The 72,089-nt window shown below is 40.6% G+C and overlaps 1 protein-coding gene across 3 annotated transcripts; it reads right to left on the minus strand.

Annotated features, from left to right (window-relative positions):
* Positions 1 to 7,994: 7,994 nt before the first annotated feature.
* LOC126251884 (mitoferrin-1) lies at positions 7,995 to 46,277 on the minus strand. Of its 3 annotated transcripts, XM_049952584.1 has the most exons (8): positions 45,894 to 46,277; positions 45,509 to 45,731; positions 45,368 to 45,424; positions 41,983 to 42,556; positions 27,275 to 27,383; positions 27,088 to 27,184; positions 22,376 to 22,455; positions 7,995 to 8,203 (listed from the first exon to the last, which is right to left on the minus strand). In XM_049952584.1, the coding sequence occupies exons 1-5, from the start codon at positions 46,008 to 46,010 to the stop codon at positions 27,371 to 27,373; spliced, it is 984 nt and encodes a 327-aa protein (XP_049808541.1). In that variant the 5' UTR covers positions 46,011 to 46,277; the 3' UTR covers positions 7,995 to 8,203; positions 22,376 to 22,455; positions 27,088 to 27,184; positions 27,275 to 27,370. The 3 variants fall into 3 exon arrangements, with proteins under 3 accessions (XP_049808541.1, XP_049808540.1, XP_049808539.1); XM_049952583.1 differs by lacking the exon at positions 22,376 to 22,455; XM_049952582.1 differs by lacking the exons at positions 7,995 to 8,203; positions 22,376 to 22,455; positions 27,088 to 27,184; positions 27,275 to 27,383 and having other exon boundaries at positions 41,462 to 42,556; positions 45,894 to 46,275.
* Positions 46,278 to 72,089: the final 25,812 nt, after the last annotated feature.

Below are 72,089 nucleotides of genomic sequence, written 5' to 3' on the forward strand. Positions count from 1 at the left end.
TGGACAAACTCAAGTGGTTTCTTTTCTTGTACTGTGTTCACCCTCATCTGTAAATATTTTTGGTCTTGATTTATTTGATGTATTCTTCTTAACTGTGCACGATGATGTACTAGCCATCACTAAAAGTGTTCCCACAAACAGTGTTTCTGAGCTATGTCAAGTTTGCTGACATTTTTTCGCCAGGTTTAGGTTGCGCGAAAAATTTTCAGGCGCGTACTGAATTGCAGGACAATGCACAGCCTAAATTTTTCCGCGCTCGCACAGTGCCTCGCGCACTTTGTGACAAAGCTGCTAAACCATTACATCAACTTGAGGATCAAGGAGCGATTGAATCAGTGACAGCATCACTATGGGCTTCACTGTTGGTTATCTTAATGAAACCATCAGGCAAATTGTGACTGCGTGGATTTTAATGCACCATCAATGCTCAACTTGTTGTTGCAACATTTCCTTTGCCATGTCTAGAAGACTTGTTTGACAAATTGACTCCAGGCAAATATTTTTCTAAGTTAAATTTGCAAGATGTATGTCTTAAAATTACTGTGGATGAAGCATCCCAGAAGATTCTTGTCGTGAATATTCATTTAGGTCTCTACAAATCCGAGAGACTTCCATCCGGATGTGCATCTGCCCCAGCACTATTTCAGCAGTACTTACAGACTCTCTGTGTGTTGATTTCTTTGGTGTGTAATTATCTAGATGACATTATAGTTTCTGGTTCTATGCAGCATGAACATTTGCATAATTTGAGACAGTTATTTGAAGTGCTACGTGAGAATGGACTTAGACACAAACGTAATTTTTTTCTGAACAGTTATCCCACTTGGGACACGTAATAAACTCTTCAAGGCATCCATCCAAGTCTGGATCATTTAAGAGCAATATCAGAGCTACCAGCACCCACGACAGTTAAAGAATTACAATCCGTCCTTGGAAAATTCCATGACTTCTTATATGGTCGCAAGTTTACAGTTCTCACCGACCAAAAGCCTTTGATGTCTTTGTTTCACCTGTTAAAGCTCGTGCCTCCGCGTAGGGCTCAAAAATTTATTAGTTGGTCACTATTTCTGTCGCAGTACCATGACGACATCTTGTATCAGCCTACTGCCCAGCATGGTAAAGCCGACGCATTATCCCGATTGCCAATAACTGGAGACATGCTGTTTGACTCTTCCAAACAGGCTTATATGTTCATAGATGTGCAAAATGATGACGATGTGGAAAGTTTTCCTGTTGACTTTCTTTGTATAGCCACAACAGCAGCTAACGACCCAGTATTAAGTGTTGTTTTGTATTATGTCACTATGCAATGGCCTTTGTCTAAAAATCAGATTGACGATCCGTTGGTACGTCGTTTTTTTGTGCACAGACAATGACTTTTTGTCCAACGTGTTGTCATTTTGCTCTGCACGGAAAAATGATCAGTCTCGTGTTGTTGTTCCATGTTCTTTGCAGTCAGCTGTGCTACGACTTCTTCACCAAGGTCATTGGGGTATTGTACGGACAAAACAGTTAGCTTGCCGTCACTGAACCTGGTTTGGAATTGATGCTGATGTAATCAAGATTTATTCTTGTTCTGTGTGCGCAGAAAACCAATCCGCACCACCACAGAAAATTTTCTCTTGGCCTAACGTGACTTTGCCATGGAATCGCTTACATTTAGATTTCGCTGGTCCTTTTTGGGATGCACAATGATTAATTCTTGTAGATTCTTTTAGTGGTTTTCCATTTGTTGTTCGCATGAAATCAACGACATCGTCTGCTACCATCAAAGCCTTGTCTTCTATATTTTGCATAGGATTGCCACAAATCATTGTCACCAACAATGGACCTAAATTTGTGGCTGCAGAGTTTGAAACCTTTTGTGAATCTAATGGTATTCAGCATTTAACTTCAGCACCATTCTCTCCTCAATCGAACGAAGCCGCTGAAATATTCGTTCAGACTTTTTAAGTCGCAAATGTCTAAATTGCGTGCCTCTCATTTTTGTGAGGACACTCTTTTGTTCTTTTTCTCTTCGTACCAATCGCAGCCCGTCGATGGTGCTTCACCAGCTGAATTGTTGCATGGTCATCCTCACAGAACTCTGATGAATTTATAGCATCCTCCGCACCACGTTTCTTTGCCATGGCAGACCCACAAATTCTGGCCAGATGATACTGTCTATTTTCGTCATTTCCATGGCAATCGCCTGTGGTTGAAAGGAAGCATTCTTCACCATCTTGGCCGCGCTATGTTTATTATCTCAGGTCCGTCTGTTGAGGTACGCAGGCATCGGAATCAAATGCGCCTCTTTCATCGTGGGGTCTCTGGCGCTTGCCCTGTGTCCAGTGCCGGCGCTGATGGGGCTGCTCCCGTGGGGACCTCTTTCTTGCTCTCCTTGACCCTGGGGGCCAGCGCCCGTAGCTTCGCCTTTGCTGCGCGATGACGCGCCAGCACGGACACCATGTCTCGCGCCACCCGCAGTGCGAGCATCGCCGTGGCGAACGTACGACCATATGGACCAGGTGCATTCAACTGTGAAATTGCACAGTGAACTTCCAGTTACGACACTGTCCCCCACTGTAGAGCAGTCAGCGCTTCCGAGTTTCCAGTCCTTGTTGCTGGTCGGGTGCCCCGACCCGATGGAGATCAGCCCTTCGGTTACTCTCATAGTCGTAGAAGCGCAGACACCTTACGTTGACATGCATCCTGGAGTAGGTTTCCAGGCATTTCCTGTCTCCCCTCAGTCCAAATGGTAGGGTGCGGGTGGGCATGCCTCTCCTGCAGTCAGGCTCCCCACCTCCTCAACTACATCAGCATGGGGTCCTCCACCCGGTGGTCGTAAGTCATATTCAACGGCTGTTCGCAGATTTGTGGGGGAGGAATGTGGTATCAACGTTCGATACTACACTTTTTAGGGGTTGCAGTTATCGACCATGGTCCATACTAGTATCGCTGGACCTGCAATTCGAGACTAGCGCTGCTCCGTGGCTTGCAACAAATCTGTAGCATGCGCTCAGCCACCCTTGCTCAGGACATCAAGAAGGAGAGTAGTATAGCCTTCAGCTGATAGGAAGCAACCTCTAACAAGGCACTTAGTTAATGTATGGCCTATGTGACGCCTCTATAGCTCTCTGTTTGAAATTATATTCCTCCTGACTATGAAGACTCCTGTACCACCAGTTTCAGTACAGTATATTATTTTTTTCCAATGACTTCTAATTATTTTAGTCGTCGTGGACCCAGACCATGCAGCCAGCTCCTTATTTACTTCACCGACAAATCTGCTGTATATGCAAAGAAGAGATCTGTATGTTTCTATTTAGCATTGGCCACCAGTCATTCACATTGGCAACAATTTGTTCGTCGATGTCATAACAGGGAGGATATGTGATGTTATTTCAGTGATTACAAAACTCAGTCAAATCTACTGAGAACTTGACAATATGAGGCCACATATCAGTGTGACAATGCACTGCCTCTGGCCTTGACGCATGCACTGATTCAGTTGGAAATAGTGTCAAAGCATTTCCTGGCTCTCATGTGTTATAACTGGTCCTTGGCATCCTGGATACTAGCACAGGGGTAGAATGGATGTCTAAGCTGGTGCCACATGTTCTATTGTTGGCAGATATAGGGATTATGCTGGCCACTGGAGTATCTCGATATCACACAGACAGTTCACAGACACATGTGGACAAGCACTGTCCTGTTGATAAATGGAACCATGATACTATCACATGAGAGGTAACAAGAATACACAATGTCCATTATGTATCACTGTGCCATACAAGTTCCCTCAGTCACTACCAGCCATGACCCAAAGTCATACATGATGGCTTCCCACACCATGACGCCCAGGTCACCACCATACTCACCAAAAATTCTCATCCAGGGTAGTGCAGAAATGCCATTCATCACTGAACGCCATGTAATGCCATTCATCAGCAGTCCATGCTTCCTGGTCAGGGTGCAGCATTTGTTCTGTGGTGATAGTGATGATAATTCCCTAGTTTGGCTGCAGCTAGTCTCTGAGCAACAGTACGCGATGAAACAGCATGTTGCAGTAAGTCCACTAGCTGTTCTCAGATGGCAGGTGCAGATGTGAAGTGGTTATGATGTGCCTGGTTCACAATATATGGTTGACTAAAACCTTGACAACATGTATGGCTGCCCTCACATTCCCATGCAGTCCAACATTCGGCCACTGTCACATCTGAATGCCCCACAAAATTGGGTACTGCACAATGGAGACCCACAATGAGGCCCTTTCAAATTCTGTCTCACGCGAGTACAGAGCATCCCCATGTTGTTCACATTGATCACCAATATCTGACAATGTTCATGCTCCTTACCACACTCCAGTCTTGGCAACTAAACTAAACATGAACACCACTAATGCACCGTGGCGGCCGTTCTGCTTGTCATGGAGAACTGCATACCTGTGGTGTATATCAGTGCCAGATTAGCCTCACAGCACATGCTGGCAAGCAAATTCTATGGGCAGTGCACATTAGGGGGAAAGGAGGGGCAGGCGCAGTTGGGTGTAAAAAAAAAAAAAAAAAACTGTCAAGTTAGATTTGAACAGGATCCAACCTACTGTACAATGTACAACTGTAGAAGATATTAAGAAAGTGAAATATAATTTTATCTAGTGATTGTGAAATTTGCTGACAGGAAAATGAGAAGCACGGAAGAAAAAGGTAAGCTTATTTGTTTTGTTTATATACACTACTAAGTTAAAAAAACCAAGTAGGTTCTATGTGCAATGTATATAATAGTGGATGTATCAATTACTGGTGTTTTGATCTGATGATAAAATTCATTTACTTCTGAAGACAGTGAAGATTTATTTGCAATGGAGACACCAGGTGTGGGATTAACTTTTTGAAACCACCAATACAGTGATGTCGTATTGGGCACCAGGTTTCACACCATGTAGCCATCCACCCCGGTGGACCCTGATTTGTGAAAATTGTGATAAAAATAATTTATCATAAGGCACTAAACAATTCAGTACTGGAGGGCAGCATGGAGGGTAAAAATCAGAGAGGGAGACCAAGAGATGAATACAGTAAGCAGATTCAGAAGGATGTAGGCTGCAGTAGGTACTGGGAGATGATGAAGCTTGCACAGGATAGAGTAGCATGGAGAGCTGCATCAAACCAGTCTCAGGACTGAAGACCACAACAACAATAACAACAACAACAACAACAACAACAAGGCACTAAAACATTAACCATAACATGAGTTTACCCAATAGCTCAGTAACATAATAGCTAAGTTCTAGCCTTGTTAGTTGAAGGTTGTATGTTCAGAACAGTAATTTTTTTAATAATCTGAATCAAAATAATTATTGCCTCTATTTTTATACATTTAATTTACTTTTAAATATAATTCTTTTCTTAAATTTAATTTCTGGTGCCTGAATGCCTCATTTCAATCATTGTATTAACTTATTATTTTGCAAAAAATTAATTATGTGAATTTGCCAAAAACATTGTGATTGCAGTAAGATAACATTTATTTTCTCAAAGTGGGGAAAAAACAGCATGTTTTAAATGTTTGAATGATGATAACCATCCAAGAAAAGTACGTTTTGTTTTGTTGGTTCAAATGGCTCTGAGCACTATGGGACTTAACATCTGAGGTCATCAGTCCACTAGAACTTAGAACTCCTTAAACCTAACTAACCTAAGGACATCACACACATCCATGCCCAAGGCACGATTTGAACCTGCGACCGTAGCGGCCTCGTGGTTCGAGACTGTAGTGCCTAGAACCGCTCGACCACCCCGGCCGTCTTTTGTTTTGAGACCAATGCATGGCAAATCTAATCTATACAGCTTTCAGTGAGCCTATCCACCCTAGTTCTGTTCGAAAGATGTTGTGTCCCTTCTCACTGCTGTTGGTATTTGCATAATTGAAGCATAGACATGCTCAAATTAATTTTATATTCATTACTACAAATAAGTACCACATATGAATGTGAGCATCTTCATTGTAATGGTGCTTTCAAAAAGCTTAGGAGATCCCCTGGTGACACTTCGATCATAGCAGATGATTTTCACATTCTGTAAACAGAATGTTTCATCTGCTATGTTTAATTGATAGACTGGTACTTTCATGGCAGATTAATAAAAATACTGTAATTATAATGATAGAAGCAAAGATTTCACACTAAAAAAGAATAAAAACAAGAAAAAGTTAAAGTAAAATAAAAAAACTCCATATGATGACTAAACTGACATGGACAAGGATTCAAAACGAAATAAAAAATAATTTTATTTAAATCCAGATTATACAGATAAAAATTAAGACCAGCCTTTGTGATTAACATTATTAAAAAAATTAGCATTTCACTGGAAGTGAACTCACAACCTGCAGTTTATGATCCTACAGCACTGGTCACTTTTTAAATGAAACAGCTTTGGACATGTCTAAAACATCAAGGTCACGACGTTTTGCGATGCACGATTTAAATGTGAGGTGGATCACCAAACTACCAAATGGAAAATGGTGTGCACCATACAAGACAAATATTTGCTGTCACAGACTATTATTTACATCTTTTTGAGGACTACAAATAACTATATTGTTTAGTACTCTAGGGAGCACAACAAACTAGCTGTGTCTAGTCAATGATTGAATTCAGAGAAAATTTTGATGCCTGTGCACAACTTTACAATATTCTGGCTAAACCTTAACAATTACATCAAAATGATGTATGTATTTTTGAAATCTACATTTTAGTATTACAACACTGTGGTAGCAAATGTTTACCTCATAGACTGCTCACAATTTGTTCTAAGAGTCCACCAATGCCTTTTTTTGGTTTCAGTTTGACTCCTAAATTGAGAATTAATATAAGCCTCCTTGTCTTTACAAACTAACAACAAAATTATTGACAGCAAAAAGCTCCTGGAATTGCAGTTTTATAAACTTTTAATGGGAAAGTCATTAGAATTGTAACATCATGGGACAAGATTGTTCAAACAACTTCACTGTAATGAACATAGACTGTGATTTGCTTAGGGACATTGATTTGGCTAGTGCTATCTCTAAATTTGCCCAAATTAAATCAAGAAAAAGTTTTTTGTGAAGCGCTGTGTTATCTTATATACTAAACTTTTGAGACCTAACGCAAACCACACCTTTGCTACAGGCCATGAGCTGACTTAACCTGGCACTGGTGTGTTACGCATGTGAAGTGACATTGACATCCCTTCTGGGTGCTTCACGTTTTTTGTAGGGCAGTGTATATACCTTAATATCATACACTAACAACATGCATTAGGACAGGTAGCAACTCACCATGTAGAAGAGGCACTGAACATCATAAAAAGACATTTAAATGTATACTAAGCTAGTGGGCTAAGTCCTCCATCACCTTTAGACAACCACACACATTCTCACATCTGAACAACTCTCACACATATGAAACGATAATTTCCTCTCAGATCTAACATTTTGGTAACTATGTTAAGTATGCCACTAAAGAACACTGATTTTTTTGCAGATGACAAACTGCAGACAATGTGCAGCTACACAAACATAAGTATGTAATATTAAGTCATATATTTTGTTAATAATGTTATGAATGTAAATACTATTATCTCAAAACTGTATAAATTATCATGCAAAGCTTTTGCTATTTTTAGGCAGAAAATAAAATACACCCAGTGATGGTGAATCTTCACTAAAACATTTGTTTGTGTTTAAGAAAATTGTGCTTAGTCAAGGCAGAACCCTATTCTCATATTTATATATGGCGTGTAAAATCACAATATTATGAAAAGAGGAGAAATTGAGTTGCAGACAGGCACACTGGTAAGATTGCTAAATGCAAAGGCCTTCTTCTAAAGTACACACACACACACACACACACACACACACACACACACACACACACACACATTCATTCATGCAATTACAACTCACACCCATGACCACTGAACAAACTGAAACAACTTTAATGATATATTACATATGAAGTGAACAGAAACTGATAGTTCAATTTCTTACTGCCATTTATTATTGTCTTATACAGCAGTTTAAAATGACAGCAACACAGTAATTTTCACTGGAAAATTTTCTAACATTAACAATAATACCACCATGGCAAGTAACTATTATTTGTGGAATTATGTAGGCATCCTCACTGAAGGTCGGAGAATCTGCAACTCCCTGCTCTTTACTACTTCCGTTGCAATTCGCTCATCTACAACAAAAATGGCAATTTTTTACTCGGGTTAAAACAAATAAAATATTCAATTTATATTTGAAAAGGACAAGGATTACATAAATCATTTGTTAAGTAACAAAATGAAACTGTTGTCAACATTGTATCTTTGCAAATGTAATGTTCAATAAACTATCAGTTGTTAACACTAAGGTTTATGTTTTGTATTGCTCAATACAATTGTCATCACTGCCATAACTAATCGAGTACATCAAAAGTTTGGGATAAAAAATATAAAAATATTAGCAATATGGACCAGAATAAGTATCTCTTGTACCAACATTTTCAAGTTTCACTTTTAGACTATTTTCTTGGAGTCTAAATACACACTGTGTGTTATTTGGCTGCAATACACTGATAATATTCTCATCACTTGGATGCAAAATTTTTAGTCAGACTCAATTGCAGACTGATACTCTGATAATTATCATTTTAAAATCTAATGATTTTCGAACTAGTAAATAGTTTCTTCCTCGTGAAAATATAAATGGTGGGAAGCAATAAGGAATACAACATGGAGATATTAGAGAAGTGGAAAGTCTTGCAAAGATCCAGGAATGTAGTGGAGATAACACTGAGCTGAGACATTCAAATTGCAGAGTACTAACAGTTAGATATTAAAAGACAATTTCTATATGATGTTGGAAGTTAGGACCCAAAGGATGTGAATGGTTAATGAATGCAAGTCCCTGTTCTTAAGTTATACCTATGTCAACAATTGGATTTTGGATGTTGCTGGCGCAGACAGTTTGTCTTTGGACATTCTCTCCCATTCAAACATTGCCCTTCTCTCATGTTTGACAATGTTCTTGGGTGCATTATTTGTTCCCATCACTCACCATAAGAGGATACATACATTACTGTTGAACATGACTGTTTTGGTGTTCCAGGTGTTACGGTAACGGGAGACGTAATGTTACATGGGTGTACTGACTTCCAAATCTTGGAACACATTACATTCACCCATTGACATTATACACTTTACTCCTTTCCCTTGCACATTCTTTCATGGTGCGTTCAACCCCAACTCCATTTCTTTGGATAACAATGCGTGACCGCATCAAACACTGCAAGTGGCGGAGCTCCTGGAATGAGATCAACAAATGGATTGGCCTGCCTATTCCCCGAATGTTAAGTCCCACTGAGTACATGTGGGATGCATTGGGGAAATGTATTGCAGCACGTCCACATGCACCAATGACCATACAGCAGCTGTCAGTCACTCTGGTGGGGGAATGGAATGTGAGACCACAAGAACTGCTTATTAACCTTGTGGCAAGCATGGGAGCTCATTCCAGAGCATGCATTGCTGTCAATGGTGATCACACACTCTATTAAGTACCATGATCCACCTTTTGTAATATGCAGAGGACTACCGTAAATCAGTGTTATTATTGTCATTGAATAAAATTCTCATTTATATTTGTCTCATTGTATATTTCCTTCAGTTACCTTATGTACTGTACTGGACCAGTTCTTTCTATGTATGGTCCAAGTTTCATTGAGCTGTGTTATTTTGCAGTGATACATCATGTGAAACTTACTTTTGTCTTTAAGTGTGTCATTACTGGTAAGAGTTTTGCATTCCATTAGAAATACCATGCAGCTACAAAATAATATACTACTGATTTTGTAGTCAGTGAAATCATCTGCCACCATAACTGAACCATTAGAAACAATGTATACAGCAACAAGATCACTTTCAGAAAATATATTCACTTGTGAAAACTGAGGAAATACCAAATATGACAGTAATGAGATAAATTTAAATAATTGCTTGGCTGAAAAAAATTGATGACAACCAAGTCCATTAAAATATGTCTGTACTAATCAAGTACTAAGTGGAACTAAGTAATAAAAGCCTCACTTATTTGTGTGCAGTAATGCTGAGATAGTTCTGGTCAAGGTAAAAACAATAAATTGTAAATTCTCAAGGCAGTGAAAATGAAATGTCGTTTGGTGAGGATCTCCCGGCAGGTAGACCAGATCACCTGGTGCAAGTCTTTTGAGGCAACGCCATTTTGGCAACTAGTGCATCTATGAGGATGAAATGATGAAGATGAAGACGACACAAACACCCAGTCCCTGAGCAGAGAAAATCTCCAACCCAGCCGGGAATCAAACCCGGGCAAGCGTTCCTTAAGTATTCATAAGTTTCCTATTAAGCACGAGCCCCAGAAATTTCAGATTTTCAATGAACAGAAGAGCAACAGGCCTAAGATGTAAAGACAGCAGTGGAAGAAACCACTTGTGCCTCCAAAAATTCATACAAATGGTTTTGTCAGTGGAAAAACGAAAGTCACTGTCGATGCTCCATGAGTAAAGATGATAGAGACATGCCTGAAGTCACTGTCACAGCTAGTGACAGAAATTGGGCTGTAGTAGATGGAAGGTGTCTGTCCTTGGCGGGCTTAGGTATGAGTATGACAGTGGCTTCACGCCAGTATCCGGGAAACGTGGGATCTGCCCAAATGGGATTATATGTGTGAAAGAGAAAGTGCTTTCCCGCAAGAGATAGGTGCTGCAACATCTGAATGTGAATATCATCTAGCCCTGGGAAGGCAGATCAGGAACAAGAGAAAGCATGATCTAGCTCGTTCATAGTAAAGGTGGCATTGTAGTTTAAGTGTTCATGATTATGAGAGGAGAAAGGTATCACCCGAGCCTCCTCCAGTCATTTCCAATGGAGGAAGGAAGGGTGATAGTGGGCAGAGCTTGAAATCTCTGCACAATGAGGTCCACAATGACATCATCTGCTACTGTCATGCTGAAAATTGGGGAATGGACCTCCATCCCAGAGAGCTGTCGGAGGTTGGCCCACAAGACGGAAGAGGAAGTGTAACTTAACGAACTAGAAAATGAAACCCTGCTAGTTTTTTTGCCATACCGAAGAATGCGACAACACGGCACATGCAAATGTTGTTTAAAACAAATATTGTTCACAAGGGACCGGTTAAGATGAAGTGCAAGGAAGGGAACGTTCTTTGGTGGTAAGGATAACATTTTTAAGGTATTCTTATCTGGTCATCACAACTTGGGAAACAATGTTCATCGGAGGTCATCAGGAGGAGAAAAGCCTCCCATCGGCTTTAGAAAGGTGCCAATAGAGTTTGCACGTCCTTGGGGTAGCAGTCAGCAAACGAATGGCACATGGGAAATAGTTGCTCAAGTACATGTCAGAGAGAATGGACCACTCGAGATAACAGGGAAGTTGGGCAGTGCAGAACTAGAGGTCCAAATGGGAATAGGTGTACGTGGAGTCTGAAAAGAACAAATGGGATTAGGTATTTGAAAGGAACGTAGGTGCTCCAGTGTTAAGGCAGATAAGGTTGAGCTTATTGAGAAGGTCAGCAAAGGTTCCAGAAGAGACCCAAAGCGGTTGGTGTGCATTAAAGTAAAGCGGTTGGTGTGCATTAGAGTCACTGAGCAGCAGAAAGGGGTGAGAGAGTTGACCAATAAGCTGGAGGAAGTTGGACCTGGTGACACCGAATGATGGCAGGATGTAGATGGTATAAAGAGAAAAGGTGAAGCGAGGAAGGAAAATACGGGCTGCAACAGCTTGCACCTGGATGTTCAGTGAGATGGTTTGAATATGAACGTTATCCCAGATGAACAGCATGATTCCCCCATAAGATGGAATGCCACCCTCAGGGGAAAAGTCAAAGCAGACCGGCAAGGAATGCAAGAGGTCAAAGCGGTCGTAAGAATACAATTTTGTTACCTGGAGGCATAAAACAAGTGGATGCTGCAATTCCATGAGTAGCCATAATTCCTCCTTGTTGTATCTAATACCGCACACGTTCTAGAGGAGCAGGGTCATGACAGGGAATGGGGAGGATTGAAAAAAATGAAGGGTTGCCACCTTAGTGGCTGCTGAGTGCCAACCTCTGAAGACTCACTGCTACAGAACACAGAGGCTGGAAAACCCTGTTCCATGAGATCTACAGAGGTTTTGGCATTTTCACTGGGTTGGCCTGCAGATTCCAGGGCAGAAAAACAGTTGACAGTGCACCACCGAAATGGAGGTCAGTTGTATATCACGCGGTGACACCGTTTGAGAGGATCCCTGAGTTAGATGTTTGCCTTTGTTTGATTTCTTGGAGGGTCTGCGGTTGGCAGATGAAGACTCAGATGTTTGTTGGCTGGAGGGACATACAAAGTCTTTGCGGGAGTATTCTTTTTGTCCTTTCCGGCCTGCCGGTTTGTAGCAGGTGGTTTTGCTGACAGAGGCAAAGATTTGGTGGCTAGTTGCACAGCTGGAGAAGGAGACATAGATATTCTTTTTGTCCTTTCCGCCCTGCTGGTTATTCTTTTTGTCCTTTCCGGCCTGCCAGTTTGTAGCAGGTGGTTTTGCTGACAGAGGCAAAGATTTGGTGGCTAGTTGCACAGCTGGAGAAGGAGACATAGATGCTACCATGACACTGGCTGATTTTACAACCATGGTGCTGAATTCGAGGTCGCAAGTCTGTATGAGCGTGACCTTTGTGGAGTGAGGTATACCAAGAATGGTACTGCAAGTGCCAGATGGTACAACACAGGGCTTTTGACTAGCCAACAACATGCAAGCGACAGGGTAAGGCACTTTTTCCTTCACCCAGACCTCATGGACAGCCCGCCTCACTGAGATACAGGGGACATTCTCGGGGATGAGGCTGCATGGTTGCCACTGCAATTGATACAGCAGGGGGGGGGGGGGAGGGGGAGGGGGAGGGGGAGGAGGAGGCGGAAGGCAATCGCCCTCATGAGCATCATGCACCTTTCTGAATAATAAATGGATTAACTGTAGCAAAGGACTGACCTCCTTCAGTATGTGATACCATGAGGAACCAATGTGCAGCTGGGAGACTCTTTGAATCTTTATCCTCATTCCGTTTATGCTTAGTAGACCTAGACTGAGATGGTGATTGGCTGATGGTGAAAAAATCCCCCATGATTGCCAGAATCTCCAATGGCATGCTGCTTCTAACTCGAAGCCCACTTGAGAGGGGGCATCCCTTCCCTCATTGATTGTTTACACCTCATGTCACATCTCCCAAACTCCTGACAGAGGGATCAATTGGCAATTTGGGAACGTAACAGCTCAGGCAATCACCCCTCCCTAGGCCTGTGCTGTATCAGGCTTAACGACCTGGGCTGGGAATTATGAGTTACACAGTCACCTGTTACATGTCAGATACAAGGGCCGGCATTCAGGTGCACACAGAGAGGAAGAAGAAACAAGGAGATATCTCAAATGTCAAAGCAGAAGAAGAATAGGAGATGGAGAACTAAGAAAAAAAGAAAAGACAGTGGAGGGACTGTTCTCATGTCACGCTACTAAAACTTCAGAATACACTCCCATAAATATTCCAAACATGTTCCTCAAGGGCGAGGAAAACGAATAGCAGGCGGGCAGACATGCAACACAGAGAGGGAGAAAGTCCTGCAAAGGCTGGGGCCCTGTAGTAGCCAAGCTCGAAATCATCAGATAGTTGTGAGCCCCTGTGTGGGATTCATCAAGCAGTGACAGGAGAACATACATATAAAAGTATTTAAAATTTGCAAGCTTTCAGAGCCAGTGGCTCCTTCTCCTGGCAGAAGGGTTGAAGGGGAAGGAAGAGCAGTCAAGGAAAAGGACTGGTGAGGTTTAGGAAATGGGGAGGGTCACCGAGAACTACAGGTCAGTGGAGACTTACTGGATGGGATGAGAAGGAACTGGGGACTGCACTGGATGAGATTTGTCAACCTGAGGGCTTAAAGGTGGAAGACAAGGTAATACACAAGACAGAGATTACTGACAAAACATCATACATGAGTTAATAAAAGCAGAAAGCACTGAACGTGATAGAGGTGGTGCGGAGGAGGGAACAGACAGGTCAGAAAATGAAAGAAATAGAAAAGTAAAAGGGAGGGAAGACAGGATAGTTACTGTGAAGAAATAGTGAGACTAGAAATTAATATAAATTGCGACCAGGTGGATGGAGGGAACAAGGACACGTTGTAACGCCAGTTTCTGCCAAAGGAGTTCTGAGAAACTGATGCCTGGGGGGGTGGGGGGATCCAGATGGCACATGTGGTGAAACAGGCACTGAGGTCATGACAGTCACATTGTAGAGCAAGCTCTGCAGTAGGATATTGTGTGTTGCTAGTATACACCCTGTGCCTATGCCTACTCATCCTAACTGATGACTTGGTGGTAGTCATGCTGATGTAAAAGGCCGAACGGCATTTATGGAACAGTTGGTGTAGGACATGTGTCGTTTCACATGTCGCTCTCCCTTTGATAGTACATGTCTTGCCAGTTACACGGCTTGTATAGGTGGTGATAGGAGGATGCATAGGGCAAATGTAACAGTGGGGACAGTCACAGGAGTAGGAGCCATAGGCTAGGGAAATGGGTACAGAATGAGCATAGGGTCTGACAAGGATATTGTGGAGATTGGGAGAGTGATGAACAGCAATTCTGTGTGTGGTGAGCAAAATATCAGACAGAATGGACCTCATTTCAGCACATGATTTTAGGAAGTTGCAGCCTTTTCAAAGTAGCTGATTAATAAATTCACGATCAGGACAATGACGTGTGGCAGAAAGGTGTCCACCTAAGTTGTTTTTTGGAGGGATCAAAAGTGCCACGATTGTATATGATGGTCCAGGAAAGCTGTTTTTGAACTAGGCTGTTGGGTAACTACATACAGTGAAGGCTGAGGTGAGGATGGTGGTGTACTGCAATAAAGCATCTGCATCTGAACAAATACATCTGTCTCGAATGCCAGTACTGTATGGGAGGGAACATCTGACATGGAAAGGATGGCAACTGTCAAAACTTAAGTATTGTTGTTTGTTTGTAGGTTTAATGTGAACATAACTGTGTAGCTGACCTTTAGTGAATGTCAAGGAATGGTATCAGGAGGAGGACTACGCAAAATTTAACCGGGACAGTGTATTTAGAGATTCCAAGAATTTGGGGCAGAATAAGAGAAAAAGACACTAATAATGTTAATTGAACTTTTTATCGGTGCTGAACAGAACTAATCATAATTTTGGTGCAGTACATGAAAAAACTATATTCAAAATTAAGGCTGCATATAATGAATGTCCAAAGAGTAAAACATGAATTTAAAAAGGATAAAGAGCTAAGGAAGGAGTTAAAAAAGAAAATAAAACCTCATCTTGTCAAACAGGAAATGAAGGCATCATCTTAACTGATGACCTAAATAACTAAGAAACCAACTTCCCAAAATGATTCTGTTAATACTTTAAAACAATGGAAAGAATTTATTGAATCTGTTGAAGTACAGTCCAACTTAATTAAGATACAAGACAAATGCATTTCAATTCAAAAAGGCAAAACAGAAATCAGTAGAAATGAGCTTGAATCTCAAACTGCCAGTTGAGGCACAGGGTAAAAGTGAAGTAAATCAACATTATTTACAATGTGCTAGAAAGCATATCAGACAACAAGGACTCATCCACCATGTAGGATTACTTACTTGAAATGCAAGAGATTGCTAGTAGTAGTTTTGGACTAAAAGTTATAACTTTTTGTTTGTCATTTTGAGGAATAAGTCAAACGGTAAAGGTTCAGCAGATAAAATTTGTCAGAAAATTACCCAATGTACTGCCCATCTCTTGAGAATATAAAACTACAGTAAAATTTGTTATCAGTCATTTACAGAGAAAAACAATTGAGTGAAGTGTAAGGGACATTGAAGATCCTAAAAGCAGTGATTATGAGAGAGTGAATAACACAAATTTTTCTAAGACACATTAAGTATGCTTTATACGACTGTTTTGTATTAAGTTACTGAGATAGGTAGGGACATATTAACTGAATTCTTGTTTCAGAGGGTTGAAATATAGCTGGAATAAATTTATTCAAGTTGTCATGGTCTTGGCTATTTGCTGGACCCTGTCCATCGAATATGGAATCCTAGCCTGCTGAACTTAACTGTGGACAATACAGTATCATTGAAGTTTCTGCCACAATCAAAGACAGAATGAAACTCGCAATTGCAGCCAGGATCTACTGACTTGTAAACCCCATGCAGTTCACTATGCCTAGGTTTGGCTGGACGTCCTGACATAAGATGGTCCATAAGATCCTTAATAGCTGGTGTCACAAGTGGCATCTGAGGGCCATATCTACAATCTCTCACTTAAGAATTCAGTTGGGCAAATGTTGCTAGCATGTACAGGCTGTCTGTTCAAGACTTTTCCCTCTATATTCTTAGTATCCAGGAGTTATAAGATGATGATGGATATGACTTGCCACACAAGAAGCAGTGCAACATCTCTTAAATATGGTTGCACAGCTACTTGCAGATAAGTAGAATTTCAATGAGAAACTAAGTAAGTTGAGGATAGCCAATAAGATGGAAGCCCTTTCAAAACCCAGTGATTATTCCCCAATAATGGACTTTACAACTTCCTCTTTAGTAATACAATCTGGGGGAAACATGGAAGCAGAAGTCAAAGTTTTTGTGGGCGATTTGAGAACTGCACTGATCTTGGATAAGTGGCCGGAGTACCAACTGCTAAGTACTGAATGACTAACATTGACAGTTGATATACAGGTGTTCAACAAGTGGCAACTTTCAAAGATTCGTGTGAGCACTACCAGTCAAAAGGTACCACAAACAACAATGAAGAGTTGCATAAGGAAATCTCGATGAAGCATGGGGAGGGGTATGAAGAATTTGCAGACTACGTTAGCAAAATGAAGAAGGAAACATACATCCCATCAGGGAGTGCACAAAAGGACTGATTAGTGATTCAAGAAACAAAGCAGCACACACTGGAAGTGTTTCTGTGCAGATTACCATCAGAGATGTTACGGAAAGTGTGGACAGGTTTTCCAGATACTTCGTATGGGGCAGTGAAATACACAGTCTCTCTGACATAAATATAAACATGTCTGTGGCCGGGGAAAAAAAATAATGTGGTCACACAGAAGCAAGATTTTACCTGGGTCATGTAGACTGTGATTGGTGGGCACCACAGTCTGCTAACTGTGGTCAACTAGGACACTGAGAAAAAGAATGTCAGTAACACTAAATGTCTGCATGTGATAGACCATGCATTAAATGGATGTGGAATAGAGATGGGTTGTTCATGAACTAATGGATCCTAAGGAACGCTTCATCAAGATGAACGGTATGAGTGAGGAATGAATTCTAAGGAATGGTCTTTCATAGTTCATTTCGGTCGCGGCTTTCTACTTACAGTTCCTGGGAACGGGAAACGGTTGGTCTTGTTCCCACAACGGCACATTGGCCGGTCTCGTTCCAGCCTTGGTCCCATTCCCATCTGTCTCAGTCTCGGCCGGGCGGACTCGTCGTCCTTTGCGGGGCCACTCGTCGCAGTTCCACTGCCGACTGCTCATAGTTCAGTATCGAGTTGTTGTTCATTTCGTTCGCTGCGTACTCCCATTCTAGATCTGTTTCAAACCTTTTTTGAACTCTGAACTTCTGGTTCTTTTGTATTATATTCAGTGTCCATGACCGGTAATTAAAATGTATTTAATAATTATATAAATTACAATAAAATTATGTGGTATGCAATACATACATCTTTTCAGGTAACAAAACAGCATATCAGCTTACTTCACTATTTCAATAAACAGCACAAGAAATACTTGTAAAAAGGCAAGATTATTTTGTTATTAGACATGCACAGGAAGTCAGCACAGCACACACGAGTGGCCATTTTCCGTCTTTTTTTGATCCAAGGTAAAAGAGCATGTTCATTGTTATGGAAGGCAGACCGACTAACAACAAAATGACGGCCGCGCTCCATAATCGAGAGTGTGGTGTCACGTTTTGTAAAGAGAGTATGGTAACTTCTACAATATTATTTCAGTGGTACAGGGTGGCGCACAAAAAATCAGCCCCAAGTACTAGACTGCTCATTGTCACCCATCAATCATCATCTATTGTTTGGAAGTTGTTGTTTGCATTACCTTATTTGTTATTTCTTCACTGCCTAATTATTACATGTTTATCTATTCTGCCTGTAGCAGTCAACAAATCGTGCGTAATTGGTGAGCCGTCCGTACTCGGGGCTGGTTTTTCATGTGCCACCTTATGTTATTTCACAGCAATCAGCCACATAACACTGCAGTTGGCTAAATGAGATGTTTTGCAGAATCACAAAAATTACAAGTGTGTGAGAATTTTGTTATGAATAAAAACTCTGTACTCCAGGGGGGAGGTAAGTGCCCCCTCTTGGCGCCTTCCGTCTTCAGTCCCTACGCTGCTAATTTTCAATTTTTCATACGAACCATATACCAAGCGCAAATGAAAAGTGAACGAGTAAAAATGAACTTAACCAAAAAAGAGCAATCACCAGTGAACTAGTTCCCAAGGATGAACGATTTTGCCCATCTCTAATGTGGAACTGTTGTTGCCACTGGTTAGTGCTTATGAGAAATACAGCTTTTGATCAACAAAGTACAAAGTCAGTGGCAGACCTTTGAGTAACCAATAGAATACGAAAGAGAGAAATTTGATTTTATTAATGACAGTTGTAAGTTGTTAGCTGAAAGTTTCTTGGTTTTGTCAATATAGGTCCACCTCGTTTTATATTAAGTCAGATAAGAGACGTATTGTAAGCTGGCTTGCATTCACCCTAGGGGACTGTAAATTCCAGTCTTTGTTTGAAGTAGCTCCTCATATATGTTGTGGTTACAACGCTATCCTTTGGATTGTATTTCCTGGTTTCGCACTGCAGTTCAGTCTACTCCAAGTGGCATATTTTGCAGCTCGATGGGGCATCCATTCCCAGTGGGTGCCACAGTTGATAGCAACAATGAATGCCACAGTTCATAGCAAATTTACGAGGGTAAACATTTGTAACAACAAATCAAAATTTTGTGTCGTTATCCTGTAAGTTGGTAAGCATGCTACAAACAGCATGCAGAATGGCCTGTAGGCGGCAGCTTAGTGCAGATGCACACATACCGTCGCAGTATCAGTATAAAGATGGCTGCCCCACTTGCGACTTGCACCAGGGAAGAACATCGTTCTGTTATTTGGTTTTTGCATAGTGAAGGTATGAAACCTATTGAAATTCATCGACGAATGAAGGTTCAGTGCAGTGATGCATGTTTGTCACAGCAGCAAGTCTACGAATGGAGTAGGAAGTTCGCAAATGGTGTGACTTCAGTGGAAGATGCTCCTTGTCCAGGAAAGGCACAACGAGTTGTGACTCCACAGAACAGTGCAGCAGTTGAAGCCATAGTGAAGGAAAACCGCCGAGTGACAGCGAATGACATTTCAGCATGTTTACAGATTAGTCTTGTGTCAGCACACCACATTGTGCAAGATGTGCTCCAGTTTCACGAAGTGTCTGCAAGATGGGTGCCACGGCATCTGACTCCTGAAATTAGAGAAAACATGTTGATGCTTGTGAAGAACTTCTTTGGCGCTTTGAAAGAGAAGGTGATGGCTTCCTTGCAAGAATCGTTGCTGGGGACAAAACCTGAGTGCTCTTCCAAAAACCACAAACGAAGATAGTGAGTAAGGAATGGCGTCATTCCTCATCACCAAAACCAAAGAAGTTTCGAACAGAACCATCAGCAGGGAAGGTTATGCTGACTCTTTTGGGACGAAAAAGGTGTCATTTTGGAGCATTACATGCCTAGAGGGACCACTGTCACCAGTGCATCATCTGTGGCCTGCAATCAAATCAAAGCAATGTGGATTGCTGTCAGCAGGTGTCCTTTTGCAACATGACAATGCACGGCCCCACACTGCCCGTACAACAGTTGCAACAATCATAGACCTGCATTTTGAGTGTCTTCCTCATCCACAATACTCACCAGACCTTGCCCCAAGTTATTTCCATATATTTGGATCACTCAAAGACACAATGGGAGGAAAGAAGTTCCATTCTGCTGAAGATGTATGCCATGCGGTGAAGGAGTGGTTGCGCGGACTACCAAAAGAATTTTTTTCTAAAGGAATTTATGCATTTTGTAAGTACTGGAAGACTTGCATTAAGCGTGGGGGAGATTATGTTGAAAAGTGATACAGTTTTGTACCACTTTGGCACAATAAATAATATTTTTAAAAAATATTTAGGGTTTTCATTTAACTCACCCTCGTACATGAGCCAACGTTTAAGGCCGTAACACCATTTCTCAAGAACAGGATTTTCGAAAGAATGGGAAAACAATCTGGGTAAAAGTCAGGGGCCACGTTGCTAGCCCATGCATTGTTCATTGTGGAGCCATTGGTGGATAACAATGAACTGTATAATGTACAATAGTTAGTGAGTGGGAAAGAGGGATGTTTGTGTTGGCCTCAGCTGAGGAAATTTGCTGGTGACATCAAGGTATGGACACCAAAGGCATCTTTGCCAAAAGATGGATGGGGAAACAATGGCTACATTTCCTGCAGAGTACATGGAATTATTCAGTCCTGATGAACCACTTGTGGTGATACATATATCTGATCGCTAGATTACAAATGATTTACAAGAAGCCCTATGGTATTCTCTCAATCTTAAGCCAAGAACAGAGGAGTTGGCGAGCCAGCAGCTGCAAAACAGAATTATACAGGAGAATAAAAGCCTGTGGGTGACACAGCAGATACCGCCAAACAGTAGTAGCACCACAGGATGAGCCTACAGCAGTATTTATAGTTTCTTCAGGGCTCTTTATTTCTGTGTGCCCTTTGAATAAAAAAAATATACCCCAGCAACAATCCTACGTCTGTTAGATGGTGTGTCGAGAGGACTTGGAACTGGAAAATGTATGGTTCATCTAGTTGAAGTTACAAACTTTCATATGGACAGACTGGCATTTTGTAGGACTGTAAAATGTGCTATATCAGTTCAGGGCCACTCGCCTCATCCAAAGTCAACAGAACTGTGATTGCAAGATGTACACCATTTAGGTCATATTAGTCAGAAAGGAATGAAACCTAAACAGTGACTCATGGGAGCAGTGTACAATTTTCCTGTAGCTAAAGTGTTAGAAGAACTATATTGAAAATTTGTGGCCGATTATGGAAAAATTTCAAGCTATTAGCACAGAGGGCAACTTCTCACAGGGGGTCACTTTTTGTGTATGGAATCTGAAAGAGAAATGGTCACCAATACTGGGTATCTGCCCAATGCATGTTTGTGTGTAAGATGGATGTGTGCCACTTGTGGAGTAGTAGTTGGGTGAGACAATTTAGAGGTACTCAGTGCAAGTCAAGCCTTGGGCCCCAACTTTGTTTTTGTTGTTGCTCAGCTGCTCAATACTTAACTGTACACACATCCTTAATGGGACATTGTCTTCACACTGTATCTTCAATGTGTCTGTCAGATAAACTCTACAGTAGGTCAGCTGATGTTTACTGTTGCTTATACTTCTCTTCGAATTTCACAGATTGAGTTCCTAACTGTAGAATTGCCCAGTCAGTCATTGCCATATTGCATCTAATTGTACAAGCCTCCCCATTTACCATTAAGAAGCATCTAGGTCACTCTCTGGAAGCAACAAATGTCAATAATTTGTGACATCGCCCTAATTCAGCATACACGCCAGAACTCCTATCAAGAAATACAATGGGGTTGTGTAATGCTTTGAGAATTTCGGAGTAAATTCTAGAAGCACTCGGTCTTCCACCATTTCGAACACCCAATATTTTAGAGGTGAGTGGGAGAAACGAATATGCTCTTCTGTGCATCACCTATTTGTATGTGCAGGTAAAAAAAAAAAACAGTTACGAGAAAAAGATGGACCCGGCAGCCGAATGATGGCAGACAAGTACCTGCTGTACGGTCCACAGAGTCTCTGTGTACTGGTCGAGAAGAATGAGGAAACTTTATGTAGTATTCTGTGTTCTTTAGTGTCTCTGTTGAATGTAAAAAGACTAATGAACAATTGAATATAGATTTCTATGTTCATTCATGTATTGGGCTCATTTGAGACTAGAGACTTTTGAATTACTTCAAGTCTTTGCTATGAACAAAGAAAGACACGTGTATTCTATTTGGATATGTGTAAATGAGTCTAATGTTTAAGGAATAAGTTAGCTTGAGAAGTTATTCAAATGGTTCAAATGGCTCTGAGCACTATGGGACTCAACTGCTGAGGTCATTAGTCCCCTAGAACTTAGAACTAGTTAAACCTAACTAACATAAGGACATCACAAACATCCATGCCCGAGGCAGGATACGAACCTGCGACCGGAGCGGTCTTGCGGTTCCAGACTGCAGCGCCTTTAACCGCACGGCCACTTCGGCCGGCGAGAAGTTATTGTCTGTGAAAGTTGAAAATATATAGTGATTGAACTGAAAAGTACTTTATGGGTACCAAAATTATTTCAAGGATTGAAAAGTATTTTAATAAATTTCTTAACCAGCTATAGTCTTCGGAGAAGAAACTTTTGGGAGATCGATGTAGTTGATTACCCAGAGAAGACGATCGGCTACACACCACGTGCAAGTTAACTGAATTGAGAGATGTGTGTGCCTTGCAACCCAATACCACACTGCCTCTCGTTGTCTGAAAAATGTCAGAGTTGGCTAAATGAAGTCCCAGAGAGAGAGAGAGAGAGAGAGAGAGAGAGAGAGAGAGAGAGAGAGAGAGAGAGGTATGAGTCCAAAGAACTCCCACTGTGCTAAATGAATTTCAGTAGCAAAATACAATCATCCTTAAATTTACCAAAAGCAACGCCATAGGAAGACCTTTCTTCTGTACAGGATTTTGCCTGGAAATTGTAGATTACTCAGGCTCAGTTAAAAGGCACCAACACTCTAGAAAGCCAAGAAGGGACCATAGGAAAATACTGTGAAGAATAATAGGTTTTGTAAACAAGCTGTATATCACTAAGTACAGGAAAGAACTTAATCATAAAATTCACAAGCCCATTTTAAGATACTGAGGCACTGTCACCTGTTAATTTAGAACAACAGTTACCAGGACTATCACTGTGCACGGGTACTGAGCTTGATACTTCTAGGGAGCCCTAGAGGCAGACGAGCACGCACCTGCAGAGTAAGAACCGACAGGAAAAGTGACACCCATAATGAAAACCATTTAATCTGCCAGGAAGTTTCATATCAGTGCACACTCCGCTGCAGAGTGAAAATCTCATTCTGGAAACATTCCCCAGGCTGTGGCTAAGCCATGTCTCCGCAATATCCTTTCTTTCAGGAGTGCTACTTCTACAGGGTTCACAGGAGAGCTTCTGTAAAGTTTGGAAGATAGGAGATGAGATACTGCCAGAAGTAAAGCTGCAAGGACGGGGCGTGAGTCATGCTTGGGTAGCTCAGTTGGTAGAGCACTTGCCCGCGAAAGGCAAAGGTCCCGAGTTCGAGTCTCGGTCCGGCACACAGTTTTAACCTGCCAGGAAGTTTCATATCAGCGCACACTCCGCTGCAGAGTGAAAATCTCATTCTGGAAACATCCCCCAAGCTGTGGCTAAGCCATGTCTCTGCAATATCCTTTCTTTCAGGAGTGCTAGTTCTGCAGGGTTCGCAGGAGAGCTTCTGTAAAGTTTGGAAGGTAGGAGACGAGATACTGGCAGAAGTAAAGCTGTGAGGACGGGGCGTGAGTCTTGCTTGGGTAGCTCAGTTTGTAGAGCACTTGCCCGCGAAAGGCAAAGGTCCCGAGTTCAAGTCTCGGTCCGGCACACAGTTTTAATCTGCCAGGAAGTTTCATTTTCTCATCCCATTTGAGGATGTCTAATAAATGAGATTGACAGAAGTTCAGACCTGCTAAGTAGGAACATAAAGCTGTAGAAGGGTGCATAACAAGGGGAAAAAGAGATGCTGCCTATAGGAAAATTAAAGTGACCTTTGGAGAAAATAGAAGCAATTGTATGAATATCAAGGGATCTGATAGCAAGCCAGTACTAACCAAAGAAGGAGAACCTAAAAAGCAGGAGGAATGTATAGAGGATATATAAGGTAAGCAAAGTTGAGAACAATCTTATAGACAAAGAAGAGGAAGTCTGTGAAGATTAGATGGGAGATACGATACTGCGAGAATTTAAAAGAACACTGAAAGACATTATTGGAAACCAGGTGCTGGAGTAGGTGACATTTCTTTAGAATAAGTGAGATCCTTAAGAGGGCCTGTCATGACAAAATTATTCCACCTAGTGGGAAAAATGTATGGGACAGGTGAAATGCCCTCAAACTTCATGAGGAATGTGATAATTCTATTCCCAAAGAAGGCAGGTGCTGATAGTTTTGAATATTACCAATCATCAATTTAAAAGGTCATGGTTGAAAAATACTGACAAGTAATATTTAGAGCACGGAAAAACTGGTGGAAGCCAGTTCGAGAGAAATGCAGGAATACCCAAGACTATTAAGACCCTACAATTTGATTTAGATGATAGACTGAATAAATGCAGACCCATATTCATAGCATTTGCAGATTTGGACAAAGCTTCTGACTGGAATACACTCCAGAATGAGATTTTCACTCTGCAGTGGAGTGTGCGCTGATATGAAACTTCCTGGCAGATTAAAACTGTGTGCCGGACCGAGACTCGAACTCGGGAACTTTGCCTCTTGTGGGCAAGTTCTCTACCAATTGAGCTACCCAAGCACGACTCACACCCCATCCTCACATCTTTACTTCTGCCAGTACTGCGTCTCCTACCTTCCAAACTTTACAGAAGCTCTCCTGCGAACCTTGCAGAACTAGCACTCCTGAAATAAAGGATACTGCGGAGACATGGCTTAGCCACAGCCTGGGGGATGTTTCCAGAATGAAATTTTCACTCTGCAGTGGAGTGTGCGCTGATATGAAACTTCCTGACAGATTAAAACAGTGTGGAATACACTCTTAGAAATTCTGAAGGCAGCAGGGATAAAATACAGTGAGAAAAAGGTTATTTATAACTTGCACAGAAACCAGATGGCGGTTATAACAGTCGAAGAGCTTGAAAGGGAAGCAGTAGTTGAGAAGTGAACGAAACATAGTTGTCACCTTTCCCTAGTGTTAATCTCTGCATTGAGCAAACAGTAAAGGAAACCAAAGCAGCATTTGGACTGGGAATTAAAGTCCAGAAAGAAGAAATGCAAACTTTGAGATTTTCTGATAATATTGCAATTTTGTCAGATGGCAGAGAACTTAGAAGATCAGTCAAATGGGATGGATAATGTCTTGAAAAGAGGTTATAAGATGGACAGTAACAAAGGTAAAACAAGGTAGAAATGAAGGAAAATTAAGGTTTGATTTCTCGTTGACATATAAAACAAAGGTTGTTGTCAAATTAAATCAGATGTTGCTATTAGAATTAGATTAGGAAATAACACACTAAAAGTAGTTGATGGTTTTTGCTATTTGAGAAGCAAAATTAGTGACTATGATCAAAGGAGGGAGCATATGAAATGCAGACTAACTACAGCAAAGAAAGCATTTCTCAAAAAAGAGAAATTTGTTAGTGTTGAATATAAATGGTTAGGAAGTCTATTCTGAACTTGTTTGTATGAAGTGTAGCCTTGTACGGAAGTGAAACATGGATCTAAGCAGTTCAGACAAGAAGACAGTAGAAGGTTTTGAAATGTGGTGCTACAAAAGAATGCTGAAAATCAGATGAGAACATCAAAATAACTAATGAACTGGTACTGAATCGAATCAGGAAAAAAGAGATTTGTGACACAACATGACTTGAAGAAGGGACTAGTTGATATGCTACATTCTGAGGTATCAAGGAACTGTCAGTTTGGTAAAGGAGGGAAATGTGGGAGATAAAAACTGCAAAAATCAAGGTATGAATTTAGTAAGCAGGTTCAAAAGGAAGTAGATTGCAGTAGTTATTCTGAGATGAAGTAGCTTTCACAGAATAGTCTAGTGTGGAGTGCTGCATCAAACCAGTCTTCAGACTACCAGGTTTGCACAGGAATAGAACCAGTCAAATAATGTTCCAAGAAACCTTCTATGTACCATCCACTGTCATCTGAAGTACTCAGATAAATTTATTACTACTACTAACTTAACTACCTGTCCTACAAACTGCCATGATAACCTACCTAAATTCTACTGCATACTCAAACCTTATGACCTCACTTGACCAGTTAATTACTGTGGAACATGGTCGGATTAGAACGATGCACCTAATGCTATGTCACACAATTTTACAAAATGAATCAAAATTTCTCTGTTGCAGGGGCTTTCCCCTTTGCCTTAGTTCTCATTCTTGGTCCTATTAAAAGGAGGGAAGCACTGGCACCCACCTGCTGGAGTGTCATTAGTCCAAAGGATCAGACGTTTTGATGTGACATGGCTAGGCCTTATTAGTTTTGTCTTATATTGTCTACTGTAGTGACTAAATGGTCTTGGTTAATTGTTTGACTCAGTCCATCAAACGTTGGAACTTGACCAGTTGAGCTTAAGTATGGACAATACCACTGATACCACCGCAGGCAGTGTCAAAGTCTAAACCACAGCTCAGGCTCGCTAACCTGCAAACCCCATAAACCTCACTGAATCTGGGCTAGGGTTGCTAATTTATCACATGATGGCCTATGTGAGCGATAACAGTTGTCACCTGTCGAAAGTCACAGTAGTTCCCCACATGACCAGAAAAACATTGATTACTGCCGTAATTTCCTCTGGATGGCATTACCAAAGCTGACATTGGGAATCCCAACATTCTGGAAGAGGCACTGCATAAGTAAAGGGTTTCCACCCTTCTGGCTATTCTCAGCTTATTTAGTTTTGATGATGGTGGTCACACGGATGGCACAGTACAGTTGGTTTACTGTGCAACTCACACCATAGCAATAGTACTGCGATTCATCTGTCATTTGTAACCAAACCCATTTATGTTATAATTTGCATAGTTCTTTTTTTACAGTGTTTTGAAACTGGAACTTCAGTTATAATTAACCTTTATATGGTGAAAAATTTAGGATATGTTTCAAAAACTTACCCATAAAATGGTATCATTAAAACATACAATGCATGTGCATGTCCTCCGATGCTGCACACAACTTGTGAGAAAGTGTTGCCCTCTTGATTCTCAGTTGCTGCAACAGATATGACACTTTTGAATATTCAGTTTCATTCCACATTTGTAAATTCTTTGTGGCAGTGAAATATATCTATAGAATACTTACAAGCACATTTTTTCTCCTGTTATGAAGCATCCATCATCTCTGATTCTCCAATGGCTCAGGAAAAGTCAAGGAAGCGATCAACTATGTATGTAACAGTCATTTTTGTCTCCTATAAAATGTAAAAAGGTTATTGCCAGTAACAAATGCCCCTTCAGGAATCATTTGAACAGTAGTCTTATCTAGGCTCATAAAAAAATTATGAATTCGACTAACACATGCACTGCATATTACTAAAAGTCCAATTCTTTTCTTTTGCTAATGAGCTCCAAGAAGCATCAAAATGTTATAAAAATACTGAATATTTCACTTGCAGTTCACAGATATGTAGTATGTATTCCAAAAGTCTTCATGCACATTTAAAGCTTATTTGCATTATGTAACTGAAGCAACACTTTTTGTTTTAATTATCCATAAAAGTCTTGTATTAGAATAGCAACAAATGGAACAAAATAACCTGGTGAATGAAACATAACAAAAATAAAATAAAATAAATTAGAAAGCCACTTTTTATTTTGGCATGAACAACAAAACTTTCCCCACACAGAGGAAGAGTTTAGCAGTGGATAAGCACATAAACATTTGGGTGACATATTCCACTGTTCACTTTCCTCTGAACAGCACTTGGCTTTACTCATATCACTCTTTGCATGGCAGACATCAGTATTTGATCAATGAGCACTGTATTTTTTACCAGTGAAACCCTTTATCTCTTCATGTTTGCAGTTTATGAAAGTGGTTGACTACATTTTATTTTAGCACATTTATCATCTCAAACTCAAATTTAGGAACTAAACACACATATTTATATGGAACACGCAAAAACCGAAAAACAGTTTGAATGTGTGATTCGGCTAAGTACTGTGAAATTTGGTACGAAAGAAAAACTTCTGTAATAACAAATATGAATCATAATCAATTGGCCAATGCTTTCCTCCAGGACACATTCAGTCTCATAATTAACCCCCATAAGATAAAAGTCTGGAGAGAGAATATACATAGTAAAGAAATAAGAAATAATGATTCACAAAGTGATGCTTCAACATTCTTGGGAACAACGTATTTTGTGCAGATGGTGCACAACAACTAATAAATATTTTTAAAAAAGTTTTGGCGCACAATGAGCTGCTTTTTAAAGCACCTGAGGATGTTGTACAAAAAACTTTAATGCTTAGCAAAAATGGTTCAAACGGCTCTGAGCTCTATGGGACTTAACTTCTGAGGTCATCAGGCCCCTAGAACTTAGAACTACTTACACCCAACCAACCTAAGGACATCACACACATCCATGCCTGAGGCAGGATTTGAACCTGCGACTGTTGTGGTCGCGCGGTTCCAGACTGTAGCACCTAGAACCGCTCAGCCACTCGATGCTTAGCAAAACTGACAATCACACAGCACAGTTATTATATTGAAAATAAATCAAAGTGACACATTTCATGAGGGAAAGAAGAAGTGATGAATAACATGTGTTGGTACCAAATACAGAAAGAGCAATATTCAGCACATGAAATGGATTGTTTAAAACCAACTGATGCATGGAACTTGCTTAAAGATTTATAGTCTGATTTAATTGGATAGTGAGGAGCAGACATGCAAAACAGACAACTAAAATTTCTGTGCAAGTTTAACTAGAAGGAGAATGCATTCTGTTGCAGTAGCTGACTGTAATTGAGACTGCGAATAAGCAATGATGATAAAAGTAATATTCTTTCATAATTCTGGGAAATATTTTTACATAATATGGCATGCATCCACTTCAAAATGGAATAGGCATGTTCAGCAGCAAAAATAAAGATTACTTGTTGTGTCCAAGATGGAACTAACATACACAGCAACAAAAGACAAATCCATTCAAACATTGAGTTCTGAGCTTAGGCTTGAATGTTACTTTGGCAAGAAATGTCACTATATTTAGTTTGATGGCATATAACAATATTCACAGAACATTTTTTACATTTTGTTTGGCTACATTGTGCCACACTTTTATTCCCACTAACTAAATAATCCAGCCATCATTGGTAACAGCTGCCTCACTAAAAATCAAGGGAGTTCCTGTATAAGGTCTGGGAAGGCCTCAAGACATAGCTCTGACTTTTGAACATGCATGAGTTTTTACAAATAGTTGGCAGATTTATTATTGCAACAGATATTTCACTGTCATTTTATCTCCGGGACTCAATTACCATTTTTTTTTTTTTTTTTGTAATATTTGTGTGGTAAGTGCTTTAACTCCAATCCACAATATTCCCCATGCTACAATTAAGACAGCTGTATTATTTGCTCTCTTTTTGCTGTGAATGAGGTGCCCTGTTTAGAAACAGTCTGCATCACAATTGGGAAAGAAATACATACATCACAATTAAATTTAAAATTTGTTACCTCACTGCACGACAAGACGCTACTTCAAAAACATTTAATGGAATATAAACAGGAAGCAAGCAGATTACAATTACAAGAAAAGTGTATTAAAAACAAACATTCATTAATGTCTGCTTTAAAGGAAGTTCACAAATTTGACGAAAGTGTTTTCCTACCTTACTGCTCATTTATATTTCCATCTCATGTGAAAGTTTTCAGTGTGCCTGTAATTTCCTAGCAACATTTGGAAAAGACCCAACATTCAATCTAACAAAAATAAAATCTTTGCTCTTACAGTTTACAGCAATTTACATAGAAGAGGATCATTTGGTCAGTCCTTTTGTTTTCCATATGCTGCCTCCCACTATCAAATATGTTGCATGTGTTCTTGTAACTGCAGTCTAATTTGTTTCTATAAATTATGTCTCGAATGTAATCATAAAACATGACATACAGCACATCAAGGACATAGCACCCTCTTGTAGGAACAGACATATTTTTTGCTGATTGTACTTTCTCTACATTTATATACAACATTGACATCAATAGGTTAACTGTGTTCTTACATAATATAAACAAAGATCCTTTTAACATGGGAATTTTCACTTACCCATTTATTATTGTGCATCTGACATTAGCAGGTGAAGTTTTGGAAGGCTGGAACTACTTAAAGATCAAAGAACATGTATCATCTTAATCATTTTTATCTGACAGTTAGCAGACAACCTTAGAATATTTACTCATCTTGCTTCACTGCACTCCTGTGTGTCTATCAAAACACCATGAGTTACTAGCTGTTAATAACAATCACAAGAGTGATAACTGAAATTCCTGAAGAACAATGCAATGTGATACAGACAAGGTGAAAGCTGTAAGGATCACAGCATTACATGATTGATTCATGAAGACTAAGGCCTGTGGAAGCTCAAACAAAACTGAAACCCATGCTCAAACAAAACTGAAACCCATAAAAAGAAGTGCAAATATGAGAATAGTGGCTCTCCTATAGGTAAGAAACTATTTTTTGGTTCAAATGGCTCTGAGCGCTATGGGACTCAACTGCTGTGGTCATAAGTCCCCTAGAACTTAGAACTACTTAAACCTAACTAACCTAAGGACAGCACACAACACCCAGCCATCACGAGGCAGAGAAAATCCCTGACCCCGCCGGGAATCGAACCCGGGCGTGGGAAGCGAGAACGCTACCGCACGACCACGAGATGCGGGCAAAACTATTTTTTGGGGAGGAATGTGTACAGAGCCAAAGGTGAGACTGCAAAGTGGGCTCTCAATGAGGCTGAGGAAAGGATACTGGAAACAACTGTCAAAGTAACCCCTTTCACATTACAAGCTGTTCAACACAATGATAATTCAATTAATATCCACACACTGAGACTTCTCCTTTCATTAACATACTACATACAGTACAAATATATTTATGAGATAATTTTCTCTTTGTGGATCACTTCTAATGAAAATTTTTACAACTTCCAAATAACATTAGCCCCGTGAATACCACACTTAACTTGGGCCTGGTTACCTGCAGCAAACATGGATAATAGGTAATATACCAGCTATCACAATACACCTTAATTAGTTTTTATAATGTACACTTTAAGCACCTTCTCTGCATTTGCCAGCATTATCAGATAATCCAAAATTTACTCTACTGTAAGAGCTTCTGTGATAGCAGTCTTTTCATAAGCGAAAATGATAACACAATGAAACTGGCACTGTGGATTTAGAAAAAGACCATCACACATTCTATCTGGTAAATTTTAATATGCACGTGAACAAGATCAGTGGCAACCAACCTAAGTTCCAATTGTCACCACAGGGAGAGAAAATTCTGAATGCAAGACACACAATGTCAGGTGAAACACAAGAACAGCATATATGCGTAATCTCCAATTTCTGAATGTATCCAGAAACCTCAAGATCAACATTTTCAACTAATCTAAAGTACGGTGACACTGTCACAAAGGCACATTTGTACAGTTGCACTTTAGTAGCAGGCAATTGGTTCAAATCCTGGAGGTCTAAACTTCTCATTGCCATATCTACCAAGTTGGTGAAAGGGATAGTGGTAAAATTCCTCATCAAGAATTTGTGCTACTGCCCCGCATTAAATTCCATGTCTCTACTTAGCATCTCATGAAGTTATGGCATGTGATGTTTGTTGGATGGGATTGTTGGATTCAATGGCCATCTTGGTGTCATTCAAGATGAAGTGGCTATGAGCTGAAACCAGGTTTCACATTCTCCGTTATACCACCACCACCACCACCACCACCACCACCAACAACAACAACAATGCATTACAATATAGATGTGATCATCAGTCATCAACAAAAACAGTTACAGTTGAATTATCTAACATGTAAGCCACCTAAACTAAGTCAACTAAAAAGATTTGCACAAAGTCTTGAGCTGCATGAATTAAGTATGTAATGGGAAGAAGATGCTTGTTATTCAATATGATGTATTTTGTACAGTTTAAAGTTCTGAAATAAATATAACCACTCCCTTACAAAACTTCCTGCCTAAAAATGTATTATTTCTTATTCTCCCTCTTCATACCATGAAAAACCGCCCTGTTACTTTATACAGGTAGTTTCTCGATGAGAATGTAAAATTAATGTCTGTAAACAATCATGAAACTATATATTTTAATTAAAGAACATGCAGCTCGTTAACAAGCATTGTGTTGATGGAATTAAAAACAAAAAAATCAATATCAAGATTGTTATACAGAGAGGATTAACTCAGCTGAGCTGTCATGCGACAACATACTGACTAGACTGTTTATAGAATCAAGATAACATTTGTCTGAAGTGGATTACAGAAACTGAAGAAAATCTAAATTCAGATTAATACCATTCCTCAAAAATAAGGAGTTCAGTCTCCTAACTATACTCTCATCACACTCAGGGTAAATGTTAAAATAAGGTAATTTATTAAACACCACCAACAACTTACACATACACAAATTCAAATTTTGCAACTGCCTTTCTCAATAGGTAAACAGTAGAAGACAAAAAATTTATAAGAGCACTGAAATAAAAAAGATGTCATGATTGTGCAAAAATGTGAAATTTAAATTTGGTACCTGGATTCAAAAAGGACAGATTGCATAAAGCTTAAACAATCCATATGACAATGTTCAACAGAGAACAGCCATGGCAGAGTGCTTTGCCAAATAAAAGTAATCAATATTAAAGCTGATAGCAATGTATCTGCCACCTAATTTAGCCACAGGTAGCAAAAATGTTGACCTTTTCATAAATACAATGACTAGTCTAAATTTTGAAACTGTCAGCACAACACATTGTTACATTCACGAAATAAAAATGTTGCTTCCATTCATAGTATACCATCATTCAACACAAGAAAAACTGCAGTGCAAAAACAATGTTATGGACAAGAACTTGCTCCTTTTCTAGTAGCAGCAGCAGCAGCAGCAGCACACCATAGTGTGCTGGAGAGAAGCATTCCCAATGATTGGAAAAATGCACAAAACTACAGGCTCAGTACACTACAGAATTCTGGAACACATTTCAAGCTCTCGGATTAAGACATTTCTGCAGACTAAAACTCTCCTCTGTAGGAATCAACTTTGATGCAGAATTCCTAGACACCCAGATGTTCAGCACAATTCCACAATATTGTCTGACAAACAAAATACGAGCACACACAATATCAACACTGATTTCTTATTGGATTGAAGACATGTCAATCTTAGGCAAAGCGAAATCTTTTGGCACAAAAATAACACTGTGGATACATCAACAGTGTCTTAGAGGACCATTACTTTTCGCAGTACACATAAATGAGCTAATAGAAAACGCTGTAAGTTCATTGACTTTTTCAGGGGTGATTCTGTTAATAAGGCAAGTCACATACGACATAACACCCCTTTTTTTGTGAATGATTTCAGATATCGAAATGGGGTTTTAGGCAATTTTATTTCATGAATGGTTTCAGATATCGAAATGAGGTTTTCAACAAATGATAGTACACTAAGTGGCATTTAGTTTGGTATGTGATAAAGTGACTTAACACTTGTAGTGATCAAGATATTAAAGTAAGTATGACTGTTTTTAAAGAGAATGGTATACTTACTTTAATGGTATCCAAAAGCATTTGAAAAGAAAAGTATAGCGATATAATGCTTGTTAATGTTGAGGTTGAAACTCATTCCAAAAAATCCAAGAAATATTCTAAAACTGAAAGGAAACTCTGGTAAAATTGGATATTGTATTTTGAACATAAACATAAACATAAACATACAAGGCTATGTTGTTGTCTCAAGCCTTATGACAGTTTGTCTGCACTGCAGAACTAGAGGGAACAGTGCCATCTACTGGCAGGTCACTTCTGCTTCAACGTTACTTGCATGCAGGTATGTATACTGATGAGTACTTAGACTTGCTACTATTATATGACAAATTGTGTCACAAGACATATTGGTAAGGAACATGGGATCAGCCCGGAGTGTCATTTGCAACAACATAAATTCTAGCGGTATTATCTGTCACTAGCCAGGTACTAGGAGAAAGTTATTTCTAAAGTCATACAGAATTTTGCTGGTTTGATCATTGGGAGACAACACTATATTTTTCCAGTATGTGCTCTTTACTGACAAAGCAACGTTTATGAACCACAGTAACGTAAATTGACGTAACATGCACTATTGGGCAGCTGAAAAATGTGCGCTGGCTTTGTCAGGTATGACGACGACCATGAAGCGTAAACCTATGGTTGTGGCTTCATAGGAAATTCCATTGTTAGACCCTACTTCATACAAAGGATGTTAAATGGAAATACATATGCACACATTCTTATGAACATTTTCATCTGCTCTACTGAAAGAGGCACCACTTGATAAGAGACAGTGTAAGTGACTCCAATACTACAGCTCTCGAGATCAGTCTTCCCATGTTGCAATGCAAATACTGAATAAAATGTTTCCTTACTGTTGGATAGGATGGAATGATGCAGTACAGTGGCCAATGAAGCCTCCTCATTGGCTTCTTGATTTCTTTCTATGGGAGCAGTGAAAGATGCTATCTTGAAACCTTAATTAATTAGGCCAGGTGATGTGTGCATATTATCCACTGTACTTTTATCTGCTCATCTGTCTCTTAAAAGCGAATGCAAATACACCACGCAGCCAATGGCAAACAGCTTGAGCACATAATTAACTTTTTTTCCTAAAATCTGTGGAAGTTAATATAGTAGTTTTCTGTATCCGTTGAATAGGATTGTCTGTCATTATGAAGTATGTATGACCGACATTTCTGTTTCAGCTTTGACATGTAGGATTGGGGAGCATTTAATGGGATATATTTGTTTCTACAAATACTTGGAAATGTATAAGTATTTGAAATAGTTTTCCTAGGCCTCATTTGTTGCACCAAAAGCTAGCATACGTCACAGTTCCATATGCAAAACTTATAGCTGACTCTGTATTTAAGGTATACAGGAAATTACGTTTTATTTTAGTAGCATAGGGCTGTCTTCCTTATTGCATGTAATGACGGAGCCTCACACGGTGTTTAAATTACAATAGCCGACTGGCTAATTGCTTTCGAATTTTAGTTCATTTTTCAGACTATTTTGTGAAGAGTTTCAACCTCAACATTAACAGCCATTGTATCTCACTGTTCTTGTCTTTTCAAAAAATAATAAGGGTGTCAAGTCTTATGTGACTCACCCAGTATACAAAGAATTTGCAACACTACAAACCGTACAAAAAACCAGGAACATCTGTAGAAGATCGACACTGGGTGCAGAGATTGATAGTTGATCCTCAACATAAACAAATGTAATTGCTTATAAATAGGCAGAAACAACCTTTATTGTAACATTACACAATTGCAGAATGCTGACTGGAAACAACCACATCCATTAAGTATCTAGGAGCATGAGCAAGGAGCAATTTAAAGTGGAACTACCACATTAAAACTGATGGTACAGCAGATGCCAGACAGAATAACTGGAAGAATACTCGGGAAGTGTTGCCCACCCATGAAGGAGGCAGCTTACAAAAACCATTGTTTGACCAATATGTGGATATTCCTTATCAATCTGGGACCTTGTTACACATAGTATTGACAGAGGAAATACAGAAGATTCCAAGAAGAGCAACACATTTCAGCACAGGTTAATTTAGAAGTGTGACAGTGTCGCAGAGTTGTTCAACTCCAGTTACAGAGGCTCCAAGAGCAAACATGCACACCACAGTCACCGTCCAAATTCCGAGAATGTACACGCTTAAAAGAGTCAGCTAATATACTACTTCCTCCTGCATATGTTTCATGGAAAGAACATGAAGGTATAATTAGAGAGGCCTACCAACTATTGTTATGCCTGAAGACCATTCGCAACTGGAGTAGCGAACGGGGAGGGGGAGTGACAGTAGTATACAAAGTGGCCGTTGCCGCACATCTTAATGTGGCTTTCAGAGTACAGGTGTAAGTAGTGTGCATACCAAATCACATTTATGCATCTCATAACTTACCCTGCAGTTGAATGGGATTTTGGAATAGAAATAAACAAGAAATGAAGGGTTATGGTTTGTGGAAGACCTGATTGTCGGTGCATTTCATACCTGCATTAAAGTGTTTTTATTGTTCAGTGAAGTCTGCACAATGAAACTTGTTCAGTATATTTGAGGAACATCCATGTATGCAGAATTTTCCAACACACTGGTCAATGTGACGTAGATTAAAGAGAATTACTTAATGAAAACTAAACTGTTGCAACAACTGCCTCATTTTTGTTCCAAACAAGTAGGAAGAACTTACATGGATGTCTGAAAGAACTGATGCTGTTGACGATCCATTTCTGTATGAAATAATTCAAAATTAGTTTGGTAAACGCACAGTCTTTGACATCTGTTGTACTATGTATAGATCTAGTGAGACAAACTCAGATTTCCCATGTATTTAGATGACTGATATAAAGATTTAGACAGTGTGACGTAGAAGTTTGGGTTGGTCAAGGGTGCATGCATGGGTAGCCGAAGTGGTTTGGGCGAACGCTCGTAATTTACAGTAAGTGGAAAATTCTGCTTGAGCCCTGGCCCGGCACAAATTTTCATATGTCAGTATTCGGTAGAAGATCTATACATAGTACAGTTAATTTCAAAGAATTGACACTCAGTGAATTAATTGTGAAATAGGAAGAAAGTGGTTTTTCAAACACACACACACACACACACACAGAGAGTAACTTCATAGTTGACAAAATGAGGGGAGTTGGGAAGCTGTGGAGAACAAACAGTATAAGGGGAGGGGAGTATTATCACTACGAAACAATAAATGGCGCAGTAAGACAACTTGTTACTCCCATGACCAAGTTGACAATATTTAAAGTACACCTACTAATAAAATGAAGCACTGTTCAATTCCATCTTTCTGTCTTCAATAATAATTGTGCAACAAGTTCATATATTCCCTCCAAATTCCATAGCTGTAACCAAAACAAACTGAACATATTAAGTATTATAAGATGATGTGTCACATTTTAATGAGCATGTCTACTGCATGACAATGTGCCAACAGTGTCTATTTCCAAACAATGACTGTCAAAGAAAGTGAGAACAATTATTTTTGTAAGTCATATAGCTGCAGTCACTGAAGAGACTATAAATGTATGTAATATGGTAAAGAGAACTGTGACACTCTTAGAATAACTAAGGTATTGTGGAATGTCATTTTCCAAAGTTAATTCTCTCAAGACAAAGCTTTGCAGTGCACTCAATGGCCATAAAATTAAGAGTGCTTTATAAAGGGAGTGATAGCCATTAATCTGATGGCATGAAGTCCAATTGGCTGCAACTGCACTGTGCCAGATTCATTCAAACTACTAGGACACTAACTGTATGAGGGTGCTGCCACTGAGACTGCCAACAATCAATGTACGGCACATCTTGCTCGGAGACATTAATGGCATGTCATACACTGTTTCGAATGTAAGTCTCAGCGTCACTCAGGATTCAAGTATTTACATAAAGTGTCCCTGAAAAGCGTTTAATATAGACAATCTAACCATTCTTCCACCCACAATCTAAATTTTCATTCTGATGTAAATGTGTGTTATCTACCAATTGTAATTGATCCAGTAACTGGAATAAAAACCTAAAATTCACTGCATCGAAACCCTCCAAGCATAAATACGATACAAAAAGTACACCACCATTCCTTGCTGCTAGCGCACATTATAGCGTTTTGATTGTGCATTCAAATGTCTTTGTGAATATCATTACATTAAAGTGGAGCCCTTGTTATCGGCGTTTCAACAATTTATCAAACAAATACAAAATTAATGTACATGTCACTAGAGACATTAACCAAACATAGCAAAATACTCACTCCTTTGCACACAATCATTTGATGAAAAAGATCCTGTGAAACCTCTGGTCCTTTATAAATAATAAGGTTGTTCCAATAATACTGAATATAGTATCCTTAAAATAGTTAAGTGTTACTCATAATTACAACTGCTATGAAGCATCAGAGTTACAGTGAAATGTTAGTTAAAATATAATTTTCAGTGTGCATCGACAACTACTCCAATAGAGAGAGGGTGTTTGACCTGGTCTGAAGAGGAACACAAATCAATTGTAGGCCTGTATAAGCAACTGAGAAGAGGAAATAATAAATCAATGTAGCATGACCACATCTGTATTTGAAGGTGAATCACCATGCATCAATGCAACACATTACATTACTCAGTATCACAATGAAGGTGAAGTAAAGCTGGGACCATTTGATGATAGCATCCCACTTGTAAATGTGCCATTGAGGTTAAGAGGAAAACTATTCAGTAACCTTGCATCAACAGTACCAGAGTGTTGTGTGTGCTTCGCTTACAGAAGACATAGAATGTAACTTCATGATATGTTGGCACAAAAATAAATGGAATCTCAAAAAACAAAAATGTTTTATGCTGATGTGTGAAAACACTGGATTTAACAGAGGAATGACAAACAATGACAAATTTAGAAATTAAGTTTTTCATTTAAATTAAAATCAGTTGTTTATATACAATAGATTTACACAGTTTAACAGCAATCACAGTACAGAATTAATTTCATTTCTTTATTCTTAATACTACACAAATTCATCAGCAGGTACTCCATGCCTTTGCCTGCCTATACCAATCAAGTCTATAAGATTTTTGTTTTAATATTAAGTATCTCAAAAACACACTAATAGGCAGTGCCTGTCACACAAACAGTGCTCCAATGAAAGCAACAGAATAAATGAGAATTTGTTGTATCAATTTGTCAATACAGGAATGCTACCTCCTGTTTTACAGAAATATTCAGTACCTTCTGAAAATCAATAAAAAAGTAAACAATATATCAAGGAGTTAAAACACTTATAAACTTGCTTGATGGTGTTTCTTATGTACACTACGTGACAGTGCTTGCCTTAATGATATTACTTCCTTTAAAAGTCAATATCATCATTCAATGATAAGGACATTATCACAGTCACACTTGCGTTCTTCATCAGTTACTAGTAGTTCTTGAGGGAGTGGAAGGAAAAGGTGTGGGGAAAATCAGTTATCTTTTTTCATTCATGCAACATGAACTTGAGAATGTCAAAAGAAATATGAAAATATAGACCAAATCAAGAAAATAAATTCCCACAATGTAGGAAACAATTTTGAAACCAGCATAGTCATATGAATATCTGAATAATGTAAATAAATTGTATATGCACTTTGAAAGATTCATCAAACTGGTATTCTGCAAATAATAAGAACATTATGTTGTACAAATGCTCTGCATATATTTACCTGGCAAATCAGTTTAACAAAGTCAACTGAGCAGAACATGAGATGAATTCTAACAACCTGATACATCTTTATCTTTTAGTGAATTAATGAGTTATGAATATCAGTTACATTGGAAATGCAATATTTCTTGATAGAGATGAGCATTTCAGTATTATCCAACCACCACAACTAACAAAAATAGTAAAAAGAGGAAAAAACGCATTCATTGTATAAGGAAGTTATATCATTACCGTAAAATACTATGCATTCTATAAATATATTTTACCAACTTTATGACTCATTTTACCAACATTATGACTCATTTTCAACAAGCATAGACAGCACAGTCTTCTCCATTGCTATCACACAGTGACCATTAAATAATGTCAGAAAATTTCATTCTTGCGGAAGAGCGAATTTTGCACAGATTAAAATTTCATTTGATTCAATCAAAGTAAGCTAAGTTCAAACTGCAAAGGAATCTCTTGATATAAACTGATCTGGTGAATGGATAATTTTAACAAATGATGCAAGTTTTGATGAACCTCTATAAATACAAAGAAAATGGGCTGACAGGACAAGCTCTATGTGGCTAGGTTCGAGAGAACAGAAAAAGCTTCATACATGCACAAAAACTGGGGAAACAATATCTTTGAGCTCAAAGTACATAAGGAGAAATTTAGGTTCTGTGTTGTTCTCATGTCAGCAAATGAGGAGCACATGCTGCAAGAATTTCAAAGATAAATGAAAGTGCACACTTATTAAATCAATAAGAGTGACAGAACGCCAGGCAAAACAAAAACTAAACGGTGCACAAATATTCCAATGAAGAAAAAGTTCATAATATGACGCGTATTTCAAAGCCATATTTTTCTGAGACAAACAAAGTCTATATGAGGAACCTGTTAAGGGCCTACTTACAAGCAATGGTTTTCGACTTCTAACAGAAAGTGTAATTGCTTCACTGTGTCTTGACAATATTAATTTAACCTTTCAAATCTAAATAAGTATGACTTATATATCTAAAAACAAAGATGATGTGACTTACCAAACGAAAGCGCTGGCACGTCGACAGACACACAAACAAACACAAACATACACACAAAATTCAAGCTTTCACAACAAACTGTTACCTCATCAGGAAAGAGTGAAGGAGAGGGAAAGACGAAAGGATGTGGGTTTTAAGGGAGAGGGTAAGGAGTCATTCCAATCCCGGAATGACTCCTTACCCTCTCCCTTAAAACCCACATCCTTTCGTCTTTCCCTCTCCTTCACTCTTTCCTGATGAGGTAACAGTTTGTTGCGAAAGCTTGAATTTTGTGTGTATGTTTGTGTGTCTATCGACGTGCCAGCGCTTTTGTTTGGTAAGTCACATCATCTTTGTTTTTAGATATATTTTTCCCACGTGGAATGTTTCCCTCTATTAATAAGTATGACTTATTTATGACAATACACTTTCCACCAATAAAAGTTTTGCCTTATATCTTTATGCGGCAAACTGTGCTCATTATATACCTTCTAAGAACATTAAGGTACACAAATAACGACATATATAATTTTCTGCTGGGTGTTTGCTGAAATATACAGAGCTTAACCTGCAGAAGGGCTCAGTCTTTTTAAAAATCCCACTGCCACTATCAGAAGTATTTTGAGAAAACATGATGGATCGTGTACTGGTCTCCCACAAATTAAATGCCAAATGATAACACAATTCAGGAACAGTCAATCACATTTAAAACAAGATGGCAAGTCATTTGTCGAGCACAATTCCTATTACTATGGAAAAAAAGGGGATATAATTTAAAGATCTCTTTCACATTCCCGGGAGATGGCGTGTGATAAATACTTTCTACTTCCTACTTTATGACAATCAAGGAACATTCTAATTTCAAAACAACAAAGAACACAGTTTTCACCCATAACATTGTGCATGTACTCAAAGCTTTCTGAAATAAATTAAGCTTAATTTTTTTTTCTTTTTTGGTCATGTCAGCTCAACCATTTTCTTTTGCTTCTCAGATCTAATTCAAACCTGGCTTGGCAAGAACATTGTCACTGATATTCATATATCGAGATAACAATTAACATGCAGAAATTACACGAAAATGTACAAGTATTATTCACATGAGATCCGCACAGCAGATCAGTAACTATATAAACATCTCAGTACACTCAACCCATCTTTCCCACTCTTACAAAATAGTTCTCTCTATTACCTCAGACTTTAGAAGTAATTATCATGAGAAACACTTTTTAAACACAGTAACTTGTGTAGCACAGGAATTGAAATTTTTGTATGTAATTCCAAAACAGAAGCCTGCTCTTATCCTTAGAGAAAGTGTTTTGTACATACTGCAACTTCATGGCCACTGTCAGCTGCAATCACTGACACACTGATACTTCTAGGTATTAACACAACAGAAATTGTTCAACTATGAACAATTTCAAGATATGAGCTTCCCTTTGGAAGAGATGTATCGGAGCCATGGACCGTATTGAATGAATACGCTCCATACACTCCAGCACCGGAGACAGATGATGTTGCACCACATGCCCACCTTTCTACTCCTGCAATGGATCCACTTGGAACTTGCTTTTCAACTAATGCCATCTCTGGACTGTCTGATGGCTGTGACATCACTGTCATAAGCTGGTCAGTGGAAGGATTTGAAAGAAGATATTTGAAGAACTCGTACATTGACCAGCAGATAGCAGTTGATGGCATCTGATAGAGGACCCTTGCCTGGATTCCTCTGAAATATCCTTTCAGACCACCCAACTTGTAGACTGTCCTTATGGCATGAAATAAACCCGATTCTCTCACTGCTACAGGTTGTGTGTTGAGTAATGTCTTGCACACATCAAGTGGTGTCGTTACAGCTGCTGCAACACCACCGGCACAGGCTCCTGACAGCATATGAGCTTTTGGATTGTAGTGTCTTTCTGGGTTTGTTAAACTTTGGGCAAATTCATATATAATGAAATGAATACTCTGAAATGGGATATTCATTGTCAGTTGCGTGGTGTATGAACGGTAGAATGCTCTGAGCCCTTCTGCACGATATACTTTTACCATACAATCTAGGCATGATTTATATGGTGAGTTGTACATTTGCAGTCTTTGTTTGACAACTGAAAACGCAACACAGTTCAAAATAGTGGCACAGGTGGTACATTACATGTGCAGTATTTGATGCGTTGCGCGAAGCGGCCGGAGTTCCGATGTTTGACAGCAGAGCATGAAAAAGAAAAAAAAAAAATTACATTAGAAACAGGTCTTCATATTCATGAGGCATACTAAGTACAGGCACTTCATTAAAATATAACAATTCTACCACCATACTGAGTAATGGTGTAACAACAAATACAATTATTTACAAATGGACCAAATAAAAGTAGAGTGAATTAATTCACACCTCATTCTTTTCCAAATGTTTCAGCAGACAAGAATACAGAGAAGTGCTTATAGAAGTTCACCTGATGGTTTTCCTCACCCACTTTACCTTAAGTACTTCTGTCACACTCAACAATTTTACAGTGTTGTCTAAAACCATCATTTACTAACTCTCAAGCTTTTGTAATGCCATTTTAGACATTTAATCAATAGACCACTTCATTTCCACTTAAACTTCTAATTTATTGTGCTGCTCAAGTGACTGGGGTTCACTTCAAGATTACTCGCTAAGACTGTAACCACGTGCTCTGGACAGTAGATAACAAAGACACTCGCGAAATGCAATGGAATTGATCAGAAGGAAATAATTCACAAAAATTCATACTGACACACAAAAACTTAATGTATTTCTCTATGATGAGTTTTTCCAAGATACTCTACTTTCATTAAAAAAATGGTTCAAATGGCTCTGAGCACTATGGGACTTAACTTCTGAGAGCATCAGGCCCCTAGAACTTAGAACTACTTAAACCTAACCAACCTAAGGACACCACAGACATCCATACCCAAGGCAGGATTTGAACCAACGACCGTAGCAGTCGTGCGGTTCCAGACTGTAGTGCCTAAAACCCCATGGCCACTCCGGCCGGCTTCTACTTTCCTAAGTTCCATAAACAACCAGATCTTCCTTGTTACACTCATGAATGGAACACAGAAATAAACAAAGGTATAAAGTAGGCTCTGCTCTCCACAGTATGATGCACTTCTATGTAAATACACTACATTGCTACAAACACATTCAACACTTCCATGGTATACACACGCCTGAACACACTCCATTTTTTCAGTAACATAAAAACTCACAGGCCTACATTGGCTTATCTCTACATGGATTCACCAACTACTTGTTTAAAAGAGTTTTACAGAGGAAGCACAAATAGTTTTACAAAAGCAGTATGATCAAGCACGTGATAACACTAAATGAATCCACATTTACTAAATTTCAATGACACATTTCTTTACTTCATGTGATTAATCTATTAATGTCAAGAGATATTTATCCGCAATGACAAACTATGTATCCATGTCCTAAACTTTCTGCAAACATAATAAACCACTGTCAGACTTCTGGATTTGTAGTTGATTCAAAATTACTGTGGCACCAACCACAGATCTGTGCAGGACCTACTAAATTGATCACAAGTCATTATTTTTATGAAAACTTCATGCATGTGTAACAAACCCTATTGCCTGGCTATAAAAAATTTCCACTGGCAGCACACTGCATACCGTTATGAGGTTGCTCTTCAGACATGAAAAAAATGCTTTAAGGTGACATGGGAAATCTATTAGGCATGTTTCATAGGATGAAATATACGGGGCAAGTTCTTCATGATTTGCACTGAGATGCTTGCTGAACAAAAAAGAGAACAGACAACAATAATAAATTAAGAGAGGGGGCCACCAATACGTGTTATTAGCACCTGACTGACAAATGAATTGTTAAACTAAATAGTGTAGTTAGACAGATCTGGAATTTATCATAACACACATTTACCAGCACACACTGTCATTAATGACATTTTAAAGAATGAAATAGAAAACTTGTTTAAAAAGACTTTTTATTAATTAGAAATTCACTGATTGCACATGAGAAGGTCGTAAATGCCTTGCTATCTTTACTCCTACTATTGGTGTGTTACACTGCTGTCAAGCCCATTTTATCTTTTTAGAGTGCATTACGTACTTTTAGTCAACCTGTGACATTGACTGACATTGCGATATTACTTGTATGAATAATCTGAAGTTACACAACTGAAAAATACAGATGACAACTGGCATCACTTCTAGTCACTTAGAATACAGGGGATCAAGCCATTTTCATCCTTGCAGAATAGTATCATATCTGTTCTGCCATAAACTCACTGATGTTAAATTTCTAATTCAATCTGTACAGCAGGCTAGTTTTTTTTAACTACCAAAATAACATACACCTGGCATGTATAAAATTAAACTGCGACAATCTCTGTCATGCATAATGCTAAGTATTTGTTAATGATAATACACCAGCATTTTTAAGATCGATGACAAATTAATTTACAAACGTGTACATTAGAATACTAATGTTTCTGCAATTAGATAACATGAAGCACTGCTTCTGCACATACTTTGTGAAAAATCACAGTATTTTTTTTAGTGAAGAACTTATTTGTATGGTGCAATATACAACTACCTATTAAAAACTGCTAAGAAATTCGGCTCTCAGATTTATAGGTTCAGAATAACTTAGTGTCAGTATATTGTCTGCATTCAATCTGAGTGTAAAACACATGTGCTAGGCAGTGGGTTCTGGCAGCCTTTAAGATACAGATTCAAATACAGCTTCTGTCATGTTTACACACAACCATCTTATTACTGTAACGGCCTCCTCCAGTAGTGTGGGTGCGCTTGTAAACAAACCCACACCTCTTGTTATAATGCTACCACCCCACCCACCCCCTCAAAACAAAAACACATTACAGGCTTGTCAATCTATAAAGTCTACGCACCTTCAGCTGGGTTCATCACACCATCGTGCAGGAGCGTCGCAGCCACTCCAGCAGTACCTAAATATTTAGGAATGATTGATGTTATTCAGTGAAATGCAAAAGTAATCACTTTTAGATGGTGACAGGCGTTGTAAGACTCACCAACAGCCACGTGACTATTGAAGGGTAATGCCTGTGTGAGAGACTTCTTTACATACTCATACGATGAAAAATATAGCGCATGGGCTGGTCCTGCCCCCATAACAACTGCACTCATTCCTCGAACAGGTCTCAGAACTCCTTCATGTTTCACCATGCGAAATAGTGTTTCACTAATTCCTCTATACGTAGCATTTGGAGTTGGTGACAGGTTTTGCATCCGCGTCTACAAATACAAAAATACATTCTCTAATTACACGTTTACATTTAGTGAGCCATAGGTAATACGTTTCACTGTTACAAACTTTGGGCAACAGCCGAAAAAAATAATTATTCTTTAACCGACTGGGCGATAACAACGCACAAATCACACTTGTTAGATTCATACCTTTACCGAATCGAGCGGGTACATGACACAATGTTCCATTACACCAGCGACGGCTCCCGCCGTCATATGGGTAGCAACATCATTTGTTGGAAGTGTTTCATAGTCATCAAAGTCCATAATAGTCTTTTTTATAGATAAATAACACTCCTGCGGAACTTGTTGAACTGTCCTTGGCTGTTTGTAGTTCGTCAAAATAACTGTCACGCTCTCACACAGACACAACACCACTATTCAGGTCGACACAACCACTCCTCCTCACCAAGAAGTATGCTCTGAGTGGTTCCGTGCAATCGTGGTGAAGTCAGTGCCTGCTAGATATAGTTGCGCATATCCTCATACCGACATCAGGCTCCGAGCGGCCTTTTCAAATACATCGTCCATTTTGCAATTCACTGTTGTATTAGCAAATTATTGAAAATGTTTCTGCTACAATATTTATCACTCGCTCTTAAATATATTAAGCACTCAAATTATAATCAAATACGTAGACACTGACTGCTGAGCTTCGACATATCGCACTGAAATATCTGCACACCATGAGCTTTGGAATGGTTCGGGAACTAACTACGTGCCGGCAAATTGCGGCATCTTGGAGCGTTAGACGATGTTGAAAACGTATAATAAATGTAGTTGTGAATCACGGCATTTTCCAGGAAACTTACTAAATTTTCCTCACTGTTAATTGAATTAAATTTTCGCAGTTCTATTTCTTCACTGATAGGCACTTCAAATATTTTCAAAACAAGTCATTGCCTTTCCTTCTTACACCACTGACACAAGGTTCACACACGAGTAACTTCCAAGACCTGAATGTTGATTTTCTTGCTGACAGAAAGCTGCTTTGTAGTATTCATATTTTCTATTGAAACGGAAGAGTAACAACATGCCACAGCTGCATCCGGACACACATTGTGGACATAAATATCACAAAGAATTTAATGGAAGCTTCATACGAAGCTTCTCATTCGAACCAAATGTGTATCAAACTTTACTGTTTTGCAACGAATAATATATATGCTATCGAAAAGGGACGCACAGCAGCACTACGAGCAAAATCATGTAAATTCTTTGGATGAGCACGAGAAAGGAAGTAAATGTTTTCTAAAAATTACTGATTTGTTGTTGGTTTTCTCTGGCTCAGCACTCTCTGTCGGCTTAGAACATGGGAGAAAAATGCACAACTTATTAAACACACATAAACATCTAGCTATTTATCTTGTTCCAGATTTCTCCCCAAGACATATGCTTATTTTTGCAAACAGCTAGTTATGTGTTCCATTGATCAATCTCACGGAAACCAATTTGAGGTGGAACGTGTCAAGTGCATAAGAAATGCATATATGCACTCTTTAAAGTGATATCTCCAGTATGGCTGTATTTGCTTGATTTGTGACTAAATGTTTCTGAATGTAAATTTTCAATTCGAAAAGTTTAAAGATGTCCTTGCACTCCGCAAGATAGTAGACGTGTCGATTTTCATCTAAATGGAACAATGTAACGACTCAGACATCATTGTCACTATAAGAATACGGGATACAAATGCTACCATTCATTCGCAACATACGTTTGGCCATATCATATAACACCGAGCGGAACGAAAAACGCAACCTTTCCACTTGTTAAAAAAATTTAATTCCAGTCGCTTTTATGACACTAATCTAGTGTTTTATGATAAAATATTGCGAGCTGGTGATGTAAGATTCTTAGAAGTGAGGCTGACTGGGAACCCACAGAGGCACCAGGCATTGTCCTCCCAAACAACTGCTTGTGGCTAATGACCAGTTCGAGGACAGCATGGTGCTATGTGGAAGAGTCGGGGCCGCCTTTCCACGTTTCCTCAATTCTTTTGAAGAATCTTCTGCTGCCTGTTGAAAGCGAGGGCCACACGAAACAGATTCCTGCCTCAAACGGGCCACTCTGAATTTTCTTAATCTAATTCCGAGGCTATGAACATTGGCTGGAGAACGTGCAGTTCGTGTAAAAATCTGTGACGTAAGATTGCAGCGCTAAAATGAACGTTTTTGGTAGTAGGGGAGAGTTTCATGTTGTCACTGGAGGCTGAAAAAGAAGTGCTGCTTTTGGCGGGATTCTCTGTTGGCGGGAAACCTCGTGATTCAACCGCAGTGGTTTGTAGTTTTGCGATTGGCGACAGGCACCTTTTAGCGGTAAGGAATAGGCAGGGAATACGTGAGGGAAGCAGATCGGGCTGGGACGTCAAGAGTGCCACACACAATTCCGGTTAGGACGCCATGGCGTCATGATCGACTTGACGTAGCAGTGTGGTAGAGGCTGCCACAATTTTGGAGTCCCACAAAGGTGCTTATGAGTCCGTCTTTGCAGCACAAAGCTCGGCGCAAAAGTCATACTTATAGTGCGAATAATTCATAGCACTGGCAGCGTAGTTCAATTTGATTTCACATTTGTGGAATCCAGGACGATCGCCTGTCTCAACTCCTTCTGCACTGGTAATGAACATGTGGTCTTTGGTGTTATAGTGACCAACTTCCAGTCACAGTTCTGGCTGATAATTACTGGTTGAAACAGTTGTCAGTTATCGTTGAGCTTCGAGAGACAGTAAGTTCTATAGAAGGAAAGAAGTAATTTAGCTGATAGGGGAGTGCCACTGCTTTTCATTCAGTCTTCATGCAAATCTGGATAATATAACTGTCATAGGTTTTTGATTATTCGTTTTATACACTGAGCGTCAAAGAAACTGGTATAGGCATGCATATTTGAAGTGGCCGTGCGGTTAAAGGCGCTGCAGTCTGGAACCACTAGACCGCTACGGTCGCAGGTTCGAATCCTGCCTCGGGCATGGATGTTTGTGATGTCCTTAGGTTAGTTAGGTTTAACTAGTTCTAAGTTCTAGGGGACTAATGACCTCAGCAGTTGAGTTCCATAGTGCTCAGAGCCATTTGAACCATTTTTTGAACCATGCATATTAAAATACAGAGATATGTAAACAGGTAGAACATGATGCTGCAGTTGGCAATGCATATATAAGACACAAGTGTCTGGCGAAGTTGTTAGATCGGTTACTGCTGCTACAAAGGCAGGTTATCAAGGTTTAAGCGAGTCTGAACACGGTGTTATAGTCGACGCACGAGTGATGGGACACGGCATCTCCGAGGTAGCAATGAGTAGTGGAGCAACAAGGACATGAGCGCCTTTTGTTAGTGAAGGTTGCCTACATCAGAGGCAGGTATGCACACAGGGACAAACCTATTGTTCTCCTTTGATAGCCAGGTACTTAACCTATTGTTCTCCTTTGATGGACAGCTCCTTTAGCAATTGTTCTGCTAAAAAGATCCTTCCTTTTGATTGACATGCACTTAACCTATTGTTCCCCCACCCCCTCCCACTCCCCTCCCCCATCCCTGCTACAGCACACTTTCAGGTAGGAGTTATTGGAATAGCCCCTTTCACTCTTATCAATTTGATTGACTATTTATTTAAATTGAACACTTAATTAACCTCTTCCCCTCTAGAAAATCCCCTCCCCATCCCCTCCCCTCCCCCAGAAAATGGCAGAAGTTAAAATTGTATCAGGACAATGCAACATTACTAGCGCTACCTCCACTAACTTAAGAAAATGGCGGGAAAAAAGAGCACTTGGCTGCCTCTACTAACCTAAGTCATCTGACCACCACCTCTTCCTAGGAATTGGCTGGAAAAGGACTTGGCCTGCACTGGACATAAGTCTTTGTTTTCAGTCTTTATTTAAACAATTAGTGGCAGTACTGCCATCAAGTGTGTTCACCACGAGGTCCAGAGTCCAACTGACCTAGTAAACAGTACTGCCACAAGATGGTGCTGTTATCCCTTCTGTGACGTAATCCAAGATGGCGGTCTGGTGGAGGAGAGGAAGGATCTCATAACAGGAAATTCAAGGGGATATTGTTTACTTACAAAAAATTCAATTTGTGGGGGTTGGATTTCTCTTGCTCATCATTCTCTGCTGTTTGGAAACATGTAGGCCTTGTAAGAAGTAATTACATGGGCAAACATGTTGCATAACCTAATGTTTGGCACTGTACTCTAGGCATCTGAACCTAATGTTTGGACCTTAACCTATTGTTCTATTAAGTGGTTTTCCATGTCACCCCCATTCCCTTAAACTATTGTACCGCCTGTGATACCAAATTAAGTAATTAGTTATGTCCTCCCACAGTTTTCTGGTACACTTTCGAATTTCAAATGCTTTTGAACGCCATTTCTGGCGTATCCTTCTTTGTCACCCACCCCTTAACCTATTGTACTGCATTTCACATAAAAATTGTGCAAATTAACCTAGTGTTCTGCACTCAACCTGCTGTTCTGCTCACCAAGGCACCATTGCTGGTGCGATGACACATAGCTGCGGTGTGGGTCCAGCACCGAGAGAGTTGTTCCAATGCTTTCCAGAATAGCTCAGGGTGCATTGTTCCTAGTGATCCTAATGGGACAGCCCATTCATCACTGAATTCACCTGTCAAATTGCTGCTGCTGCCAGTGTGGGAGCACCGTCCACCTCTACTTTCTGCAGACTAGACTTTCAGCAGCAAAATTATTTTGCACAGATCGCTAAATTGCACTGACAGTTATACCCAGCAAAAGTTTTCTACAGGTCATGAAATACATACAAGACCACCAGAATATTGGGAGCCAGGAACTTATTTATCAGTACAACTACAATTAAATATTATGATTGCTTGAACTTCACCTCTTTAATAGCACTCATCTTCAGCAAAACTAGTGTCATTTGAGACATACACAGTTTTTATATACATATGCGTACGTAATGGAATAGGGGATAGGGTTTTTTTTTGTAAATAACAACAAAGACATATGGCGAATAATTTTTTCTTGGTTTACTCAGTTCACACAAATACAATATAATTTTTGAGGTATAAATTGACTCTGCTATTCTAATGCAGAAGTAGTTTTAACTGACATGCTATAACAGTAACACTGGTAGGAATTTCTTTTTATAAATTACGCTAAAATCTAATGCAGAGATAATTTCTTTACTACTAAAGCTAGGTTCCACAGCCCCAGTAGCATAGCTTTTACAACAATTCTGACTGACTATGCATGCTTGGAACTAATTTGAACAGTCCACAATAGCAAAGGTTTTTACAATAACAATTCTGATGGGTTGTGAGCTATATACACTTAAAAAACTATTCCGACTTGGATGACTAGCGGCAGGTGAAAAACTTAAATGCTATTCTTTTTACAACATGCAGATGGCAATATATATAGGCTACACATACGTTGAATTGTTGTTGTTGTGGTCTTCAGTCCAGAGACTGGTTTGATGCAGCTCTCCATGCTACTTTATCCTGTGCAAGCTTCTTCATCTCCCAGAACCTACTGCACCCTACATCCTTCTCAATCTGCTTAGTGCATTCATCTCTACATCTACATCTACATCCATACTCCGCAAGCCACCTGGCGGTGTGTGGTGGAGGGTACCTTGAGTACCTCTATCGGTTCTCCCTTCTATTCCAGTCTCGTATTGTTCGTGGAAAGAAGGATTGTCGGTATGCCTCTGTGTGGGCTCTAATCTCTCTGATTTTATCCTCATGGTCTGTTCGCGAGATATACGGAGGAGGGAGTAATATACTGCTTGACTCCTCGGTGAAGGTATGTTCTCAAAACTTCAACAAAAGCCCGTACCGAGCTGCTGAGCGTCTCTCTTGCAGAGTCTTCCACTTTACCTATCATCTCCATAACGTTTTCGTGATTACTAAATGATACTGTAACGAAGCGCGCTGCTCTCGGTGGGATCTTCTCTATCTCTTCTATCAACCCTATCTGGTATGGATCCCACACTGCTGAGCAGTATTCAAGCACTGGGTGAACAAGCGTACTGTAACCTTCATCCTTTGTTTTCGGATTGCATTTCCTTAGGATTCTTCCAATGAATCTCAGTCTGGCATCTGCTTTACCGACGATCAACTTCATATGATCATTCCATTTTAAATCACTCCTAATGCGTACTCCCAGATAATTTATGGAATTAACTGCTTCCAGTTGCTGACCTGCTATATTGTAGCTAAATGATATGGGATCTTTCATTCTATGTATTCGCAGCACATTACATTTGTCTACATTGAGATTCAATTGCCATTCCCTGCACCATGCGTCAATTCGCTGCAGATCATCCTGCATTTGAGTCCAATTTTCCATTGTTAAAACCTCTCGATATACCACAGCATCGTCCACAAAAAGCCTCAGTGAACTTCCTATGTCATCCATAAGGTCATTTATGTATATTGTGAATAGCAATGGTCATACGACACTCCCCTGCGGCACACCTGAAATCATTCTTACTTCAGAAGACTTCTCTCGATTGAGAATGACATGTTGCGTTCTGTTATCTAGGAACTCTTCAATCCAATCACACAATTGGTCTGATAGTCCATATGCTCTTACTTTGTTCATTAAACGACTGTGGGGAATTGTATCGAACGCCTTGCGGAAGTCAAGAAACACGGCATCTACCTGGGAACCCGTGTCTATGGCCCTCTGAGTCTTGTGGACGAATAGCACGAGCTGGGTTTCACACGATCGTCTTTTTCGAAACCCATCCTGATTCCCACAGAGTAGATTTCTAGTCTCCAGAAAAGTCATTATACTCGAACACAATACGTGTTCCAAAATTCTACAACTGATCGACGTTAGAGATATAGGTCTATAGTTCCGCACATCTGTTCGACGTCCCTTCTTGAAAACGGGGATGACCTGTGCCCTTTTCCAATCCTTTGGAACGCTACGCTCTTCTAGAGACCTACGGTACACCGCTGCAAGAAGGGGGGCAAGTTCCTTCGCTTACTCTGTGTAAAATCGAACTGGTATCCCATCAGGTCCAGCGGCCTTTCCTCTTCTGAGCGATTTTAATTGTTTCTCTATCCCTCTGTCGTCTATTTCGATATCTACCATTTTGTCATCTGTGCGACAATCTAGAGAAGGAACTACAGTGCAGTCTTCCTCTGTGAAACAGCCTTGGAAAAAGACATTTAGTATTTCGGCCTTTAGTCTGTCATCCTCTGTTTCATTACCATTTTGGTCACAGAGCGTCTGGACATTTTGTTTTTATCCGCCTACCGCTTTGACATAAGACCAAAATTTCTTAGGATTTTCTGCCAAGTCAGTACATAGAACATTACTTTCGAATTCATTGAACGCTTCTCGCATAGCCCTCCTCATACTACATTTCGCTTCGCGTAATTTTTGTTTGTCTGCAAGGCTTTGGCTATGTTTATGTTTGCTATGAAGTTCCCTTTGCTTCCGCAGCAGTTTTCTAACACGGTTGTTGTACCACGGTGGTTCTTTTCCATCACTTACGATCTTGCTTGGCACATACTCATCTAACGCATATTGTACGATGGTTTTGAACTTTGTCCACTGATCCTCAACAATATCTGTACTTGAGATAAAACTTTTGTGTTGAGCCGTCAGGTACTCTGAAATCTGCTTTTTGTCACTTTTGCTAAACAGAAAAATCTTACCTTTTTTAATATTTCTATTTACGGCTGAAATCATCGATGCAGTAACCGCTTTATGATCGCTGATTCCCCTTTCTGCGTTAACTGTTTCAAACAGTTCGGGTCTGTGGGTCTGTTTGTCACCAGAAGGTCTAATATGTTATCGCCACGAGTCGGTTCTCTGTTTAACTGGTCAAGGTAGTTTTCAGATAAAGCACTTACAAAAATTTCACTGGATTCTTTGTCCCTGCCACCCGTCATGAACGTTTGAGTTTCCCAGTCTATATCCGGCAAATTAAAATCTCCACCCAGAACTATAACATGGTGGGGAAATCTACTCGAAATATTTTCCAAATTATCCTTCAGGTGCTCAGCCACAACAGCTGCTGAGCCAGGGGGCCTATAGAGACATCCAATTACCATGTCTGAGCCTGCTTTAACCGTGATCTTCACCCAAATTATTTCACACTTCGGATCTCCGTCAATTTCCTTCGATACTATTGCACTTCTTATCGCTATAAACACGCCTCCCCCTTCACTGTCCAGCCTGTCTCTGCGGTATACATTCCAATCTGAGTTTAGAATTTCGTTACTGTTTACATCTGGTTTCAGCCAACTTTCTGTCCCTAGTACTACGTGGGCATTGTGACCGTTTATTAATGAGAGCAGTTCTGGGACCTTTCTATAGACGCTCCTGCAGTTTACTATTAGCACATTAATATTGTTATTCCCTGTTGCATTTTGCCTACTCCTACCTTGCAGCATCTCAGGAGGTGTCTTGTTGGGCCTAGGGAGGGAATTCTCTAACCTAAAAAACCCACATGTGCACTCCAAACGTACTCCGCTACCCTTGTAGCCGCTTCCTGCGTGTAGTGCACGCCTGACCTATTCAGGGGGACCCTACATTTCTCCACCCGATAGCGGAGGTCGAGAAATTTGCACCCCAGATCTCCGCAGAAACGTATGAGCCTCTGGTTTAAGCCTTCCACTCGGCTCCGAACCAGAGGCCCGCGATCGGTTCTGGGAACGATACTACAAATAGTTAGCTCAGATTTCACCCCGCGAGCGAGGCTTTCCGCCTTCACCAACTCCGCCAACCGCCCGTATGAACTGAGGAAGACCTCTGAACCCACTCGACAGGAGTCATTCGTGCTGACATGAGCAACAATTTGCAGTCAGGTGCACCCAGTGCTCTCTATCGCCGCCGGCAGGGCCTCCTCCACATCTCGGATGAGACCCCCCGGCAAGCAGACAGAGTGAACACTGGCCTTCTTCCTCGACCTTTCCGCTATTTCCCTAAGGGGCTCCATCATCCGCCTAACCTTGGAGCTCGCAACCACTAATAAACCCCTCCCCCCGTGTGCCTGCTCGGACTTTGCTGAAGAAGTGGCCACATGTCCACTCACAGGCAGAGTGGGCGATGCCACACAGCCAGCCTCCACATTGACCCTCTGCCTTGTGAGCCGCGAACGCCGCTGAACCCGCCACTCCCCTTGAGGAGAGGGTGACCCAACCGCGCCTGGTACCCGCGAAGATGTCTCGACAGCAGGGACAGTGGGTGAAGCATGTAACACCTGGGGTGTACCATGCGACACACCAGACTCTCCACTGCCGCTACACTCCGAGGCAGCAGCCTGAAGACGACTGACTGCGGCCATCAACACGTTCAGCTGTTCATGAACAGTGGCCAACTCCTCCTGCGCCTGTACACAGCAGTCACACATCCTATCCGTCCTAAGAAATCAATTTACTGTAGAGAGTTAATCAACTAGACTGCTAATTCACTAAAGGCGGCTGATTGTTGACTAAACTGTGGTTACTAGACACTACCTGTAGAAAACAACGAAAATATCACTACCTGTCTCTGGACTGTATTCAAAACAAGCTCTGGCACTACTGGCACTATGGCTGACTAAAGGGACTCTCTCTGACTGTATTCAAAACAAATACGAAATCCATGGAACACTATCACTAGCACTCGACAATTAAAGCTTCCTAAAAGCAAAAGCACACGGAAGAAGTAGTGACAAGTACGAAAAATACAGCAGACGTGACGCAGACGGCAGTTACGTCTCCCTCTACGATTTTTACCCTCTGCACTGCACTCCAATACTAAATTGGTGATCCCTTGATGCCTCAGAACATATCCTACCAACCGATCCATTCTTCTCGTCAAGGTGTGCCACAGATTTCTCATCTTCCTAATTCTATTCAATACCTCGTCATTAGTTATGTGATCTACCCATCTAATCTTCAGCATTCTTCTGTAGCACCACATTTCGAAAGCTTTTATTCTCTTCATGTCCAAACTAGTTATCGTCCATGTTTCACTTCCATACATGGACACACTCCATACAAATACCTTCCGAAACGACTTCCTGACACTTAAATCTGTACTCGATGTTAACAAATTTCTCTTCTTCAGATACGCTTTCCTTGCCATTGCCACTCTACATTTTATATCCCCTCTACTTCGACCATCATCAGTTATTTTGCTCTCCAAATAGCTATACTACTTTAAGCGTCTCATTTCCTAATCTAATACCATCAGCATCACCCAATTTGATTCGACTACATTCCATTATTTTCGTTTTGCTTTTGTTGATGTTGAGCTTATATCCTCCTTTCAAGACACTGTCCATTCCATTCAGCTGCTCTTCCAGGCCCTTCGCTGTCTCTGACAGAATTACAGTGTTATCGGCGAACCTCAAAGTTTTTACTTCTTCTCCATGGATTTTAATACCTACTCCGAATTTTTCTTTTGTTTCCTTTACTGCTTGCTCAATATGCAGATTGAATAGCTCCCTTCCCAACTACTGCTTCCCTTTCATGCCCCTCGACTCTTATAACTGCCATCTGGTTTCTGTACAAATTGTAAATAGCCTTTCGCTCCCTGTATTTTACTCCTGCCACCTTTAGAATTTGGAAGAGGGTATTCCAATCAACATTGTCAAAAGCTTTCCCTATGTCTACAAATGCTAGAAACGTAGGTTTGCCTTTCCTTAATCTAGCTTCTAAGATAAGTTATAGGGTCAGTATTGCCTCACGTGTTCCAACATTTCTATGTAATCCAAACATATTTCCCGAGCTCGGCTTCTACCAGTTTTTCCGTTCATCTATTAAGAATTCGTGTTAGTATTTTGCAGCCGTGGCTTATTAATCTGATATTTCGGTAATATTCACATTTGTCAACAGCTGCTTTCTTTACGATTGGAATTATTATATTCTTCTTGAAGTCTGAGGTTATTTCACCTGTCTCATACATCTTGCTCACCAGATGGTAGAGTTTTGTCAGGACTGGCTCTCCCAAGGCTATCAGTAGTTCTAATGGAATGTTGTCTACTCCCGGGGCCTTGTTTCGACTCAGGTCTTTCAGTGCTCTGTCAAACTCCTCACGCTGTGTCATATCTCCCATTTCATCTTCATCTACATCCTCTTCCATTTCCAAAATACTGTCCTCAAGTACATCACCCTTGTACAGACCCTCTATATACTCCATCCACCTTTCTGCTTTCCCTTCTTTGCTTATAACTGGGTTTCCATCTGAGCAAGTGTTTCTCTTGTCTCCAAAGGTCTCTTTAATTTTCCTGTAGGCTGTATCTATCTTACTCCTAGTGAGATAAGCTTCTATATCCTTACATTTGTCCTCTAGCCATCCCTGCTTAGCCATTTTGCAGTTCCTGTCGATCTCATTTTTGAGACGTTTCTATTCCTTTTTGCCTACTTCATTTACTGTATTTTTATATTTTCTCCTTTCATCAATTGAATTCACTATATCTTCTGTTACCATAGGATTTCTACTAGTCCTCGTCTTTTTACCTAGTGGATTCACTGCTGCCTTCACTATTCCATCCATCAAAGCTACCCATTCTTCTTCTACTGTATTCCTTTCTCCCATTCCTCTCAATCGTTCCCTAATGCTCTCCCTGAAACCCTCTGCAACCTCTGGTTCTGTCAGTTTATCCAGATCCCATCTCCTTAAATTCCCGCCTTTTTGCAGTTTCTTCAGTTTTAATCTACAGTTCATAACCAATAGATTGTGGTCAGAATCCACAGATGCCCCTGGAAATTTCTTACAATTTAAAATCTGGTTCTTAAATCTCTGTCTTACCGTTATATAATCTACCTGAAACCTTTGAGTATCTCCAGGCCTCTTCCATGTATACAACCTTCTTTTATGATTCTTGAACCGAGTGTTAGCTGTTACTAAGTTATGCTCTGTGCAAAATTCTTCCAGGTGGCTTCCTCTTTTATTTCTTACCCTCATTCCATATTCACCTACTACGTTTCCTTCTCTTCCTTTTCCTACTACCGAATTCCACTCACCCATGACTATTAAATTTTCGTCTCCCTTCACTACCTGAATAATTTCTTTTATCTCACCATACAATTCTTCAATCTCTTCTTCATATGCCGAGTTAGTTGGCATATAAACTTGTACTACTGTGGTAGGCGTGGGGTTCATGTTTATGTTGGCTACAATAATGTGTTCACTGTGCTGTTCGTGCTGTTCGTAGTAGCTTATCCGTGCTCCTATTTTTTCATTCATTATTAAACGTAGCGTACATTACCACTATTTGATTTTGTATTTATAACCCTGTATTCAGATGACCAGAAGTCTTGTCCTCCTGCCACTGAACTTCGCTAATTCCCACTATATCTAACTGTAACCCACCCATTTCCCTTTTTAAATTTTCTAACCTACCTGCCCGATTAAGGGATCTGACATTCCACACTCCAATCCATAAAATGCCAGTTTTCTTTCTCCTGATAATGATGTACTCCTGAGTAGTCCTCGCCGGGAGATCTGAATGGTGGACTGATTTACCTCCGGAATATTTTACCCAAGAGGACGCCATCATGATTTAACCATACAGTAAAGCTGCATGCCCTCGGGGAAAATTACATTGCGTATGAACAAATATATCAATATATAATTTTTATATATTTTTTATTTTAAATTTTTTTTGTTTATGCTTTACCCTTTCTTTCACACAAATGTTGTGCAAATATAAATATAGATTTTGTCCTTTTTTCTTTTTATCCTTTCATTTCCACACATTCTTTCTCTCTATTCATGTACCTGTATACGCACATGTACACAGTACACAAAAATATTTATAGAACACACACACACACAGGCACACACACACAAACACACACTCACAAAAGTACCTACACTATGGTAAAAGGGTCATACTACTACTGTGCAAACTGTCTCTCTCTCTCTCTCTCTCTCTCTCTCTCTCTCTCTCTTTCTCTCTCTCATTCACTCATTATCACTCAATCATGGTCCCCCACCCCTTCTCTCGCTACAAGTGAGTAGTGTGAGTATGGGTGAGTATCAGTCCCGTCATCACAAATGACCCTTGTATCGTCATGAGGCGACAGACAGATTTTATACTGCAATACAGTGTACACCTCGTGTCCTCTTGATCGAATTCTGGACTGTCGTACCATATGAATTGGTTGCGGTGCAGCACCGTGAACACCACTGCACAGACACCGCAAATAGTCTTCGATAGAGAGGGCTCTCGATGCCATACAACGCGCACCCTTAGCCTGCCTCTGGGTGGCACCTTCCAATGTGCTATGTGCATACATTGTTGAGCGTAGACGTACAGACTCCACAATCGGCAATCCATTCGCCTCATCCTTCATAAGACTGATAACCTTCCTGTTCTGTGGAATAATACCGTAAGGATTATTGGCCGTGTAAGAGGACATGTCGAATTCATTACCATGGCACTTAATTCTTCATATGGATTGTAGTTCTTCACCCAACAGATGAAGCTATCTGTACCCATAGAAAGTAATTCAGGATCTGCGAAATGAGTTTTCGCAAACTAGTAATGAAAGTGGAACATGTGGAGTTTGGATAGGTCTAGTATCCACATCCCCATATAAATAGTCTTTTTAACTCTACTGCAGTCTTAGCCACCTCCACAACAACAAAGTTCTTATTGAATATGGTAACCCACTTAAAATTTGGTCTGGCAATGCACTTTCTTACACCATAACGCCCATCCCATTCGGTTCTAATCAAAATTTCACGTCGTTCCCTCAAATTATCCTTTGTTTAAAATTGAATTATTCATTAATTTATAAAAATCTTTCTCAAAGTCACATGTCACATAAGCTCTCTTTCTCGTATTCAGATCAATATACTCCTTCAACCAGGGGGACTGCTTGAAGTAGATAGCCCAGATGATTCTAACCAGCTCCATACCCAAGCTGAGGCACTGCTGGAGGTTACGATAATGAATAATGTATCTCCGCTTATCCTCCAGCATTGTGATCAGTTTTGGTGTGGAGCCTCCTCACGGAACTTTCTGCTCTGGACATAGCGGCAAATTGGCGTGCAAATCATGCAAGCTAATATGGTATGTGAGTTCTGCCTCTACCACATACCCTACACTAGAATCAGCTGCCATACCTCCCATGATTTTTCCACATAATCACTTGCATTCGTCTTTGGGCACCCATCTAAACTCACCAATTGGCAGAGATAGCTGCATGGCGTGCCCATATAAGTTATTCACGTCTAGATACGTTATATAACTCGAATTAAGGTATGCATTTAACCTGTCACTCATCCGTGGGTTATTTGCCTTCGCGTGCCTATGGACACATTGGCAAAGTCCCCCACGGATCCCTCACTCAAAAAAAGCATGTCAGCATCAGTCAATAATTCAATGCTGCAGTTCGTTTTCTTGAGCATTGCGTCCCAAGACAACCCAGGTGCTGTGTAATAAAAGGTGGGTTCCAGAGAATATGTGGTCACGCATAGACTCCGGAATTTCTCGAAAACGTCTGCAAGCAAGGGCACGTCTGTGTCCATGTAAAGCCGTGCATACTCTCCTAAAGCTGAAATATTGAATTCCCACCAGACATTCACAGTGTGCTCATACTTTGCATCCATTATGGCATCGCCTGTAAGGTTGCTGGAGAATGCAGTTATGTCGGGTAGCCTGGTTTCGTCGAGTTTTGCCATACTATCCACATATTCATGTGGGAAAACCCCCTTCCTAGTGACAAGTTGAAACTTTCTTCATCAGGAAATGTAGCTCAAGAGATACGCATATCCCCCTGAGATAGAGTCTCAACGAGTTTCTGGAGTGGCGCCTGTATAATACGTAGCATATCAAGGAAGTGGAGTGTAATTCTTGGCGCCATTCGTTTGGAGAATTAAATGTATTTCTCCAGCCTCTCAGGTAGGACACTGACCTGATCTTTCTCCAAACCGAAATCGGCCAAGTGCTCAGCTAGAAAGTGAGCGTCATACTCACATAAATTTAGGAAGAAAACAGGTATGTTTCGGTGGTAGCTGGTAATTCAAATTGTACGCATTGTGAGCTGCGCCACGGAACGTCCCTGTAAGATGACAGTGGTCCCTAAGAGGAGTTTCCACTTTTATATCTAACGGCAGCCCACAAATATGACAATCAACTGCATTATTATACAAATCTTCATTCTGTTTCGATTTGGACATGGGAACGTTGCCACTGTAAAGCTTATCACCCTACCATGAAAATTTTTCGAGCTCAGTGAGCTAAACGGCAGCATTATCCCTGACAAAAGATTTGTAGTGGTTACAACTGGAATCATATGATGATACAATTTAGTAACTGCCACATGTGGTACGTGTTTCTCTGTGAAGGTGGTACGTGAGGCATTCAAAGTTGGGGTACACTACAAACAGGCATCGCTCCTGGTGGTGAGCATTCTTAAACTTTATAAATTTGTTTTCCTCAGTAGACATAATAACACATACTGGGTCCTTGGGAGCACAGTCTACTAGATGCACCACTGATAACTTGTCTGAGGAGAAACAATTGAGGCACCTTAAGCAAATATGCTTTTTAGACATGCCATTATTCAGTTGAGATAATAGGAGTCGGGACATGTCTTTGATCCAAACATAATGATAATTATCACCTTCAGAGAAGAGCAGCATGTTTACATGCAGCTCACGCTCAGCGGCAATTTTTGGGAAATGGAGGGGTCCGACAACAATATGATTGTCTTGCTGATCTGACTTGCTTTTCTTCTCCAGGCCATAAACATGAAATGATATGCCGGTATCCTGTGCCTCAAATTTAGTTATGTCCTGGATCCTGACAGAGAACTCTGTATCATCAAAGTTATAACGCTTATGAATGTAAAGATATCTGCCATACTGAGTTGTGCATTGCAGATCTTTTGTGTAATATCTCTCGCAAGCTAGGATTGACCATGCAAAACAAGCCTGAACCTTTCTATTTTCGACACTAATGCATTCCTACTTATTAGTTATATCTTTAGGGAGCTTGACATAGCTAGATCCCCCATTTTCCAGATCGTAGACATGTGTATAGATGTCCAGATGTAGAATTCTGCTGAGTGCTTTAGTTGAGCCTCTCACTTCTATCTCAGAAAACTGGTCCAATATAGCACTCAAGATGGATTTACGAAACCATTCGGAGATTGATGTGCTCTGCAATATCACTGCATTTCTCCCCCAAAGGTAATGAAGACTCGTCTCTTCAACACCAGACTCAACTTTGGGGGAGGGGGGGGGGGAGTGTGCGAGAATTCGATGCAAAGCACTGCACTGCATTTAATGGTGTGATACCACGGATCATTGATTACCTTCAGGAGTTCCGTTTCCACGACAGGAAGGTACGCCCTTAGAAAACCCACAGGGTCGCGGTACCCTCGAGCCTGGTGAACGAGATTTGCTCCTCAAAAGCTACTGCAATCACCGAGTGCTCTAACTGCAGGATGGTATCACTGACCTGATGTCCTTCACAAAGAGGATGGGAGAGGGAACTGCCACTTGCCATAGGATCGTCTCTACTACTAATACTATAACTACAACTTGTCGATGGAGTTGGCGAGGTGGATAGGGGTATGTGCTGTACCTCACGTGATCGGCGAGGACGTGACGGCAGAGGAGGAGATGCTGCTGAATCAGGCCACTGCGAGCAGCCCGGTTGCTGCAGCCCTAACCCGCTAGCCTGAGGGAGGACGGCCATGGATACCAGAGCAATGCTGAGGCAGCTGCGGCCAGGGCAGGGTCTTGGTCGGGGGGCAGCAGCGGCGGCGGGGGCGGCGGTCGCTTCCCACGCGGCGACTAGTGGTGCCCTGTAGAATAATGAAAAACAAAGTTGCAACTTATCATGTAAACGATGAATTTTTTTTAGAAAGAAACTACGTATACAGGACATATACTGGACGAATGCGAAATTATTAGTGAAAAAGTAACATTTATCGATTTTGGGCCCTCTAAATCATCTACAACAAGCTCAAAGTTGTTGGTAACAATACATTACATATACAATGAAAGACATCTATACTGCTTACGATGATATTGCTGGTGCTGCTGCTGTAGTTCATGCCACTGCTGCTGCTGGTGGTGCAGCTGATGGCACTGCTGTTGCTGCAGTTGCTCTAGCTGCAGCCACTGTTGTTGTTGTTGTTGTTGTTGCTGCTGCTGGTACAGCTGCAACCACTGTTGTTGCTGCCACTGCTGTTGCTGTTGCCTCTCAGCTTCATCAATTACCCGCTGGATATATGCTGAAACAATAAGACATGTATTCAATACGAAATTCTTAGTGAAAAAAAAGCTATCGTTATCGATTTTGACCTCTCTCGAAATCATCTACGGACTCACTGACGCCAGTACTACCAAGATGGTATATATACTTACAATGCTGTCGATGCTGCTGCTGCTGATGGAGTAGCTGTTGCTAATGTGTCTGCTGTTGCATGACGGGATTCATATAATCCACGCTTTGGTGTTGGTGGATATGCACTGAAACAATAATAAGAAGAAATGGATTCAATACTATGAAATTCTTAGTGGAAAAGTTACAGTTGCCGATTTGAATCTATACTTTCCAGGTAATTCCCCATCATGCTCTAATGGCCTCTGCTATTGGCCACCACTGGCACTACAGACGGTGCTTGATCCTGCTGCTGAACGTTTCATTTTCTTGTACCTAAACTGGTTACACACACACACAAGAAAGGAGCAAACAGACGCGCACGAGCGAGAACATGACCATCGGATCGATTTCACACTACGGTGCTTGACGAAAGAATGAGGACGACTGGGGGTAGAATGGTCTTTATATACCCTCTGCTCCATCAACCCACCACTTCTCTCAGGGAGCCAATAGGAATACAGCATTCTACCCAACCAGCAGGTGAATGGTTGAGTACACAGGACAGGTCGGTGCCAGTCTGACCATGTTGGACAAGTCAGCGCCGGTCTGCGAGAACTGCCTGTGTCCAGCTGGTTGTGGAATTTTTGCTATTCGACAAAACGCGATAACTTTTAGTTAAGCTTTCTATGTATCCAGGGTTGCCAGGATTTCTGTCTGACAAACTGGGATATTTCCCTCAAACTGACTAAAAATGGACGTAATTTGGGAAGGATAAATCGGGCAAAGCGAGTTACTTCATTAAAGCTTACAATAGTGAAAGAATGGAGCAAATGCTGCTTTTAGTTGCGATCAATATGAAGTACTTAGGTGCCACGGTAGTGAATTCGACACGTCCTCATACACGGATGATAATCCTTATGGTATTATTCCCCAGAACAGGAGGGTTATCGGTCTTATGAAGGACAAGGCGAATGGATTGTCGATTGTGGAGTTTGTAGGTGTATGCTCAAAAAGGTATGCGTACCGCACATTGGAAGGTGCCACCCAGAGGCAGGCTAAGGGTGTGCATTATATGGCACTGAGAACCCTCTCTATCGAAGACTATTTGTGGTGCCCATGCAGTAGTGTTCACGGTGCTGCACCATATGCGGTTGTTACCGCATATGGTATGGCAGACCAGTATTCGATGGAGAGGACACAAGGTGTACGCTGTGCTAAAGTCTAAAATCGGTTTGTCACCTCATGATGATGAAAGGGTCAGTTGTGATGATGATACTTGTGAGTCATGTATGTATTTGATGATCTGTAGACAACTCTTATGGGGATAGTTACTATTAAAATCAGTCCTGATGACAAATTTATTTATTCTGGTAACCGGTTTCGGCCATGCCTGTGGACATCCTCAGACCAAAATACTGTATGAGCAGGAGCTTCCTACTGGTGGTAAATCACTTTGAGGAGTGATTTACCACCAGAAGGAGGCTCCTGTTCGTACAGTATTTTGGTCTGAAGAAACTGGTTACTGGAATAAATAAATTAGTAATAACATTGATCACTGTCTACTCCCACGATGTATTCAAAAATAATTAACTTTTGCAGTGTTTAACTGTAAGTGCAATTTAGCGATCTGTGCAAAATAATTTTGCTGCTGAAAGTCTCGTCTGCAGATAATAATGGTGGACGGTGCTCCCATACCGGCAGCAGCAGCAGTTTGACGGGTAAATTCAGTGACAAACGGGCTGTCCCATTAGGATCGCTAGGAACAATGCAGCAGTGAAGGGGGGGAGTGGGAGAGGGGGGGGGACAATAGGTTAAGTGCCTGTCAATCAAAAGGAAGGATACTGCAAGTAGAACAATAGCTTAAGGAGCTGTCAATCAAAGGACAACAATAGGTTAAGTGCCTGTCAATCAAAGGAGAACAATAGGTTTGTCCCTGAGTGCATACCTGCTCCTGATGTAGGCAACATGCACTAACAAAATGCACTAGTGGCCCTGTTACCCCACTACTGTGATGAAGTGGGGATTTTGCTGTGCAACCATTTCTCAAGTGTACTGTGAATGTAAGGAATCCGGTAAAATATCAAATATCCAACATTGTTGCACCCGGAAAAAAATCCTGGAAGAACGTGACCAATGACAACTGAAGAGAATTGTTCACCGTGACAGAATTTCAACCCTTCTGCAAATTGCTGCAGATGTCAATGCTGGGACAACAAGTGACAGCTGTATGACTATTTCTCGAGTGTACTGTGAATGTAAGGAATCCAGTAAAATATCAAATCTCCGACATTGTTGCAACCTGCAAAAGATCCTGGAAGAACGTGACCAATGACAACTGAAGAGAATTGTTCACCGTGACAGAATTTCAACCCTTCTGCAAATTGCTGCAGATGTGAATGCTGGGCCAACGACAAGTTACAGCGTGTGAACAATTCAACGAAATTCATCAATATGGGCTTTCGGAGCCAAAGGCCCACTCGTGTACCCTTGACAACTGCACGACACAATGCTTTACGCCTCCTCTGGGCCCCTCAACACCAACATTGGATTGTTGATGACTGGAATCATGTTCCCTGATCAGGCGAGTCTCCTTTCAAACTGAATCGAGCAGATGGACGTGTACGGGTATGGAGACAACCTCCTGAATTCATGGACACTGCATGTCAACAGGGGAGTGTTCAAGCTGGTGGAGGCTCTGTAATGGTATGGGACGTGTGCAGCTGGAGTGACATGGGACCCCTGATACATTTAGATATGACTCTGACAGGTGAAAAGTACGTAAGCATCCTGTCTGATCACCTACATCCAGTCACATCCATCGTGCATTCTGCCGGACTTGGAAAATTCCAGCAGGACAATACGACACCACACACGTTCAGAATTGCTACAGCGTGGCTCCAGGAATACTCTTTTGAGTTTAAACACTTCCGTTGTCCACCAAACACCCCAGACATGAACATTATTGAGCGTATCTGGGATGCCTTGCAATGTGCTGTTCAGAAGAGATCGCCACCCCTCGTTCTCTTACGGATTTATGGAGAGTCCTGCAGGATTCATGGTGTCTATTCCCTCCCAGCACTTGTCCTCGCGGGGTCCCTACACGATATTAGGCAGGTGTACCAGTTTCTTTGGCTCTTCAGTGTATGTTGATCCCATAAAAGTGTTTATGAATAAATAAGAATACTGAATTTAATGATTGTTTCTGTTCAATCCCTTCACTTACTTTAAGTTGTAGGCTTTTAATCTGTGTCTAGGAAGATATTAGCAATTAGGTAAAAATCGTAATCACCTTACTATTCCAGTCGTACAGCGTTAATCAGAGTGAAATTTTGTGAAAATTCCCCACTTTAAGAGCTATGCCTTGGGGGCCATAATTTTCGCGTCATCCATTTGACTTTGCACATAAAAAGTTAGAGGTTAGTCTTTAAGGAGGCGGCCTGTCCACAATTAATTTTGGAGGGTTAAGGGAAATTTTACGCTACGAGTTTTGCAGAAATTGACGTATTTATTCCAGGGTTGAGTTTATGTTAGTCTCGGATGAAATCAGTTGCATTAATTGTGATGTTCACATAAGGTGGCGAGACTGTACCTAAGACAGTGCGATGGTTCTCAGGAAAGTAATCAGTTTCATAATTCATAGTAATAGCGCAATTTGTAGACACCTATCATTTCAGTTTGTTTCCATTTTATATATTTGTTGTTCATTAAGCTGAGAGACAATAGATCATCATGCATATATTATAATCCAATCTGGCCCATTTACTAATTTGTATATTCTTTCCTGCAAGTTCCAATATAGGTTTTGTGGGTTGTGTCCCACATATGATGAAACAGAGGTGTTGCAATTCAGTGTTGAAATTTTTTAGGGGAATTATTATGTTGAGGATAGTTGTATGGATTGTGAGAAGTAGATTTTTTTTTCTTTTTCTCTGAATGGTAGGATAAGAATATTAATTTATGCAATGGATTAGTTTAATCAAGCGTGCAATGTTAACACGTACCAAGAGACATTGTGACTTGAAAAAGAATGGAGTTAAAATTGACAGTGAGGCTAAGGATTCTTGTGTCAGTCAGGAGAGGAGTCTACAGAATACGCCGCAGAGCAGTCAAGCCCAATAGGTGACACCAATGTTGCAAATAGCAGCCAATTACCAAACAACGATAGTTCGGCAAATTGTAACATGCTAGAGAAAATGGAAGAGGTTGTACCAAACATGTTGAGGGTGTGGTAATCATATGTAATATGGAGGAGAAATGAGGATCGAACCTAGGTGCCATTGAGATCGACTCTGTGCATTTCAGAGCAGCTGTGACAGGTGTGTTAGGGAATGATAAATTCAACTTAACTGAGTTTTTAAAAGCAATGAGGAAAGAAAATAAAGACAGGGGGGAGAAGAGCATACAAGAAAATTTTGTCATGAAAAAAGAAATTAAAGACATGGGGGATAAGAACAGTCAAAAAATTTGTAAGATGGGAAGAACTATGCCCCTTACATGAAGTCATTAAAGATCACCTAACTCACGTTGAGCGAACAGTAGGGCTGAACAAAATGACTCTCAAGGCACAATGCATCTTGTAGAGGGTATAGTATGGGCGTAGTGGAATAATTAATGTCGGGTGATGGTTTTAAAGTAATTCACACGACATTAAAACTTTACTGGATGCTAGTTTACCCCAGGGAAGTATTTGACCGTGGCCGGCCGGGGGAGCGGCTAAGGGAAGTGACAATAGGCAGCTTAGGGCGGCTCAAGCTCTGAGAAAGCGGTAACGATGCGCGGCCTCGAGCCACCTTAAGATGAGTGACAATGAGTGGGTTGTTGATCCCGACTCCATGCTGGTGTACCGGGAAACAGACGGAGATCTTGTACACCTGTTGAAAAATGTCTGTCGTCCCGTTTTCTGTGAAACATGCGACAAAACCGCGCAAGCTATGGGGGAGCGGTCAACAGAGGTCAAAATATGCGTGTTCGTGACTATAGCAACTTCATGCTGAATTCGTGGTCCGCAGAACCTGAAGTAAATCAGGTGAAGAGCAACAACATGAAATACGCCGGCCTCCGATGGGAACATAGGACCAAGGAATTTGAAGTACTCTCCTGGGAGTCAGAATTCCGGAAAACTTGGTGTCTGTGCAGACGCTAACCTTGATGGGTGGCCTGGGGGGAGCTAATAGAAGAAGTTGAGAGGAAGGGAAGTTTTGTGGGAATTTGTTCACTCCTCAGAGCAGGCATTGGTCGGCACTGGGAAGCGATGCATAATTAAAGCGACTTGCGCTGCAATTGGCCTAAGTGATTTTGCTGGAGGCGAAACCAAGGCAAAGAGCGGACTGGCAGAAGTCTCAGTAGAGGTCTTCCGTTCCCAGCTTCCCTAGAGTTCGGACGTGGTGTTCTTTACTCAGCTTGCCTGAGAAAGAGTGAGCATCTCTGCAGTTTAGGACTTAGCAAATGACCGAGCGAGGTGGCGCAGTGGTTGCACACTGGACTCGCATTCGGAAGGACGACGGTTCAATCCCGCGTCCGGCCATCCTGATTTAGGTTTTCCGTGATTTTCCTAAATCACTCCAGGCAAATGCCGGGATGGTTCCTCTGAAAGGGCACGGCCGACTTCCTTCCCCATCCTTCCCTAATCCGATGAGACCGATGACCACGTTGTCTGGTCTCCTTCCCCAAACCAACCAACCAACCAACTTAGCAAATGGAACGACTGAGCTTGGAGATAGAAAGTTTTGATTTAGCTACGTACTGAGCAAGATAGCTAGGCATGAATAGATGAACGCACCCTTGCAGCATCATGAGGTCGGCCGACGTCCACACAATGAGGCCACTCCGCCACGCCGTATTCGGTGATATTGCGCCCGCTCCGGCCACTGATTAATTTGTTGCATCACATCGGCAAAGTTTCCACGAGGGTTTCATGGGCGTGTACTGTAGAATTCTTCTCGGACTTCGCATTACGCCTGGGTCAGTCGATAGGAATTACTTTTGAATTATCGAGCTTTACTCCACGCAAACGCAATTTATTACCACTGCCTGGTAGAAGAGTCATGTAATGTGATGATTGAAGGTCGTGAGTTAAAATAAATTTGTGATAATAGACTGCATCTGTTTTCAATCAAGTAGTTGAAATCCCAAGTCACTTTCTTAATTAATTTTATGTTCAACATTTGCATCTGGTGTTCAACAGCTGCATATAACATCAATGTGCACCCCTTTTTAATTAAAAGTGATCAATTCTGAATCAATTAATGTCAACACTGCCACCACAGTTCAATCAGGAGTCACAGGGCCTTATTACTTTCTTTGCGTTATCCGATATTGCGGCAGTTTTGCACTCTCTGTTGATCTGTTAGTCAATTAGCTGGGGTGAACACACGTCAAAACCAGATAAGTCACGGGTGGGGTGTTACATATGGCTGACCCATGCCAGGATATGATACTTCGGGATTTGCTAGGAAGTAGTCTTGGATAAGGAAATTTTTGCACGTGTTCCATTGCTTAGCCATTTTTAATTGAAAAACGGGTAGCAGTAATTACAATAAGTTACATTATCTTCTTCATGTGCTGTCCTTTCAAATTGACATTTATAGGTGCCTATGCATTATATTTGTGATTTGTTGGAGTACTTATGATGTGCAGTGCCGTAATCAGTCGATGCTGAGCACACAGAACATAATCTTTGGCACTAGCCCTTTTGAGGAATGCTTCATGAACTATTTGTCGGGTCACTGCTCATACCCAGTGCATCAATTTTTGTCCTGATAAATGTTTTGCGGTATCTAATTATTGAGAGTAAGGGGTACCTGGGTTTTGAGTTTTCGTGTAACATAAAAAAACAAATGATAACGAAGGGAAAAGCCAAGACAACGGCAGAATATAATCAGACTGTTACTCGGCAGAACATGGGTGATAGTAGGGACAGCTCTAGCGATGAGCGTGACGATCGCGAGGTGCAACTTCCTGAAACTGCGTCTCATGACTGGTTTAGTCCGCTGAATAGCAAGGACGTTGATTCAGGCAGTGATACTGAGGGCTCGGGGGACGCAGGGAGTACAGGATTAATCCATAAGTATGGAAGATCCAGCCTAAGAAGCCACAGTGTGTTGGAACAAAACGATGTCCGACGATTATAACGATTCATTCACAAGTGATCCGACGGGGGCGCGGAGACGGTACTTGTCTAGATATCGAAGGGTTCCTCAGAACCACAAAAGAACGAGGATCAAAATGCGGCTACTCTCAAAAACATTACCGACCTGTTGCAACATATGCAAACGGTGAACTTAGAGCAGAGCGCCAACCTTAATGCCGAAATTAAAAAGGCGAATTCGGAGCTGAACTATAGGCTCACAGAAGTTCATAGGGAAGTAAAAGAGGAGGTAAAGAATCTCGGCGTCAAAATAGAGAAAGAGATTGCCATCATCAAACGAACGGCAATTGAAGCCAAATTAATTGCGAAAGGTGCAAGGAAAATAGCGAGAGAAACTCGGGACTCCACGCAAAGCACGGCAAAAGTAGGAAAGGTCATGTTATCAAAGTTACAAAGCCGGATAAAACGTGTTGAAGAAAAGCAACAAGAGCAACCGGACATAGGGCCTAACGAGATGTTGAAAGAGGAGGTGGCTATATTAAAAAGAAATTTAGAGGACGAGGTAAAACGTCTCATTACAGAGACATCAGGAAAGGAGAAGGGTGTAATTACCGCGTCGACTGAACCGTCACTTGCCGGTGACAAAGTTGACAATATAAGCAACGGGAGCCACGCCTTCATGCACAGCTCTGAGGCAACGACCGAGGTAAACACGGTCAGCGCGCAGCAGTCCAGTGAGCACAATTGCTGTCAGCTGATTAGATGTACGGAACAACTGTCGAACATACAGAGGGGGACAGATGACGATAGCGTGTCGGAACGAATTAGTCCACATCCCGAAGTTCATACGAATCGTAAGAACGGTCGAAATGAGTGTTGGCCAACCCGACTACATATGTACTATTCACTACTCTTTATCTCTAATATTGTTTTTTCTTCTGAGTTCCCTATGTGGCAGACGTCCCTCTTATTGTGCCTGCGAACATGTATAAAACACAACAAACATAGACATGTGTCAGTCTTACCAAGATTTTTGTTGGAAGTTTGGATAGCTTCCTTTATCGTATTCTGTTGCGACACTTCCCTCCACTATTTTCTTCCCATTTTCTCCTTTTGTCACAAATGGTTTTATAAGGCCTGTGAACATGTTTCGGATTAGCAATGTCATAATGGCACAACACAAATATAGCTCACTGCTCACTCTCGCAGTTGTTACACCATCTTGGTTTGTTGTTGTTGTGGTCTTCAGTCCTGAGACTGGTTTGATGCAGCTCTCCATGCTACTCTATCCTGTGCAAGCTTCTTCATCTCCCAGTACCTACTGCAGCCTACATCCTTCTGAATCTGCTTAGTGTATTCATCTCTCGGTCTCCCTCTACGATTTTTACCCTCCACGCTGCCCTCCAGTACTAGGTGAGAGCCATCCTGCCTCAAGAAGATGCGGGCGGGCGCCATCTCCGTAATCGACGTTGCTCTCTTCTCAGCCGTTAGCCATCCCTCAACTTGCTAGTCAGAACTATTGTCACTTCCGTTCCTGCAAGAAACTTGTGCCGTGTGTGTGAGTGTGTCAGTGTGGATTCAAATGAATAACATGCAGTTCAACGAACGTACTCATTTGTTCTATATATATATATATATATATATATATATATATATATATATATATATATATATATATATATATATATATATATATAAGTACATGTGTGTACACAGTCCAGACACTGGACTGGGCCAGACCTTGTTGAATTGTGTAAAGATGACACTGACACCATGCACAATATAAACGTTCAGAGACAGACACAAAAAAACCTGTATTTATAAAATGTCAAAGGGGGATTCACATACAATTTAATGAGAGCAACTACTATCAACTACACAAAATGTTACACGAATATTGTTCATGTATGTTTTTAGTAATTTAAGTCGAGTAGGGATGGATAACTAAGAGTGAATGGACCTTAAGTTATAACTGCGGGTCTTGCCA

This window comes from Schistocerca nitens, chromosome 4 (assembly GCF_023898315.1).
Source record: "Schistocerca nitens isolate TAMUIC-IGC-003100 chromosome 4, iqSchNite1.1, whole genome shotgun sequence".
Classification (NCBI taxonomy): domain Eukaryota; kingdom Metazoa; phylum Arthropoda; class Insecta; order Orthoptera; family Acrididae; genus Schistocerca; species Schistocerca nitens.

Bases quoted from the DNA above. Each gene is read 5' to 3' on its own strand.
- LOC126251884 (XM_049952582.1), bottom strand. From the start codon at position 46,010: ATGGACTTTGATGACTATGAAACACTTCCAACAAATGATGTTGCTACC. The intron at 45,732-45,893 runs GTATGAATCTAA...TTGTATTTGTAG, and splicing joins ACCCGCTCGATTCGGTAAAG to ACGCGGATGCAAAACCTGTC. The intron at 45,425-45,508 runs GTGAGTCTTACA...CTAAATATTTAG, and splicing joins CAATAGTCACGTGGCTGTTG to GTACTGCTGGAGTGGCTGCG.